The 70,578-nt window shown below is 50.9% G+C and overlaps 2 protein-coding genes and 2 long non-coding RNA genes across 4 annotated transcripts in view; 1 reads left to right on the forward strand and 3 right to left on the reverse strand.

Moving 5' to 3' along the window:
* Positions 1 to 2,110: 2,110 nt before the first annotated feature.
* Positions 2,111 to 9,552, reverse strand: LOC129548465 (uncharacterized). The gene is made up of 3 exons (XR_008684341.2): positions 9,362 to 9,552; positions 6,292 to 6,351; positions 2,111 to 3,447 (listed from the first exon to the last, which is right to left on the reverse strand). It is a non-coding gene; the product is annotated as an uncharacterized LOC129548465 (long non-coding RNA).
* Positions 9,553 to 16,349: 6,797 nt separating this feature from the next.
* On the reverse strand, positions 16,350 to 41,221 carry ADAMTS15 (ADAM metallopeptidase with thrombospondin type 1 motif 15). Its single transcript, XM_055415851.2, has 8 exons — positions 39,440 to 41,221; positions 27,662 to 27,794; positions 27,288 to 27,455; positions 26,807 to 27,090; positions 23,368 to 23,545; positions 21,710 to 21,891; positions 21,428 to 21,603; positions 16,350 to 19,701 (listed from the first exon to the last, which is right to left on the reverse strand). Exons 1-8 carry the CDS (start codon positions 40,394 to 40,396, stop codon positions 18,960 to 18,962), a joined length of 2,820 nt encoding a protein of 939 aa, XP_055271826.2. The 5' UTR covers positions 40,397 to 41,221; the 3' UTR covers positions 16,350 to 18,959.
* Positions 41,222 to 59,470: 18,249 nt separating this feature from the next.
* Positions 59,471 to 70,578, reverse strand: part of LOC129548926 (uncharacterized) — an 84,107-nt gene continuing 72,999 nt past the window's right edge. Inside the window, exons 2-3 of the long non-coding RNA XR_016036358.1 lie at positions 69,515 to 69,661; positions 59,471 to 63,056 (exon numbers count right to left, since the gene is read on the reverse strand). This is a non-coding gene — a long non-coding RNA (uncharacterized LOC129548926). The remainder of the gene's footprint in view (positions 63,057 to 69,514; positions 69,662 to 70,578) is intronic.
* Positions 65,872 to 70,578, forward strand: part of ADAMTS8 (ADAM metallopeptidase with thrombospondin type 1 motif 8) — an 18,723-nt gene continuing 14,016 nt past the window's right edge. Inside the window, exon 1 of the mRNA XM_055415850.2 lies at positions 65,872 to 66,933. Coding sequence (XP_055271825.2) covers positions 65,872 to 66,933 — 1,062 coding nt within the window. The remainder of the gene's footprint in view (positions 66,934 to 70,578) is intronic.

Raw genomic sequence — 70,578 nt, forward strand, 5'->3', positions numbered from 1 at the left:
CTCCAAAAGGCATCTCAAGCAATGAACTGTCTGTTTCCAGTCCAGTGGTGGCCTGGGAGAGCTGGTCTCTGCTCCTTCGATGGCTGCAGTAAGAAACTTTAACCCTCAGTAGAGGCGGAGGAACACGGGGAACCCTGAGCCTTCCCAGAGTGGGAGAGGGAAAACGTGGCCTTGGCCGCAGCGCCGGCGGCCCTGGGATGGGAGGAAGGAAGGAGAAGGAGCAGGAATCAGAGGAGGGCAGGGATAACTCTTCTGTCCAGCCAAGGCCTCTCTGTCTGCATGCTCCTGAGCTAGAAACTAGAGTCAAGAGGGGTGATCCAGCAAGGAGGAGCCCAGAGCGGAGGAGGGGTCCCTGCAGAGGGAAGGGACAGGCTGAGACCTGGAAACCAGGAGGTCCTCAGAGGTGGGTGAACTCTGTGCAGCCTCACCTCCCAGAGCCGGATGCAAAGAGACTAGTGGGTGCACGGCTGGCCCGAGCCTGGGACCTCTGACGCAATCTGATGCCACCAGTGCAGGGAAGGGGCCCACGGACAAGCAGCGGGGGACAGAGAAGAGAGGAGCTCCAGGCTGATCCCTCTGCACCCCCCAGCAGCCCCCCTTCCCCGGCAGCAGCCAGCTCGCTCCTGCTCCATTTGAAGAGAGCAGAAGTGGACCGTGCTTTGATTTTTCCAAAAACAAACATTGGGCTGAGGGAGGAGATAAGCTGTGCCCAGGCTGGCTCGGGCTCCCGGGTATGCGGGAAGTCACACTTCATATTTCCACTACACGGGCCCCGGGGAACCCCCCACCCGCCCCTTCTCCTCCGGGAAGGGTGGGAGGGAGGCTCTGCTGTGATCCGGGGACAGTGTCGGCCGAGGCAAATTTCACTGCCAGCCAGACCCACAAGATCCAACAAGGACAGAGGGACCTTGGTGCCTGCCCCCTCCTGACCCTGGGGGCTTGGAAAAGTCACCTTGTGGGGACGGAGACGTTTCCCTAGGAATCTGCCTGAGTCACACGTCCTGTGAGAGGCAGGGACCCGACCCTGCCTCCCCTCCCCACAGGCCTCAAGCCGCCACCTGTGCCCCTTGAGCTCAGGGCGGCAAGAAGTCGGCCAGCCAGACACTCAGGGTTCCAAGTGTTCCTCGCAGGTCATCTCACCTGGTCCCCTCGTGAACCTCCCAGGCAGGTACTGCTATCACCTCCAGGTACAGATAAGGAGCCAAGGTCACCCATAGTTCACGGACGACCCGCCTTGAACCTGACCCTTGGCTCTGGGACCCAAGGGAAAGCAGGTTTCCCTAAGGTCCTGCACTCCAGGGCAGCTCAGCTGAGCTTCCCTGTTGCCCGGAGACTGGGGTTCCACCTGCACCTGGCACTGCCTTCAGCCCTTCTTCCTCCGCTGGATCCCTGGGCTTCTTCCTGCAGCCCCTTGTCCAGCCTCTCCCAGCTCCCAGTATGCATGTATGCCCGTATACTCAGGGACCCAAAGCCTATGCATATATACGCACATACACAATCGTACCTACACACACACATACATACAGTCTCTCCTACTGAAAGGCCAATTCCACACAACTTCTCTCAAAAGAAAGGAAGAAATGAACTGCTCCCCTCTTCTCGGCAAATAAAAATTCTTTTTATTTTTCAGTCACGTGGGCCTTGATAAGCCAGTCCCTTAGGGTTACATGGAGCATCTGAAAGGAGCCGATGTGGGTGGGCACACGGGGAGCCGAGGAGCCAGGATGGATGCCGACCCCCGCTCGCTGGGAGATGAAGAGCCTGGGCCTGTTAATGAGTCCAAGAGGGCGAAGCCCGGGTGCCAGATGTCACTCCTGAGCAGCGATCAGATCAGCACAGTGCCCCTGACCAAGGGCCAGCTGACAGGAGACCACTAACAGAACTGTGTTCCACGGTTCAGGGTAAGCGAGGAACAAGTTTGCAGGAAGCTCTCAGAATGCCTCCATGCCTTGTGGAGGAAGTGCCAGAAAAAGGCCAGGCTCTATCTTGTCTGGCCATGCAGCTATAGAAAGACACTCTTGGTGACCAGAAAGGAGCCTTGGGAGTTTGGGACTGACATGCACACAGTGCTTGGTTTAAAACAGATAACCAACAGGGACCTACTGTTTAAAAAAAAAAAAAAATTAAGTCTATAAAAATAAAGTTTAAAGAACAAAGAGAAAAAAAGAAATATTGAAAAGGAAGTTGGTGAGCACCCCAAGCCCTGACCCCACGTTGGGGAGACTACAGGCTGACCAGCCACCGCAGGTATTTCTGTCTGCTTCTAAACGTGCCTGGGATGGGCCGGAACATACATGGGTCGGTGTCACCTCTTCTGAGTAATTTCCCTGAGTCTGTCCTTCATGGACTGCCTCCTAAATTTGATTTTCCAAGTAGACTTTACTACAAGAGAGGACGATAATAACATAAGGATGACTACCTTATACTGAATTCTGACCAAACAGTTTATAGGTGTATCCCCCTTACACAGTCACAAGAGTCCCACGCCTTGGGGTTGTTTTGTCGACAAGGCCCTTCTGCCTGTCGTGAACCGCTCACCGGCAGGCAGTGATCTGACCGACCTATTGCTCTGCATGTTTCATCCCAGTGTCTCGTTTTCAGTTATGTGTTGCACTGAACCAGATCCAATGAGCAATCCTCTAGGGGGAGGACACACCTCCTTACCCCAAGTTGCAAGTGAGAGCTTTTCTTCTTTATTAACTCAGTAATAAAGATAGCTAACATTCATTGCTCCTAGTAGGTGCCAAGCACTCTGCCTCATGTGTCATATTCATCATCTAATGTGACTGTCTGAAAAAAACCTGTTATTATTTTCCCCATTACAAAGAGAGCCCCAGAGGTTCAGAGAAGCAGTGACAAAGAGACAAAACCAGGATCTGAGCCTGTACTCAAACCATGAGGCAAACAACCCCGGTCTAGGGGTTTGGGCTCTTTATCACTAACCTAATCTCCAAAATCAAACATATTAAAAATGAAACTCATACAATAAATAAATGGGGAGAAAGTGCCCATAATCCACTGTTGCACAGCCATATCCCCTTCCCCACGATGCCCCTCTCTCACAAATTTCCACCACTAACGGTTTGACACACAGCTTTCCGAATGTTTTTTGGTATACCTATGTACTGTGCTGTGCTTAGTTGCTTCAGTCATGTCCGACCCTTTGCAACCCCACAGGCTGTAGGCCACCAGGCTCCTCTGTCCATGGGCTTCTCCAGCCAAGAGTACTGGAGTGGGTTGACACTTCCTCCTCCAGATGATCTTCCAGACCCAGGGATCTAACCAGTGTCTCCTGCGTTGCAGGCAGATTCTTTACCACTGAGCCACAGGGGAAGCCCAGAATTCCCTGTAGTTGGTTTCCAAAAGTTCAACACATTAACACAGAGACTCACTTCTGGCACAAAGCATATGAGTCCGTATTCTTCTCTCCTCTCCTCATTTTTCTTTCTTAAAAAAATAAAAGACAATACCATGTGATTTCAGAATGCCAGCCCCTGTTTAGAAACCAACTTGCCACATCACTCAGCACGAAGCCCAACTTTCTGGGCTGGGGCTCAAGGCCTGGATCACATTCTCCCTCACCCACCAGCCCTCTCCCCAACGCTCCTCTGCATCAGGCTAACTCCCTCGTCTCATCTCACAGAAGCCTCACTACCCGTCCCGCTGCCTCTGCTCAGGCTGATTGCACAGTCTCTCCCTTCGACTGTGAGCCCCCTGGGGGCAAAAACCATGTCTCCTAGTCCATATTCCTGGATTCCAGTGAGAAAATGATAACTATGGAAAAGGGAAGAAAGCGAGAACAATCACAAGGAAGGACGCAGTGCCTGCCTCCAGGGACGAACTTCCCCTCCATCCACACTCTGCCCTCACCCATCCACCCTTTCCAGCTTTCAGATTCAGCTGTGCTGTCAACTCCTCCTCCTCCAGCAACTTTCCAGACTATTCTGCTCTATTCATTTATTTCTTAAGAATATGCACAAAAAACCCTCCAAACTAGACTCTTAAGTCTCTTGAGGGCAAGGACCATTTCTTGGGCTTCCTTCTTAGAAAGCTCAAAGTACACGCTGCAATCGAAAGTTATTGGATGAATCGGAGATACTGTCCACCAATAAATACATTCTCTTTTGGTGTCGTTGAGACAGAAACTCAGCTGTTGAGAATTTCTGTGCAATCAGAGGCTCAGGAGGAACCATTTGAACCATTCTCACGGTTTCTAGCCCTAAATTCTATCAACCTGGTTGTTACTTGATCAATGTCAGTTTTCTAATCTGCAAAATGGGATTAATAATAGAACTCTATTGTTCTAATATTAGCCATCAAGCTGCTGTGAGGACAGATGACATGTAACATATAAATAATTGTAACCTATAAATACATACAACACACAGAGACTTAACAGTGCCCTGATGGGATGTAGAAAATCTCCCATCATTAGCAGCAGCGGTTGTATTATTATAACACCTTCCGAAATGTGTCCAGGTTTCTCTCCCCAAGGCCCAGTGTAAAGAGAATGCAGTGATGAGAGCTACCCACTGGGCGGCAGTGCAGAGTTCAAAACAGGTTTTGGTGTCTAAGTATGGGCTTGGTAAGTAGAGGGAAGAAATGGAAATATTTAATATCACTTTTTTGGTCCATGACATCCAAAACTACTTTAACAGTCAAGAAGGGCTACTTCCCAGAGGCAGTAGCAAACCTTTGTTTGCAGTGAGACTTTTTAGTGAGCTATTCTTCCAAGGCTACCTGCAGATGGAAGAAGGGATGGGCATGGTTTGGGTAGGAAACCTCCCCCCAAAATAGAGAAACAAGGGCATTTCCAGTGTATAAAGCCAAAGAGATACATCTTTTGTTTCAGAAAAAGTGACAGGCAAAATCTTTTGAAAACCCACTTGGAGTTGAAATTTCCAATTTATGGAATTGGTGAGTCTTAAAAGTTTAAAAGGGACCATGAAACTAATGGTCAAGTCTAATGCATTATCTAAAAAGGAAATGGACTCTGAGAAAAAACTAGTCCCCCGCAGAAGGTCACCTGGTGGTAGCAGAGCCTAAAAAGTTTAGCTCTTCTGACCCCCAGGCCATGACTGTCCAGGCCACTGGTGTGTCTGAATTGCTCAGTTATGTCCAACTCTTTGTGACTCCTTGGACTGTAGCCCACCAGGCTCCTCTGTCCATGGGATTCTCCAGGCAAGAATACTGGAATGGGTTGCCATTCCCTTCTCCAAGGGATCTTCCCAACCTGAGGATAGAACCCGGGTCTCCTGTATTGCAGCCAGATTCTTTACCATCTGACCCACTACCCATGCCTGTATAAATAGGTGACTTTTGAGGGAATAAGAGCAAAGTGACTCAGACATAGTGCCCTGGACTCATCAGAACTAGGAGAGACTTACGCATTACACAGTTAGGTATTTATCTAACTGTCTCAAAGGCAATATGTGTCAGCCTTTCCCAGGATGGTGGGGAGAATATAGCCCAACCATTGGAATCTTCATTTAGATAGAGATTGGGCAACAAGGAAATTTACCCAGTGTGCTTTTAAGAAGCTTTTCTTGCCCAGAACAGTACATAAACCTTCTTGTCCGGAAGATCCTCATTTTTCTCAGCCTGACTCCAATCTATTTGCCAATCCAAAACAGAGTGTGTTACACATTAAAGCCACAGGAGTCTTTATGGGTAACATATGGAGCCATAATATCTTGCAACCCAGTAGTATTGTCCCTAGAGTTAATATAACTCTGTTAACATATGTTTCTGCTATTCCCATCCTGAGAGATGTGTATTGAAATATGTTATGCACAATGTATGGTTAATTGAAAGATACAGGGGGTATATTAAAAAATAAATCTGTTTATATGACCTATGCTGGAATACATCTGAAATACCATACGGTTGCTTTCAACTGCATGTAGAAGAAAAGATAGTGACAATCTCACTGTCTTTTCCTCTAATTGCTCTGTCCTTTTCCTTTCAACCTCCCATGTCTCCTTGTACGTTTTGTTGGTGCCAAGCTAACCACAGAATTTAAGATTAGAGGGAGTGGGTTGTGATTCCAGGAACTAAGGCAGTTAGTAAGAAGGTGTGGTAGGCAGTAAGGAGTGACAGGAGGAAAGAAAGCTACCAGCCATCCCATCCCTCTGAGTTCTGGCAGGCCTATATTTCAGAAACTTAATCCAGAGAGGCGATCAAGCATATCCGCTTTCACAGACACAGAGTACAGACTTGCGGTTACCAACAGGGAAGGGGGAGGGAGAGGGCTGGACTGGGAGTCTGAGGCTGGTAGATGCAAACTGTTACCTTAAGAATGGATGAACAACGAGGTCTTACCGTAGAGCACAGGGAAATACATTCAATATCCTGTGATAAACCAGAATGGAAAAAAATATGAAAAAGAATGTATACGAATATAAGAATGTTTATCAGTGTATAACTGAGTCTCTTTGCTGTACAGCGGAGTTTTGATATAACATTGTAAATCAACTATACTTCGGTTTTTAAAAAGATAAAAAAATAAAGAAGAATATCCACTTTCTTCTCCCTTTGTTCCCTGGTCATATCCATGTGTCAAAGAATGACCTAATCATACACTTCTTTGTAAAGCATGGATGTCACTGATGGGGAAAAACCTTCGACTACACTTTCCTCTGGCACTTCTTTCATTGCAAAGTTCTGTACAGAGTTACCAAGACTGGCTCTATAAACCCTTAACTCTATACCTTTCTAGAATTTGTCATCTCATTACCACTGCCCTGGTCTAGTGTTTCATGGCCTTGAATCTAGATTATTGCAGGAACCTCTTCCTGCCAACAGTTTTGCTGGCAATCTAGGCTTGCTCAAGCTCACCACACTTGTGAGCTGATTAAAATTGAACCTGAGTTAAATATCTGATTTTAAATCCTTCCATGGCTGCCTATTACTTACCAAACAAAACACAAAGTCCTTAACATACATGGAAGGTCCTTCAAGATAAGATCCCCCCCCACCCAATCTTCCAGCCTCATCTCCCACCCAAAACTGAAAGTGAAAGTCAGTCAGTCGTGTCGACTCCTTGCAACCCCATGGACTGTATCCCACCAGGCTCCTCTGTCCGTAGGATTTCCGAGGCAAGGGAACTGGAGTGGCGGTGCCATTTCCTTCTCCAGGGGATCTTCCTGACCCAGCACACTTGTAATTCAGCCGCAGCAAGTATTTCATTTCTCATTTTCTTGTGCCATTGTCCACACTGGCCCCACAGTGCAGAATGCCTTCCCTCCTTGTCTACTGACAAATTCTAGGCATTCTTCAAGACCCCGCTTCCGCAACATTTCCTCTGTGAGGTCATCCCACATCCTCTGAAGGTTATCACCACAGCTGCTAATTCTACCATCCCATAGACATAACACATGCCTGGAGCCCAGCACTTCCCCCACCACATCACAGCCATCTGCCTGTCCCCCAAGTAGAAGGTAAGCCTCCTGAGAATCTGGACAAGAGGTTTCAGTTATAACTCATTTAGTAACTATGGAGTTTGGAGACCACACTCTGCAACTTAGTAGCTGGGAGAACACATGCTGTAAAACAGGCCCTTTACGTCTCTGGCCCCCGGCTTCTTGACACCCAAGAGGAGACAATAATTTAATACCATCCATAATGTTGGGATGCGTATGCCCATAGAGTTGGACCATAAGGAAGGTTGAGTGCCAAAGAATTGATGCTTTCAAACTGTGGTGCTATAGAAGACTCTTAAGAGTACTTTGGACAGCAAGGAGATCAAACCAATCTCACTGTCTGCCTACTCTCTCGGTCCTCAGAGTACAACCAAAGAGACAGACAAACCATTAGTGCAATGTCAGAAGGACATGGAGGCTGCTCACGAAATGGGCTGGAAGTCATTCCTGGAGGAAGGACTGAAGGGGATGAATCTGAAACCAGAGAGAACAGGAGTGGGCTACTGACATTCCCCACGTGACACCAGGCTGCACCGAGGCAGCAGCCGTGGACAGAAACAGAGGGGACAGCTTTAAAGACATTTGGGCGGTGGAAGGAAGTCGTGTGACTAGTGAATGATGAGGTGTGGGGGCCCTGCCAGGGAAAGTCTGGCCTGCTCGGGCCTGGGGGAAGTTTAGAATGCAGACGCAGGAGCCATCCCCATGCTGGTTTTAACTGAAGTAACAGGAGAGCACGTGATGGGGCACCGGGGGAGGGAGGCATGAGAAATGAGCTGCGCATAGAGCTGCATGGAGCAGCATGGAAGGGCTGGTGGAGGAAGGGGCGCTCATGAGGGCAACAGAACGGTAACAGCCGGGCAGAGCCGAGGAGCTCAGCACAGAAGCAGCAAGGAAGCAGTGAAAGGAACATTGTGGATATTCTTAGTGCCTGATACCTGACAGATGGGTAGATTTATTTGTAGAATAAAGTAGTGAATCATTGATTTTAAATGACCCACTTAAAGCTGGAAGTTCTTTCACAGAAGTAGGAGCACACCTGTTATTTTACCCTGATAGAGTCTTCTGGGTGTTGACAATCAAGGAGAGAGGGACCTTGGACTTCAGAGGAAGAGCAGAGAACGCAAGGAGTGATGGCGGGCTGAAGTCCACTCAAGGATGAAAGAGAGCGTGCATGTCCTCAAGGTATTTACAACAGAGTTGGGGAGAATAGGTAACCCCACAGTTTCACCAATAGTGGAACACCCAGTGCTATGAACCTGCAGATGTGAATCAATGTGAGAGCCACACAGGAATTACAGGGGGAGAGGGACAAGTCAAGGGAACCATGAGGAAACAACCAGAGAAACGAATTTAAGGCAAGAAGCTTGACTGAATCCTGTAAATTACAGTCTTGGGACAATTGGGGAATTATGAATATGGACTGGATATCAGATGCTGTCACAGAACTGTCCATTTTCTTAGGTATGAGCATGGTACCATGTTTATGTAGAAGACTCTCTTTATTCTTAGGAAATGCAGTCGAAGTACTTAGCAGTGAAGTGCCAGGGTGCGACTCCCAAATGTGTTGACAAAAATGGTCTCTCTGTGAAAGAGACGAAGAAAATACAGTGAAATAGTAATTACACTTTCTAAGTGGTTTGGCTTCCCTGGTGGCTCAGTGGTAAAGAATCCACCTGCCAATGTAGGAGATGCGAGTTCGATCCCTGGGGCAGGAAGATTCCCTGGAGAAGGAAATGGTGACCCACTCCAGTATTTTTGCCTGGGAAATCCCGTGGACAGAGGAACCTGGCAGGTTGCAGTCCTTGGGGTCGCAAACAGTTGGACACAACTTAGTAACTAAACAGCAACAAGAAAAAGCAGAGGGTTACTCTATTCTTTCCAATTTTGTATGTCTGATATATTTCCGAATTAAAAATTGGGGAAAAGATTAAGAAACTTACTCTTCAGAACCTTGGAGATTCATCTTGCAAAAACAGTTCTGCTCTATACAGGGGTCAGGAACCACACCGACTCCGGAACGGTTAGAGAAAAGAGAGTGGGCAGAGTCCCAGCAAAGTGCAGAAAATGGAGATAGCGTATTTCCCATTTTTTAAAAAAGGTCAGAGGCACAGCTATGAAAGGAGTAACCTTAACCCACTTCTCTTTCAACACAGATTGGGAAATAACAGCTATGAAAATTCTTTGAGAATTCTTGAGGCTTTGTAACTTACGCCCAGTTTGCGGTAATAATTAACTGGCATTTGTGGAGTGTTTGCACATCCCCAGCACTGCACACATTAGCCCACTGAGTCACACAGAAGCTGCAGGAGGTGAATGCTATTATTTCCTTTTTCAGAATTAAAGCCGTGGAAGCTGTGTCCCCCATAAAAAGTCTGGCTCCCTGGCCACCTAGACTTTCCTAACTCAGGCCTTCACTACCTTTCTCAGCTCACCTTTTAGGGGGTGTGGAAACTAAACCCAGCAGTTACCTCCTGGGGTGCTGCACCAGCCCTTGGGGCTTCCTTACCCCAGTCCACTCTTTTGTAATCTGTTCTCTATTTAACTCTCTGCTCAAACCATCTGAAGTTGAGTGTGCCCATTTCCTGCCAGAGTCCTAGGAGCAAGAGGGTGAGAATAAGAGAAAGAAACTGGAGACAGGTGAACCCTACCCAGCGGGTAAGCGGGTCAGAAAACAACCCTGGTTGGTGGATAAGGCAGCCCCTTAAAGAAAGTAAAACAGATTGGGAGAACACTAGGCGTGGTAGAATCACTCTGGAGAACAATTTGGAAATAGCTCCTCATGAAGTTGAATGTGCAAATTCTGTATGCCTAGAAATTCCACCTGTAACATCTCTCATGCTCTGGAGAACATGTACAGGAATCTTCCCAGCAGAACTGCTTGTATCAGGAAAATTCTGGAAACAATCTAAATGTCCATCATTCCTATCTAAGTAATGAAATAATACGCCACACTGAAAAGTGAGCGAATTCGAATTGCGTGTACCCACGTGAATGACTCCTACCGACAGAACATTCAGCAAGGAATGCGAGAGGTCAAAGAACACCGTTTCCTGCCGGCAAATGCAGGTGCTACCCTGCACGTGTGGTTGAAAAGCAGGCCAAGCAAACTAGGCATCATTCAGGAATACAGACATATGTAGTGAGAGATGAAGAAATGGCTGGGGATGCTAAACACCAAGTTCAAGGTCATGGTTACCCCTCCCCAACCCTGAGCAGAGGAGGAGGGGCACGAAGGACGAGGCATCCATAGCGGGTCTCAACTCTGCTGGTGATGTGCTATTTCTTACACTGGGTGATTAGCATCTAGGCTTTATTTTATTAATCCTTGTTCCTTATGTGTGACAGATATTTAATAAATATTTTAAGGAAACAACAAAACAACTTATGGAGGAAAAGGAAGAGTCAAGGGGGTTGCTGGACTCCCTTGACACACGAGGATGGTTTGCTCACATCTCCTCATTCTTTTCTGCTTCTTTTACTCGAAGTAGCACAAACCGTCTAAGGTTTCTGGGGCGTCTCTGAACTCGAGGTTCATTTGGCTGCAGAGTGGTTCCAAGAGCCAAATGCCAGCCCTAAAAACCTCAGAAGAAGCTTCCCTGGGAAACATACCAAGAGAGCACTCAAGTGCATCAGCTTCCTGTCAGGAGAGGTTATAGGAGGATTTCTTTTCATTGTACTTCAATGTGCGTTGCTTCACAGATACTGCGTTTTTTGCAGGGTGATGGTTTGCAGCGACCCTGTGTTGAGCAAATCTATGGGCTCCACTTTTCCAATGGCATTTGCTCATTCATGTCTCTGTGTCCCATTTCAGGAACTCCCTCGGTGCTCCAGACTGTTATACTATGATGACGATATTTGCCGCAGTCATCTGTGATCAGTGATCTTTGATGTTAGTACTACAAAGAGATTACGAGTCACTGGAGGCTCAAATAATGGTCAGCATTTTTTAGCAATAAAGTATTTTTGAATCAAGGTATGCATATTTTTTAGACATATTACTATTGCACCTTTAATAGACTACAGAATCGTGTAAATATAAGTTTTATAGGCACTGGGACCGAAGAACTCACGCAACTCGACTTATTACAATATTCACTTTATTGCAGCGATCTGGAACAGAGTCTGCAGGATCCTCCAGGCCTGCTGTATAGGGCTCAGGGCATGTCTGGGTTGTGTTAAGAAGTCCTTTAGAAGCCACATAACACTGCCTCAAGAAATGCTCTCAGTCATTCCAAGAAATCTTTCAGGGCAGAAAAAAGGAACATTGGTCACTGAAGAAAGGACACTGTTTTCCCTGCCATAGCAAGAGGCTGACGAGGCCTCCTAGAGCCCAGCAGAGCAGGGAGGAGTCTAGTTCTGGAAGGGAGCAAACTTGGGCTTGAATCTTGGCTCCACCACTTGCCAGGGTGACCGCACAATTCACTTCACATTCGGAAAGCTCAGTTTCAGCATCTGGAAGGCTGGATCGATCCACCTGCAGAGGGTGGCTGTGAAGGTCAAGTGGGATCATGTTTATAGGTTAATCAGCGCCTGCACAGAGCAGGGTCTTCATAGACCCGGAGGGGACCAACTCCCTCACCCTCTTGGTCTGACACTTGTTCCCAGGGAAGCCTCTGCCTGGGAAGAGTCACTCTCTTATGGCCACCTGGCCCCAGACCCTGTGCTCCGTGTGTGTGTGTGTATAGGCTGGTGGGGCCATATCCCCTTGCTCTGCAGACCCTGTCGAGGGTCTGTGACAGGGTCATGGCAGAAGAAAGGAGCATTGGTCATTGAAGAAAGGTCATTGACTCCCTGAATACACTTCCTCAGGCCTCCCAAAGGCTCTTTCCTCAACATACCCCAACACTACCACATCTGTTGGGGGAACCTCTGACTGAAACCTGGCCTGGCACCACAGTAACGATTTGTATGAGTTTCTTTTTCCCCAGGAGATCCTAGTAAAGAACTCAGAACTAATAAGCCACCACCAACTGGACGAATTTGGTAAAGGTCATAAGGAAAGAGGAGACTCCAGTCCATGTGTCCTCCCAGAGTCCTCCTCGCTGGAATCTGTCTTGGCTGACCAATACACACACCACTGAGTCAGTGTGATTGGCCAGAGACAAGCGGGAAACTAATCCCATCACCATAAAACCCAAGACTGCGAGCCTGGTGGCAGAGCAGTCCTCCTGGGTTCCCTCACCCTGCTGCTCTGCACCCGGGCGCCCCTTCCCAATAAAGTCTCTTGCCTTATCAGCACTTTTTTCTCCTCAGACAATTCATTTCCAAATGTTGGACAAGAGCCCCCTTGTTAGGAAGCGTGTCCCTTTCTGCAACACCAGAAGTCTCTGCCGGATGAGCCATGGTGAAAGGGACAGGTCCTCTTTCCGAGTCTAGAAGTCCAGTCCATGGGGTCAGAAGTCCCAGACAGCAGGGGCCTAAACTCCTGCATATGCCAGCTAGGACTGTGGCCTGTGGAGCAGGGGAGGGCTTGCACGAAGGGGACTGTGTGCAACAATTGTCAGCTACACATGGGCATTTGCCATCTACCTCTGCAAGGATTAGATCACGTGCTGCTGCAGCTGCTGACCTTCAGCACCCGCCGAAGGAGTTCAGGGTGGAAAGCAAAAATGAGACGCTCTGTGCTTGGGAGAAACTGGCAGAACAGGTCTTCAGATAGTTAGATATTTTCAAGAGCCGATTTTATGAGCCCAATTCTTGTATCTCCTCAAATCAAGAAAAGCACTAAAACTCTTCGTGGTGCCTACTATTTCTCATGACTAGCAGAAAGCTTCATGAGACCAGCAGAAACCTCCTGGAAAAAAATATGTGCTTGATTGCACGTACTCCCCCTTCACCAGAATCGCATATACACTGTCCTTCCCCAGGACCTCTTGAGAGCAGTTTCTCAGAGCTTTCTGAGGTGCTGTCTCATGGGCTGCCATCCTCATGCTGCCCCCAATAAAACTTGACTCACAACTCACAGGCTGTGCTTTTCTTTTTTAAGTCAGCACAATTCAGGGATGCAGCAGAGACCTCATCAACCTCCAAGCCTCCGCCTTCACAGCACCTGCACCATTGTCCCAAACCCCGTTGTCCACGGGCAGACTCCCTACCTCTCGCTCTGTCCTGGCCTTTCTGCCAAGATCACTCTCCCTTGGAAGGAACTAGCTCTGCCTCTTCCTCGGAATGCCTCTGGAAGCCAGGAACTGTTACCTCCCTCGGTAACTTTCTGGCCCGTGTTTGGAATGTGATTTACGTTACTGACCGCAAGTGCAAGAGAAGAAGGCAAGGCCAGGCCCTCCCAGCTGAGCACAGGGCTGGGTGGTTCCAGGTCCCCGCAACAATGCAGGCAGGGAGGGCCCCCTTCCAGGGAGCAGTGAGAGGTCTCTGCCTCTAGGGTCCCACAGTGTGGCAGTGGCGGGGGGTCTCTTCCCACGATGGTAGTGTGGATACCACTGCAATGCCCTCCCAGCCTGATGGACTGGCAGATGAGGGTCTGTCTGGGGAGCTTGACGGAGATGCTGGGTTTACTGGGACTTGCTGCTGGGACTGCAGGCTTCAGGCCTGACTCAGCCGGCAGGGCTGGGCGCAGGCCAAGGGCCATGGAAAGACTTGGGGTCACACACGCGGCCACGGGCTGCGCTAGCTCAACCTCTGGGGTAGCCAGGGCTCACTGGGCAAGGGAGCGCGGCCCAGGGAGTTGAGACCTTTATGCAATTTTAGAGGCTTTTTCTCCACTTTGGCAAGAAGACGTTCCTCTCCCGAGGAGGAATTACAAAGCAAATTGTTCCTGACTCTCTTCAAAGGCCAGGGAGGTTAGGACACTCCTTCCTTCTCCAGGAAGCCTAAAAACACAGGCAGGGTTGTCTGTTCTCCATGCTTCAGTGTAAGTTGCTGCCTCTGGTACCTTGACAGAGGCACCTCTGGGTCCCCAGTCTGGCTGCTGGTGCGACGCAGACTTTTCCTCTCCCTCTTTTCTAAGACTTTTTCCCCACTGTGGACCATTTTTAATGACTTTACTGAGTTTGTTAAAATATTGCTTCTATTGTCTTTTATGTTTTTGGTTTTTTGGCCTCAAGGCACCTGGGATCTTAGTTCCCTAACCAAGGATCAAACCCGCAGCCCCCGCATTGGAAGTCAAAGTCTTAACCACGGAACCACTGGGGAAGTCCCTCCCCTTCCTCTTTTATTTGCTGCAACACGATAAGAAATACATGTGCTGGTCCTTGTCACCTGGTTCCTGACACAGAATTCCTAAAACACTTGTGATTTCCTGGGTGACAGAGACGCTAGAGGCATCCTTCTGTTCTATCATTTGGTCTTTGATGCTGGTTTCTGGTACAGAGTTCCTAAATCCTTGGAGTTTCCCACGTGAGGAAACCTCCATAAAGATCCCTCAGCTATGCAAATGGGAACACACTATATGGTTGGGAAACTATTCTGGATTGGTCAACGCACCCACATGCTGAGAACGACACGCCCCAAGCCCACGTGCATGGGGATCCTCCCGGACCTTGCCCAGTGTACCTCTTCGCCTGTTTGCCTGTGTCCTTCATCATGTCCTCTATGATAAACCAGGAAACATAAGCTAACGTTTCCCTCAATTCCGTGAGCCGTTCCAGTTCAGCACTGAGAGGGAATCATGGGACCCCTCAGCTTTGTAACCAAGTAAGTCGGAAAGAAGTGTGGGGGCCCTGCAGGCCCATTACTTGTGACTGGTTCTAAAGTGTGGGCAATCTTGTGAGACAGAGCTCTTAACCTGTGGGAACTGATGCTAACTCCCAAAATGACTTTAACTAGAGGACACCCTGTTGATGTCCAGAGAGCTGGAAATTGGTTGGCAAGGGGGGAAAAAAAACATAAATTTGGTGTCAAAAGTGTTGTAGGTAAAGAAACAGCTTTTCCTTTACCCTCCAACCCATGGGAACTTTTCCTCTCAGAGCTTTCATTGGCAATTGCTGCAATGGAAAACAGGAGGGACAACAAAAATAACAACCCCAAAAATGTGACAACATTTTGGGTAATTTTACAAAGATCTTACAGTTGCTGACGGCCAGCTGAGATATCAACCCCAACCCCTTCCGGACACTGTCCAGGCTCCCAGTGGCTTGGAGAGCCAGGCAGGCTCTTCTGGCCCCCTGCTCCTTCCACCAGAAATTTCTGTCAAGTGCCGAAGCTTTGTCCAAGCTCCCTTCCTGGCCCCTCACCATGAAGCCCTCTCCAAAAGAAGCCCACCCATCTCTGAATCCCAAATTAAAGCCAAACAGTCACCCACCAAAGTTGACTGCTTAATTGTTCCTGGAAACCCAGACTATGAACTTGAACACACCCTGAAGAAATAGGAAATCTACCTTCCTCCTAAATCTCATGGACCCCCACCCTCACTGGGTGGATTAGGAAATGGGGCTCCAGAGACCATTTCAGATCTGAGATCACTGCAAGTTTCTCAACTGTTAGTTGGATGTTCTTTAAAATGTCATGCCTCTGCCCCATCTGGAAATCTAGCATTGTCTGACCAAACCGGAACTAGGAAGAAGAAAATGTTCTCCAGACAGAATGAAGCTTTCTTTCTGGAAATCTGGGATCCCTCCTAAGGCAGGTAGTATACTGGGCCCCCTGACCTCGGTCCAGCCCCAGAGGCCGCCCCTCAGGCTGCCTGCATATCTATTCCTTCTGGCGCCCACCCCCAGCCCCCGCTCAGCAGGGTATGCCCCTCCCCATCAGCCCTCCTCCCTTGATCCCTCCCCTACACCTCACTCCCCCAGACCCAGTGCTCCTGCTCAGCCCAGGCCGACCCCCCTTCACACTCACTGCACCTGTCACCACCTGGATCTTTTCCAGCCTGGGCGCTCACTGCAAGGGGCAGGGACCCGAGGTCTGACCCTCAGCGGGTGCTGAGAGAAGGTACATAGAGAGAAGATGAAAGACATGGAGGCAGGACACGGGTCTTAAATACAGCTTTATTGGGAGCAGGCCGTCGTCCCCGCAGCAGCCAGCTCCCACGTATACACAGTATACACAGCCCCTCCAGCACCCAGGTCCTTCCATCCTTCTACAGTACCCGGAATGCAAAAGAACCAAACACAGGAGGGGCTCTGTCAGTGACAGCATCTAGCGCCTTTGAGAGCCAGCACCCAGGCCGAGGACATTCAGGACCTTCCACCGGTCCTCAGCCCCCCACCCCCGCCCCAACATGGCAAGACCTGTGAGGCTGGGCTCCTCCAGGCAGTGCACGTGACGGGCAGATCCTTACTGGTGCACGCCCCACCCAAGAGGGGGCTGCAGCCCCCAGCACGTTCCTCTTCTTCCACAGACACAAGAGATCACCCTAACTTTTTGCTCCATCACCAGAAACCTGTGCCTTGAGGCTTCTCTCTGCTCATAGAGAAGAGTATATTGTTGGAGAGTATGGTTGGATTAGTGATGTGGTCCCAGATAAGACATACCTCCCAACTTGTCTTGCTCATGTTTCTTCTCAAAGGGAAAAAAAAAAAAGGTAAAAGGAAAACATCAGGACAGAAAAGACCATTGAGACCCAGCTTGTGTCAGGAACAAGATTGGTTGTCCCTCCTTAAAATGATTCCTCAAGCCGCTCTGCTAGGGGCCAGACGCCCCCACGGATGGCCGCTCCCTTCCCACCCACCTTTCTGCACGCCCCCGCGCCACCTCAGCTCTCCTCACCTGGGAGGGGTGCGCCGAGCGCGGGGTGCGGTGCTATCGTCAGCTAGCGGGGTCCACCTCTGCCCTGCAGCCCAGGCGGGAAGGGGCTTCATCCTCTCTACCTTCTTCAAGGGTGACAGCAGCCCAACCTAACACAGCCGCCTGCCCTCTGCCCCCAGCGGGAGCTTGTTCTAGGGCTCAGCCAGGGTTAGACCAGGATTAGAACACAGTCCCAGGCTCACTGGTTGGCCGGCTGGTCTGCAGACTCTGACTTACAGGGAAACCCAATAAAAGTGCGGACTGCCTTTCCCAGGGAAGACATTTGTTTTGCTGTCACCTCACTGAGGTCCAGGACTCGCCACCTACACTCAGAACCAGAATCTCTGGTGTTGTGCTAGCGCAGCCGCACCCTCAAGAAATACCCTGCTCAGCCAAAGAAGCTCTAAGCCCAAAGCATCTTCCCACTCAGCGCTGTACGAAATATCCTGGTTTCCATTCCCCTACCGTGTCTCTGAGACAGACAAGTCTCCAGCAGCACCAAGGGCCCCTGGGTCAGCTAACTGATTGCTGCTGCCTCCTGAAACCTGTCCCCAAGGCACCTGAAGAGAGAGACCCTGTCACATTTGGGGGCCTGGGGGATGGCCGGGCTGCGGGAAGCAGGAAACAGGCGCCCTAGTTCATCTCTGTGTCTGGGCAGCTCAGTCTATGGAGGACGACAGTCGGGGCTGCTGGAAGCACCAGGGTCACCACTGCCCTGGGGAGGAAAGGGTGTGCACCCAGAGAGCAGACCTGAGGTAGCAAACAGTGAACCCCGTTATCCAACTGCAGAAACTGTGGCCTGCAATGCAGTGGGACGGTCCCCAGGCCAGACCACGTGAGGCTCTTTAGACGATGTCCATCTGGACGTTCTGCACCTGGCCCTTCTGGGTGTGTCCCACGTCCCCCCAGCAGGGTGAGCACCATGGCAATGCTGGTATAAGATAACGGCCTTATTTATACCTGCCTCCCTGGAAGAAGCCATCAGAACTGGGACCTTCTCCTCCCTCCCTAAGGTGACATGTCCTCAAGGCTTAGCCCCCGAGACAGCAGACCCTTCCAGATCACCCTTCAAAGTCACTGCTTCAGCGACAGAACCTGTCACCCCTCGAAAGTTTCAGCATCTGTTTTGGATGGTCGGATCCCTCATGAAGAAGACAACAATCTCCGTGCTGACCGCCTCCCTCCTCCTGCAAAGCGGAGGACACCGGCATGCAAGCCCTCCCACTAGTGTGGTGGCCAGACAACACCAGGAAGAGAGGAGGCCCTCGGAGGGACAGCTGAGAGAGGGAGGGAAATGCACCCAGGCCACTCCCCGTCCCTGCACACACCTCATTCCACATGGAGTGGCCCAGGCTCCCGTTACACCTGCCCTGCCCCCACCCCTCAGCTCTGCCCACCCCCAGCCAGTTTTCACTGTTCAGTCCAGGTCGGGCAGGAAAAAGTGGCTGAAAGCACCATAAAGACCTGCCTCGTTCAGAGACAGCTCAGAGCCCTGGGGCCCCCTGAGGGTGCCAAGCTGCTGGGTCGTGGCTCTTCCAGCAGCACGCGACCTCCCTGCGGGGGGCGTGGTCCCTGAAGTTCTGCTGGGAGGCGCCCGTCCATCCTCCTGTCCCTGGGAGGCTGGGCCCGCGCCTCCTGCCCAGCTCTGCACCCCTTCTGAGCTTCGCAGTGAGGGTGGCCCCAGAGGAGCCGGGCGTGAGGTAGACTGTGCCTTAGTGACTTCGCTTCCCCGCCCAGGTCCTTGTCCCTGGATGTGGGTGACCTCGTGGCCTGGGCCCTGGGCCGCTGCCTTATGTGGGCAGCCGGCAGGGAGGCGGCAGCATGACCGGCCCGACAGTGGGCAGGAGGGCCGCCGGCTCAGCATGGCCTCAGGATGCAGAAGTCCAGCTCCTGGGGCTTCCTGCGCAGGTCGCACTGGTCGCGCGCCAGCAGCCGCCCTCCGTGGCCCACGCACTTGAGCGGCCGTCTCTTGAACCCCCGGCCACAGCTCTTGGAGCAGGGCGACCAGGCGCCCAGCTCCCAAGTTGGACAGGGCTCCCCGCAGCTGCGCGTCTCCGCTGGGCGGTGAGCAGCGTCGCAGGCGGATGCCCCGCGCTGCCCCGGGGACCCCCGACAGTCCACCGGCCGCCGCTGCAGGCCGCCCCCGCAGCTGGCCGAGCACGGCCCCCAGCTGCCCGCCACCCAGCGCGCGGGGGCCCGGGCGTCCGGCTGCTCCACCTGGTTGGAGAGGCTGAGGACGCTGTTGTGGTGTACGGAGGGCGCCCGGGGCTCCTTGGGCAGGTAGAAGGAGTAGCGGACCCGCGGCGGCGTCATCTTCCCCACGGAGAGCACCTCCACCGTCAGGGGCTCCAGGATGGGCCGCGAGGCCTGCAGGCTCTCCACCGCGGTCCCCGTGCCGCTGTAGCGCAGCAAGCTGCCCTTCACCACCAGGTCCCGCTCCACGGCCGACACCACGAAGTGGCCATTGAGCAGGTATTTGCCCTGGCCGTTCTTCAGGGCCAGGTAGTTGTCGTCTCCGATCAGCCCCTTGTAGCCGCGCTGGCGGATGTCGATGCTGGAGGCGCCCGCTGGGATGGCCACCACGAAATTGTAGCCGTGCCTGCGGTGGAAGGATGCGTGTTAGAGGGCTATAGGCCTCATGACCCCGCTGCCCTCCGCCCCGAGATCGGTTCCTCTTCCCCAAACCCCCACCCCCGGCGGCTCACGCAGGTGGCAGAGTCCATAGCCTGGCCCCGTCCAGGGTCACACAAACCAAGTGGTGGTGAGGCTGCCCCACCCACAACCAGATCCTCCAGAGGGAGTGGAGAAGAAGGAGGAGGAGCAGGCTGGGGGGAGGCTGGGGCTCTGTGCGCTGAGGTGTGTGTGGTGCTCAGTTACTTCAGGTGTGTCCCGACTCTATACAAGTCCATGGACTGCAGCCGGCCAGGCTCCTCTGTCCATGGGATTCTCCAAGCAAGAATAATGGAGTGGGCTGCCATGCCCTCCTCCAGGGGATCTTCCCCACCGAGGGACTGAACCCAGGTCTCCTACATCTCCTGTACTGACAGGCCGGTTCTTTACCACTAGCACCACCTGAGTGCAGTGAGGTATACGGCCCCAGAGTCAGGGACCCAGACCAAGCCTTGGCTGCGGTGTCAGCTCCCTGGTGACTTCAAGTGAACCAGACTCTCTGGGCTCCACAGCTCATCTACGCAATGAGCGGGTTAAAAGAACTGATGTCTTAGGCTCCTTCTGGCTCCACTAGTCTATGAAAGTGACACCTGCCATTTATCTAGTGAAGCAAGTCAGGGGATCTACCTTTAATTCCCCCCCGGGTCTCCCCTGTGGGTCCCTGAGACCGCATCACCATTGGCTCTCAGTGTCTGAGCACACAGAGAGGTTGCACCCAGGGCTCGACAGAGGGCACTGTGTCTGGGAGACAGTGGAGGTTCCTGGACAGCCATCAACGCCTTCCCACCAGCAGCATGTGGACCCCCAAGTTCTCAGAGCCAATCAAACCCCCTCAACTGAGACAACAGGGGATCTGCTTGCCTCTTTTTCTTCCAGAGAGTGGGTCCAGACTCTCCAAGGAGCACAATCCCTGAAGAAAAGGGGCTGTGCTGGACCTGGGAAGACCAGGAGCCCAGGCTCTGCTGGGACAATTCTCCGGATGATCCAGGCACCCATGTCCCAGGGAGGGGGCTCCCTCATGGCAGCTGCTCACTCCCCCGTCTCCCTGAAGTTTATTGCTGCTCTCACCTTCATCCCATCCCCAAGGCCAGGGCCTCATGCTCAGGAATCAGGGAGACTGTCACATCTATCCCCAGGTATGTTTTGTTTTTTATCAACATGAAGAATATTTAGTGAGCATTTATTATGCACCAGGTACTATGCTAATCATGTTGCTTGAATTAATGCCCTTAACCTTCACAATAGTAGAACTGGAAATACACTAGCACCATACTCATTTTACAAGTGGGGAAATCTGAAAGCCTAGAGATTGCATCACTGGACCAGGGTCATCAAGAAAGTAGGAAATGGGATCTGAACATAGGTCAGTCTCACTCTAGAACCCGAGACAGGCCGTAATGACTTTACTGTCTCCCTAAATATCCCCTCCCAGTATGCAGGGTCCTACTCAGGACTCCATCTATGTTGGATGAATTAATGAATGAACATCACTCTCGTGGGCGAGCATGAGTGGCCTCCACAGCAAGGGTGCTGGCCAGGATCTGACATTTACCCCATCTAACCCAAGCTTCCAGGGTCTGGGGGGTAACTCCTCCCCTCCCGCCCCCATCCCTCCGCTTCCTGTCCTGGACACACCCCCAGGGCGCAGAACTCACATGGGCTTGGTGAAGAGTCCTGACACCTTCTTGCAGCTCTTATTGTCTCCTCCACACACCCCACACTTGTCAAACTTCTTTTTGGAGCCCAGGTTCCCATCGCAGCCTGCCTTGATGCACTTGCCCTGGACGCAGACTGAGGTGGAGTCTGGGGTGCAAGGCGTGCCATCCACCACCTGCAGGGCCCCCCGGACAGGGAGAAGAGAAGCAGGGGCAGCTAAGCGCGACGCTCCCTAAGACTGTGTCCCCCCGTCCCCCGGCCTCCTGCCCGGGCTCACCCACCTTGGGAGCCAGCACGTAGAAGTAGCCGGTGCCGTTGGCTCGGCAGATGAGCTTGCACTTGTCCCGTGGGGAGACGCCCGAGTACTTGGGCACCCAGGCCACGGCCAGCGTTAGCCGGTTCGTGCTGTGGTTGTAGCCGTTGAAGGCCTCACACTGCTCCTCCCGGAAACTCTTGCCAGAGGCTGGGGAGGGAGGAAGCACATGCAGGAAGCTAAAGGGAACAGCAGTGGGGGAGAGGGCAAAGAATAGGACCCTGCCCTGTGTGGTTGCTCAGGCTCCCTCGGCTCTAAACAGCTCCTCTCCACCCTTGGCTGAGTGGTCCTCATCACCGAAGCCACCCCATCTCAAAGGACCAATGCAGGCTGGGACCAAAGGATGCAGGATACAGATGATAATGCATCCCCCAGGCAATGTGCCACCTTCCCCAGTGGTCCAGCCTTAAATTTCCTCTACAACAGGAATCCTAAATAGAAGCCTTCAGTGACCTATTGAGACTGTTTACAGAATGTTCCTAAATACATAAAATACATACATAGACCACAAAGAATACCAATTACATTAACACAGAACATCAATGTATTTTGAAACATATTTGTAATGCATGTGCTTCCTTGTTAACTCATTATATAACAAAATTCAATGATGAGTCTAAAAAACAACCAGAACGCCTTCCCTGGTCCAGGGGTTAAGACTCCAGCTTCCACTGCAAGGGGCGAGGGTTATTTCCCTGACTGGGAAGCTAAAGGCCCTACATGCTGTGCCACACAGCCAAAAAATAAAGTAAAGTAAAATATTTTTTAAAAGCTTAATAAAAACCTGAACGTGAAGTGGTGATGAGCACAAATGGCATTTTGAGAAATCTGCCACATCTGAAAATACGTAACATGTGAAAATACCTGGGATTTCTAGCGCTCGAAGAGCCACAGACCAGCATTATAGTTTGCTGCCTAACTAAGAGAAATACTAAATTTTAGGTGGAAAGGTTGGCAAAAACAAACTAACAAAAATACTAAATTTCTAACTGAAAAAAATATTAAATTTTAGATTAAAAAGTTAATAAATATAGAGATGTCATCTTCCCCCCCCCACCCAAGTTCAAGAGGCTTGGATGAAGAATTCCTGCTCATATGTAAGTAAGAACCATCTCTGAGTTTGAAGCTGGGCTGTATCTATTCCAGTCTCATAAAAATAGCAAGAAACTGAGACTGTGGAAAAGATGCAATTTACTTTTATCCCAGCAAATTACAGAGAGCTGACCATGGTCTGCAGGAAAGTCAAACAAGGGATATGTAACAGTTTTTCTTTTCTTTTTTTCTAAACCATTTTATTTTCATTCTGCCACTGTTATTGCAAAGGATTATTCTTGGAAAACACATAAATTAAAAGCTAACCTGTTGAAAAGAATTCCTGCTTATGAAGATGGGCTTGTCAGTGCTTAACTAAGAGGGTTCTAGTGTCCTGTCCCCCTTGGACCATTTAGCCTTCCAGCCTCAGCCTCAGAGGATAACAGCCCTGGCAGAGGTGAGTGGGCAGAGAAATGATACCACGAGGTGCCTCTGCGCCTGCAGACTCTGCCCCAGGGCCGAGGACCTCGTCTGAAGTGGCTCTGTGGCCTCCAGCCCACCTCCCAAGCCGCGCCACAGGCGTCCCCTCCTCACCCGAGCTGGGGCAGGACTCCAGGTTGCAAGAGCGGTATTTCACCCTCACCCCCTCACAGTACTTGCCGCCACTGGCAGGGGTGGGGTTGCTGCACTGCCTCCGGGCCAGCTGCACGCCCCCTCCACAGGTGCGCGAGCAGGGGCCGTAGGGCTCCCACTTGGCCCAGGAGCCGTCCACCTGCAAGGAAGGGACTGTTACACTCCTGTGGGGTCCAGGCGCTGCACCCACGCCGGCCTCCTACAGGAGAGCTACACAGGGACAGCCTCCACCATCCCACCCCTCCAGAACAAAACCCTCTTTGTTTGCACGCCCAGGACACACACCACACTGAGGCCTGGAGATGAGCAAACGGCCACTGCTCCCAGTTACAAGCCAGGCCGCACGGGAGGACGGGGCTCCCGGCTGTAGAGTCAGGCAGGGACGCTCCACCTGTGCCCTCACCGCGTGGGTGGTCTTGAGCAAAGCAGAAAAGCTTCCTTAAGTTTCAGGTGTTTCGTGTGCAAAAATGGAGCCAGCACATCTGACCTCAGTCATGAGGTCAGGTGGAAGACTGAAACGATGCAACATGCGTGATGTTTCCTAGGTCAGTGCTGGCCACCTCGCAGGAGCTCAAGGTTCCTCTTTACACATTGTTAGTGTCCTTGCAAGAGTCTCTGGATCTAAAGTGGCCAGTAAACCATGTCACGATAGATATCCGAATAGTCTCATCTGTGAGGTTTCTATAATTCAGATTTTTCACCAAACCAGATTGGTTGTCACCTCAGTCTGGGGTTGCATTTGTGAAAGTTTTGCCACAAGCAGATGTAATGTTTGTGTTCAGAAGAGATAAAGAGAGGAGACGATTAAGCAATCCTCAAAGTCTATTTGGCTTTGGGATGAATTATGCAGTGTTGCTTTACTTTTCAAGAGGGCGGAGAGAGGATAGAGAATTTATAGTCTTCATTATGTTTTTCTTAGAATGACGGTAAAGTTACGTTCTCGGCACTGAAAACACATGGGTTGGGCAACAGGGGCTGAGGCCCTGCTGTACAGGCTGGGGTGGAAACATGGGCTCAGATCATCCAAAGCCACCGACCCAGGAGGAGACAGATACTGCGACTGATGCAGCTGCTCAGAGCATTTCTCCCATCTGGTCTCTGTCAGAGTTTCTGTTCCATTGTGGCCAGCATGTCTGTTTCATCCTGCAGAACACCTTCCCTTAACCCTGCTTCCTCCTCAAATCAGAGCCCAACCCAACTCAGCCCTTCCCTTCCTCGGTGAGTCAGCTACACCTGCTCTTTCTACCTGCTGCCTCCTCTGTGCCTCGCACCACAGGAGCCCCCGGCCAAGGTAGCAGTGACCCCCTAAAGACTGAAAGAGTCCGTGCCTAGGCCTGTGGTCCCCAGTCTTCAATGTGTAACTTTGCTCCTGTGGCTTCTGAGAGGATGCTACATTGTTTTACCTGGCATCACTTCTTCCTGCATGCTCCTACAGGAAACACTTTTGCCATGCTCCATCCAATCACTCATTTGCCCAGGATTTGTTGAATTGTTACTCGAAGCAAATCTCTGCCTTCAAAGTAAACGCATCCCAGCAGGGAAAACAAACAATAAAAAGAAGCCTGTGCTGTGTACCTGCTCTCAGATGGGATTAAAGCAGGTGGGGGAGAGGGAGGGGGGCTGGTCCTGGCGAGGTGGGCGGGCGCCACTGGGGATGGGAGAGAGTCAGATGCCATTGAGGGGGTGGCTGAGCCCAATGAATACATTGAATAGGGACGGGGCAGGGGAGTGTCTGTGAAGGAGTGATTCCAACACTGGACCACCAAGTCTCCACTCAGTAACAGGCTGCTGAGGATCTGAGTTGCGTGAGGGACGATGGAAAGATGGTCAGATCAATGGATGGACTGTACATAAATGGACTTGAAGAATTGCTGGAGTTCAGAAACTAGAGGCAGTTAAACTGGGGAAATGGGGCCTCAGTGGACAGAGTGGGATTCCTGAACTGAGGTCACTGGGGTGATTAATAAGCTTTGTGCTTTGACCTTGACTGTTGAGGGCAGTGACTCCCTGAAGGGCCAAGGTAGAGAAGCAACAGTCTGCTCAGAAATGAGGTTGAGGACAGAGTGGATTTGGCTGCTGATGGACTGAGAGGTCCATCACATTTCCTATACCCAACATCCTCTTAACCTATCTCTTTACACCCCCCCCAGACTCTTCTTCCCAAGAGAAGGAACTGGCCGTGACTGGCCTGTCCTCAAGAGCTGCCAGCCTCTGTGCAGCAGACTAGGGGTCCAGGCAGCCTCTGGCTGCTTCCAAACCACCCTCTCAAAGATGTCCCCGATGGAGTGCTGATCCCCACAAGCCCCCAGCTCAGTCCCCCTCCCGGACTCTGCCCCACCTCTGCCCATTGAGACCCCACTCGTCACTCACGACTCTCTTGCAGTCCACCCTCCTCATCAGAGCTTTTTCAGGCCCCTCTAGTCACCAGTGGTCTCTCTTCCTTGTTCCCCACAACATGCGTCATGCTCTGTCTCAACACATAGAGTACTCTTCCACCCCTTGGATGACAGTTACATTTCCAATTTCCCCACTAGACTGTGTGCTTTCTGACATGGCCCATGTTTTCTTTGTTTTTCTGACCACCCAGAACCCTGAATACAGTGGGTTGTTGCCTAATGAATGAAGTTTTAATTAAATGTATATTCCCCAAACAGAAGATTTTACAGAATTCTGTACCACACCCATCTCAGAGAAACTGATAAAGTATTTGATGAATGCTTTTTTATCATGTTGCCTCTGAGCACATAAAAACCCCAAGGCAAGCCCTCCTGTGGCCAGGGCCGAGGCAGAAGATGGATGGACAGTCCCCACCAGGATCAAGGGAGAGGGTGGACCTCCTGCCTGGAAAAGTGCCAGTCCCTTGGCTATCCCAACCCAAGATCTGAAGAATATAAAACTCTTAGAATATCTGGGTTTTGAATTTGTTCTGGTTTGGTTGGTATTCCTATTTATCAGGAAAAAAATAACTTTCATTCATTTATGTTTCAACTTCAAAAAGGACCAATCAAAACAGAAACTGAAGCTAAGTTCAGGATGTAACAAATGAGCCCTGGTGCACCTCAGGCTCCCTGGCCATGAACTACCCAAAGAAGGTAGGAATGAAGAGCAGGTCATGAGCCAGTCGGAGCTTCGGGGACTGGAGTCTGGGTCCTGAGCCCCTCCCAGGGAGATGGGGTGCAGCTCAGGACTGGGAGGTGGGAGGCTTGCCAGTTTCCCTGACTGGCCACATCATTTTTCTCCAGTCTCAGAATCAAGAAGGGGACAGGACCACCGCCAGTCATGGAGACACGCAACACTGAGACAGTTACAGCCACGCAGCCATCTGTGCCAGGGCCGGTCCCCTGGGGAGGCTCCTGAGCACCCCCTACCCCGCCCCTGCGCGCGGCTGCAGCCCACTCACCCGGTACTTGCTGAGACTGTGTCTCTCCACGCAGGCCCCCTTGAGGCAGAAACGGCCCTCGCCGCAGCCCGTGCCGTCTGCCCAGGGGAAGTGGCGCGTCTGGCACACCATCTGGCCCTTGGCCTTGCCCGTGCACCACAGCTTGGTGCAGGACTGCATGTAGGGGCAGGGCTTGGAGCCCACACCGAAGGCCAGCTCACACTGCTGGCTCAGCGGGTAGCTGGCGCCCGGCAGGTCCTCGGGCAGGGAGACGGGCTTGCTGGGCTGGTCCAGGAGGCAGTCTCCTGCGGGAGCCAAGGGTGTTCATCAGGGATGGGCCCAGAAAGGCGGCCATGGCCAGCGCGGGGTCTCGAAGGCAGGGAGAGGATGAAGCCAGGGACACGGAACGGGCCCCGCCAGAGCCCGGCTCCTCAGGTCGCGAGTGAGGTGGGTAACAGAAGACAGATGGGCCGCACGGCCCACCTCCCCAGGCCCCGCTCACCGTGCCCGCTGTCCAGGAAGTCGGTGACGATGGCTGCACTGCAGGCCGACCAGGGGTTGGCACGGTCGATTTGGATGAGCGTTGGGGACATCATGTGGTTGCCCCGGAGCTTCCCGAACACCTCCTCGCACACCTTCACGTTGTCATGGGGCATGTTGAACACGTGGCCTGCAGGGGAGACGAGGGACCTCAGAGGGGGGGCCATGGCATGGGGGACCCATGGGGCAGGCCCACCCAGAAGAGGGAGCCACTGCTACAGGGCCTCGAAGGAAAAAAGACAAATGTCCACTCCTGCTCAGAGCAGCCAACACTCACCCAGAGGGATCAGAAGAGAGCCCTGCCCTCTCGATCCCCACCCCGAGAGCCCTGCATACCCAGCTCATGGGCGGTGGTGAAGGCTGAGGGCAGCCCATCGTCCTCAATCACCGAGCAGCTCCTCTTGGGGTCGCACATGGTACCCACGTCGGCCATGCCCAGGGTGTCACAGGTGGTGGCCCCACACAGGTCCTGCCCGGGCAGGGGAGAAGCAGAGGCCAGCAGGAGTTAGAGATGTAATGTGGGGACCCGATAAGAAGGAAGGACACTCAACCCACTCCCAGCCCACGTGGACCCATCACCTCCCAGCCAGGCCCTTTGCCCAGGGGGTTGTGTGTTGCTATTTCTGGAATGAGCCCAGGCCTCAGGAGGAAGCTTGCTGGCTTGAGAGCTGAGAAGATGCTGCCCAAATCCTACCCAGGGAAGCCCCAGGGAGGAAATCAGGAGGCCATAATTACAAGAGAAGGACCACTGCTTCCTAGAGAGACCGCCTTCCAGCCCAGAAAGTGGGGACTCCCCAGCTGGGTGAGGTCCTGGTCGTGGCTAACTGGGCAGGAGGGGGTGGAAAGCCAGCAGTCTCCCAGCAGAGTCGGCTCTGGGAACCTGGATCCTCAGTGGGGGATGGCCTTCAGACAACCATGAATTAAGCTCAGACTCTCAGCCAGCGGGTCACTGGCCAAGGGCCCGCCCTGCCCGAGGCCCAGCTGCTACAGCTGGGAGGGGCAGAGCGAGGCAGATGCAGGCCCAGATCCAAACCCCACTCCACTGGCCACAGAGCTCAGGGGACCACAGGCTTGACAGCCGCTACAAAGACTATACATTACAGGGGACGTGACCTGAGCAGGAAGGGCTGTCCGTCTTTTTGTACCGAAACAAGCTGCAGTGGGCCAGGGCCTCCAGCAGCCCTCAGGGAGCTCATCCCACAGGGCTTGGGAGCACCGTGGGCCAGCGACACGCAAGGGACCTTGGCGCCCTGAGCGGGACAAGAACGGGACCCCTGCGCACATTCTGCTCCTCCTGCAAAGACGCTTTGAACAGGTGACACTGATGTTGTCTGCGTCCTACCCCCACCTGCACTGCAGAAGGCATTGGGCTGTTTACAAGAAGTTTACGGGCAGCATCTCACATGCCCCAGCACACGCTGAGGAGGCAAAGGTGTTCTCACACACATCTGTAGAGGGCGGAGCCTGCGACTCGTGATCACATCTCATCATGGTAGTGACCTTGGGTCTGCACCTGACACGCAGAGTCCTGGGAATCCTCCAACCCAGCCCGGAATAGGCTTTCAGCACCACCCTCCCCACAGATGCCCGCTCTAGACTACCCTGAAGCTTGGAGATGCTCAAGCCCCAGCCGGGATCTGGGGTCTGGACACTCAGGCTCTTTCGATCTCGTCACTGCTGTTCACCCAGCGCCTCTGGAGCCCCCCCGGGGAGAAAGCACTGCTGGTGTTTCCCTGGGGAGCCCAGCGGCTCACACAGCACACACACAGAGCTGCGCTCAGTTGTATGTCTCTAAGGGTGTGTGCGTGTGTGTGAGCGTTCACACCCACGGCGACGTGGGGAAAATGTAGGCAGCCGGGAGGCATCAGTGGGGCCAGGGGGCACGGGAGGAAATGTGGTCATAGTACAGAAAATCAGCAAAATTTAATCTCAAGTACTCGGAGGTTTACCACCTGAGCAGTCAGGCTTGGCTTCCCAGGGTCAGGTGACAGTCACAGCTCCTCACGAGTTCACGGGGCTTCTGGCCAGAGAACCCCCAGGGGATCAGACCAAACTGGAGGGCACCCGAGTCACTGGTGGGTGAAACGCCGTCTCACCCTCGCTCACGGCACCTCTGCCCCTTCTTCAAGCCCCCCAGGCACACCTCAAATTCCATCTCTTTCAAGTACTCTTTCCTCATCAAAGGCTCAGAAAGCTCTCCTTTCCGCCCCACCCGCCGCCCCTGAGTTCTGAAACCAATAAAACACCTGCTGTCAGGACACAGCAGGAAGTAGGGAAGAAGAAGCTCACCAGTGGTTCAAGGACCGTGGCCACCAAGGAGCAGGCTGGGTGGACAGAGTGACCTGGGGACAGAGGACAGAAGGGAGGCAGGAAGGCTCATGCAGGGGCAGAGTGAGGGGGACACAGGAGCACAGGACCCCACAGAGGTGGTCACCCCTGGAAGTTCCAGCCGGGCAATCACAGCCTGCAGGGACAGCCTCTGCCAGACAAGCGTGTCACACTGTCCCCAGGCCGCCATGGGTGCCCTGCACTGGCCTTGAGTGGGAGAGGGCAGGACCAAGAAGCCTAGAGGCTGGCCCTGGCCCATCACAACACAGACATGTCACACCATCCCCAGGTCACCATGGGCAACCAGCCCTGGCCTCATGTGGGAGAGGGCAAGACCAAGAAGCCTAGAGGCTGGTCCTGACCCATCACAACACAGACGAGTCCCTTCAGGCTAGTCAGCCTATTCCCTGGGCATTGTTCCCCTCCTGGAAGGGCTAGCTCACACTGAGAACCAAGACAGTCCAAGTGCCGTGAGCCTCTGCCCCTTGTCAGCTCAGGCGAAGGAAACCTAAGGCCGATTTGTCTGCCAGCACACACTTGATAAAAGCGACTCACAGAAATGTGAAGTCACCCACAAGGAGACTCAGAGGACCAGCCCCTGCCTTGCTCAGCGGAAGAGGCTGGAGCAGAGCGAGAGCTCAGGCCAGGGTCCAGCGGCTGCTGCAAAGTCCGCCTCTGCAGCCTGGAGGCCCTGGAAGCCGAGAGCTTTCTCCTTGCCCTCTCTTCTCTCTTGTCTTCCTTTCTCTCAGGAAGGCGGGTTTTCTCTGCAGCAGATGTGCCACTGCAGGCCCCTCCTGGCCAGGAGCAACCTGTTCTTGCCATCAAGAAACCCCAGTTTCTCTGGATCAAACAAAAGGAACAAGGCAAGAGCCGGCAACCTTCCTGAGGATCGGGGTGCAGCCAAGAGCTGCCATGCCGCAAGAGCCAGCCTGTCGCTCAGGGAAGACCAGCTGCTGGGTGTCAGGGGCTCTGCCTGGACCTTAGCCCCGGGTCAGGACTCAGAGGGACTCTCGCTGGGCCTCCTGCTTTCAACGCCCACGGGTGACTGTGCAGGGCCTGCCGTGCCTGTCTTGTGGCACGGATTCTCCACCCTTCTGGAGGGATCTCACACACACTCCAGCGGCCTTAACCGCTTTATACAAGGTGCTTGTCTCCAGAACCAGAGCCGCTTCTGGGTCCTTCCACCTGCAGGGTGCAGGCACCACCCAGACCAGTCTCCACCTGCCTCACTATTTTGGGGGATTTGCCGATTCTTCTTGTAGCCACAGCCATTTTTCCAAAGGACCCAAGAATCTTCTTGGCCAAGAACCTAATCCTCCTGGATCATTCTTTTCTGTCTCTTTTTATAACAATAGGATTGGAGCCACAATTTGGAAGCAAATAAGGATAGCACCTCACTCAGTTAGGTAAAGAATCCACCTGTCATTCAGGAGACTGTCTATAATGCAAGAGATCCAGGTTTGATCCCTGGGTTGGGAAGATCACCTAGAAAAACCAATGACTGCCCACTCCCGGACTCTTGCCTAGGAAATCCCATGGACAGAGGAGCTTGGCAGGCTGAGTCCATGGGGTTGCAAAGAATTGGACATGACTTAGCGACTGAGCCGCCACCACCACTGCCACCTCACAGGGTTCACCACGTTTACCGAGACTGAGCTACACACACCTGCCTCCGACCAGCTGTCCTGCTACAGTTCTCCTTCCACCCCGTCTCACTTTCCCTACCACCTACTGAGGTGTTTGTTGTTTTCCAGCAGTATGAAGAGAGGGGACAACAGAGGACGAGATGGCTGGATGGCATCACCGACTCGATGGACATGAGTTTAGGTGGACTCCAGGAGTTGGTGATGGACAGGGAGGCCTGACGTGCTGCGGTTCATGGGGTCGCAAAGAGTCGGACACGACTGAGCGACTGAACTGAACTGAAATGTATAGCTCAGGAACTCTACTGAATGACCTGTGGTGACTTACATGGGAAGGAAATCCAAAACAAGCAGGATACACGTATACCTGTGGCTGACTCACTTCGCTGTACAGTAGAAACACAACCGTGTAAAGCAACTATTCTTCTGAAAGTTAATTTAAAACATCAAGCACAGTAAATTTTTTAATGTGGCAGAAGACACGTGTTCTGATGGAGACAGCTTTCCTGCTCCCACTGAATTTCTGGGCATGAGAGCCCACGCTCATGGTCACAAGCCACATCACAGCTTCCAAGAATTCTACTCACAGTTCTTCACAGCCTCTCTCTCATTCTACAGGTGAGGAAACTGGGGCTCTGAGGACTATGATGACTCCCCGCCAAAACCAGGCCACTTTGAAGTAAAGAATGGAGTCACAGTCCACACCCTTGGACACTCAGGGTAGCATGGCCTTTAGTCTGAACAGTTATCACATGAGCTAGGGCTCAGTTCACCACTGGTGAGACCACTTGCACGGTATTAACATGGTCCCTGTAGTCGGTTGCCCATCTGAATCTCTCTCATGAGTCACTGGATTTCCCCGTCAAATTCAAAATCCACTTCTGTTTGCAACCCCCAAGGACAAGAGGGCCTCGCTTTGCTAGAAGGAAAAGAATCTATCAGTTCAGGGTCTGGGCAGCCTGACTCAGGAAGCCTAGTGGGAAGAGGCTGGCGTGTCCTAGCAGCGTGTATCTGCAGGTTCTGTTCCCCCAGGTCTCCTGCATGGCAGATGGATTATTTACCACCTGAGCCACCAGGGAAGCCTATTTCTGTTCCACCAGAATACAAATCCCATGAGATACATGGAACGGTGTCACAGCAAGAGATGGAGGGAATCAGACAGGAATGCCCTCAGCGAGGAGGCAGAGGAACCCAGTTTGCAGGGAACCAGACTCTCTCCAGAAACCACCACTTCAAGGAGCACCATGTCCAATGGTCGCTGGCATTCACATAGCAGATGCTGTTCTAACTGCCTCACCTGCTTGTTGTCAGACTCCTCACTGAGCCTGTGTGAAGGAGGGGCCACAACCAGGCCCCGTCCACAGATGAGCCCCGGGAGACCATGCGTAACCAGCCCAGGGTCAGCAGTGAGCTCGAGGCGAGACGGGGAAGGAGGGGCCGAGTGAGGGCTGAACCCAGGCCATGAAGCCATGGAGCCTGATCCTCCCCAGGCCTGCGTGCTGCCTCCGGGGCACGAGCACTCCAAGAATGAAGGGGCTGGGGAGGGGCTCAAGAGGACAAGGTCATCCACTCTGGACCCCTGCCCTCAGAGCTCAGGCTGGTCACCAGTGCAGAGAGGCCAGGAGAGACCCGGGCAGAGGGGAGGGCAGGCTCAGGGGCCAAGAGCGCTCGGGAGAGGGGTCTGTGCCTGGCTCCTGACCCCATACTGACACGCCGAGCCCATCCCTGTGGTGCACCAGGGCAAAGCCAGAAGCAAGGAGCCTCGATGTGACTCCAAAGAACCTAAGGCTCTCTCTCCCGACTCTGCAGGCAACAACCTCAAGCGACGGAAGAACGATCCCCCGGAAGGAAGGTGAAACCACCTGAGTGCTCAGGGTTCTGTGGTCCTCCCACCCCATGAATGACAGCAATGTGGAAGGCCCCATCAGAGGGGCTAAACAGATGCAGGGAGGCCCTGCCTGAAGGCAGTTCACACATCACTGGGACTGGCCACTTCGGAGTCCAGAATCTCCACACACAGAGGAAGCGTCAGGGCATACCTGCAGAGGGAGGAGGCAGAAGGCTTCACAGCAGGGCCATCTTAAACCTAAGCCCCAGCCAGGGGCCCACCCGCAATAACCGGACAACGGCAAACACACAGTGAGCCTGAGGCAGCGATGGTAGCAGGGCACCGACTCTGGAACACTCAGTAACTCCTCCCCTCAGCAGCCTGCACAGCATCATTATCCCTGTTTTATGGATGAGGACAGAGAACTTCAAACAGCTGATACACTCAAGATCACGACTAAACATGCAAGCACCAAGATCCCAAGTCAGCTCCGCCCGCCTCCACGCCTGTGTTCTTTCCATCACTCCACGCGACCCAGGCAAGTGTCACAGCAAACAGCTGTGAGATATTCAGAGGCAGGGGAGGGGCAGGACCCACCAGGGACAGACCTCGCTGGCTCTCCTGACTAACCAGTGTCTAAAAACGCAAAGAAAAGTTTCCAGGGCACATTCCTCCCTCCAAACTTCCTCCCCACCCTGGCCCATCACTCTTGGCTTCCTTATGTGCAGTAAGTAAGAAACGGGGTAGAAGAACCATCTCCCTACAGACGGGGAGAACTGAATCCCCTCCGTGCTATCTGTCTCCTCCCCTCCCAGAAGGAGTACGGTTGAGTTTCCATTTAGTGATCAAGATTTACAAACTGTTAAATACCAAATCTGCAGCTGTCTCTCTCTCTCTCTCTCTGCTAGGCTTGACTTCAAAAAAGATCCTGACAAAAGACAAAAATTCTAATTCCAAAAGATACACGCTCCCCAGTGCTCACAGCAGCACTATTTACAACAGCCAAGACATGAATGCTACCTAAAATTCCACTGTCAGATGACTGGATAAAGAAGATACGGTCTCTATATTCAATGGAATATTACTCAGCTATAAAAAAAGAATGAAATAATGCCAGTTGCAGCAACATGGATGAATCTAGAGACTGCCATACTGAGAGAAGTAAACAGACAGAGAAAGACAAATATCACATGATATCACTTACATGTGGAATCTAAAATATGATACAAATAAACTTATTTACAAAAGAGAAATAGAGCAAGAAACATAGAAAAAAAACTTATGGTAACCAAAGGGGGACAGGGTTAAGAAACGGATAAACAAATATATATAAAATAGGTAATTTTACAATAAGGTTTTACTGTATATCATAGGGAACTATACTCAATATTTTGTAATAATCTGTAAGTGAAAAGAATCTGAAAAAGTATATATATATATACACACACACACACACACACATATATGTATGGCTTCCCTGGTGGCTTAGCAATAAACAATCCACTTGCCAATTCAGGAACCACAAGTTCTTCCTGGGTCAGGAAGATCCATCCTCTGGAAAAGGAAATGGCAGCCCACTCCAGTATTCTTGTCTGAGAAATCCCATGGACAGAGGAGCCTGGCAGGCTACAGTCACTCCATGAGGTCGCAAAAGAGTTCGACTTGACTTAGCAGCTAAACAATGACGATAACAATGTATGTATGTATATAAGCGATTCACTTTGCTGTACAGCTGAAACTAACACAGGCTAAATCAAAAACAAACAAACGATCTTGACAAAATTACGATTCTTTTTATTATATTGATAGATATGTATAAAAGACATTTATCATTTTATTATTAGCATTTTTTTGTCTGAACACTAAATTTTACTGTCATGTTGCATCTAGTTCATTCTGGAAAGAATTGGCCTCTATTTCAAATGAGACTGCATATGCTGATCGGTCCGACTTTTTGCAGCCCCAGGGAATGCAGCCTGCCAGGCTCCCTTGTCCTTCACTAACCCCTGCAGTTTGCTCAAACTAATGTCCATTGAGTCAGTGATGCTATAGATACACATCTCTGCTGTACATGCACACATGGCATGCATACACATCCCCACAAAACCCAAGGCCAGAATGGGAAGACGAGTGCCAAGCTTGAGATGTGAAAGGAAAGAAGGTAAGAGCAGGAGTGAGGAGAGGAAGAGGGTGACAGAGACCCTGCCTCAAGGACCCTGCAAGAGGAAGAAGAGAGCTTGGAGGAAATTTGGAAGGGAGCGGCTAAGGGAGCAGCATGCGCGGTACTCAGCACGCTCAGGAAAAACAGGTACGTGAAGAAATAAGCATGCAAACCCCACAAACTACAAACCCTAAAACCTACCAGTCCCATGGAGGAGACATCACAGGGAGCAAACTAGAGCAGGGACTGGAGGAGCTGGCCTCCCACAGGAAAGAAGCAAGCTTCCTGTCCCATCGACAGCACCTGCTTCCTTCTCGCCAGTCCTTGCATCCAGCATCTGTTTGTCCCTGGTCCTCGGCTTCTGCACACCAGCGTTAAAGAGAATGATTTGGCCTCCAGCAAAGAGGAATCCTAGTCTTCACCAGGGCAGTCACACCACATTGCACTGTTTGTTTCCTTGTTGGAGGTCCCCAACACACGGTGAATTCCTGGGGGCCAGAGGCCACATCTTATGAGTATCTGTATCGCCACAGCCCAGGAAAGCACTGCAAGTAATAGATGCTTAGCAAGTGCTAAGAGAATGTATGGATAAATGAATGGAAGTCAGCCAACTACAGAGCTACCCAGACTGCAGAGGCATCCAACCTAAAAAAGAGAGAAGACCCAGGGAAGTGTGGTCCCACTGGACCTCTGCCCAGCAGAGCGGAAGCCACAGAAACTTCTCCTCATAGAAATAAAAGTCCAGGCAGAACAACTGGCTCTCATTCTCCACAGATCCTGGTTCCAATTCCGTGTGACCTCACCCGGCTGTTATGAGCTGGAAGCTGGTTGCTTTGCAGAATCCAACATGCACTCTCCCTCCAGGAACTTAGACTCATTCTGAATCTTTAAGGAAACTCCTCAAATTGTCAAAATCCTTGCTGTGTGAGCCATGGTTCCTCCTTTGTGGACAGTAAAGGGTCCTCCCTGGGTCTCGTCTTCCCAGTGTTTTGATTTCAACACCCCACATCCCTCCCTCTGCCTGCCAAGAGGACAGCAGGCTCCCCACAGCCTGGGCCAGGCTTGTTGCCACCACCGCAGCACTGAGAGGGTGGAAGGGAGCCCCACGTCCGCCCGTCCAGCCCTTCTCCTGCTCTTCGCCAGGCACCCCAGAGTACCTGGAGCTCCCCAGAGCTGCTCGCCCCTTCTCATCACAGGAGGAAATACGACCCAGCCAAGCCCGACCTCTTCCTAACTGCTTCCACCCCATGAAAAACACAACCGTGTGATCAGAGACAACCACACCATTTTTCCAGTATCTCCAGGAGATCCAAGAAATAGGTGACTCTAAATGTACCTGTCAGTTCAAGGTCCTTTAAAGACAAAGGTAATTTACAAAATAAGCACATTTCTAAAAACGTTTAATCCAAACAAATTATATACAGCTTCCCAGATGGCATTAGTGATAAAGAACCTGCCTGTCATTGCAGGAGATTTAAGAGACTCAGCTTTGACCCTGGATCGGGAAGATCTCCTAGAGGAGGGCATGGCAACCCACTCCAGTATTCTTGCCTGGAGAATCCCATGGACAGAGGAGCCTGGCGGGCTACAGTCCATGGGGTTGCAAAGAGTCAGACATGACTAAAGCAACTTAGCCTGCATATATAATTCTTTTCAAATTTTAGTTTGAAAAAGCATTAATTACACCAATAGTCTGATAAATATAAGCGGAGAAGCTCACACATCTGATTTAAAGGATTATTCCTAATCCTTACAAAGGTAAAGAATCTACCTGCAATCCAGGAGACCTGTGTTCAATCCCTGGGTTGGGAAGAACCCCTGGAGAAGGAAATGGCAACCCACTCCAGTATTCTTGCCTGGAGAATCCCAGGGACAGAGGAACCTGGTGAGCTACGGTCCATGGGGTTGCAAAGAATCAGACACAACTAAGCAACTAACACAATAACTTACAAAGTAAGACAAAAGTCTCTCTTGTGTTGGCGCCGAAGGTGGCTCCAGACTCCTGGAGCCCACGCCGGCCTCTGTCTAGAAAGTGCAGCTGTATGCTGGCGTTCCCATCTCATACTGTATCTTCCCCCGGGAGCTCAGGAATGAGCCATTCCTAAGACTCTGAGAAAGCGGCAGATCCCGGAGTCCGTGCTGATGAGGAGGTGGGGGAGAGACATTTGCTCTAAAGTATAAAGCACGTATCTGCTTGACAGCCCTGCCAACACAGCCTCCCCACTCTCTGGCTTTGCCCTCGCGATGCCTAAGCGAAAGACAGCTTCTTAGGGGTCACACCACACACACCCCTGCTTCTGACCCAAGTAGCCACACATCTTGTGCCCATTATGCATGGCCAACAAGGCCCCCTGGGAGGGGGGAATCTAGCCCACACCAGCAACAGACAGAAGCTGTCACGTTGTTTGATTGCTGCTGCTTCACAAGGCAGATCCTTCCGACAGCGTGACCTATACTCCTGCAGGAGTTCTGTTCCCAGGACTGGTTCCAAAAGTGAGCCACGCCACGAGGCGGCAGAGACACAGGTCTGTTACATTAGACCAGTGAGCAAACTTCACAGGGCATCCCAGGTAGCAGGTAGGCCAACAGCTGCTTTGCCCATTAAGAAATCTTGTTCACGGCCTCTGCTCTCTCCCCAGCCATCTGACTGCAGAGCCGGTCTGTGTGCAGAGGTCGAGGCCCCCTCCCTTGCAGCTTCCCTGTGACTCAGGCAGAACTTGGAGGAATGGGGCAGTGACAGCTCCACAGACCTCAGTTGGAAGAATGAGCACAAGGAAACAGACTCAGGCCAAAGACCTCCCTAGAGGAACCAGGTGGTGGGAGGAGAAGGCTGGGAAAAGAGGAAGTTCCACCCCAGGAAGGGCCCAGCTGGCACAGCTGGGCCGGTGTGGAAGGCTCCTGCCCCAGCCCTGTACGCAACAGTCCACCTGCATACAGCGGAGACTCAGGACCCCACAGGTACCCGAGGGCTCCGTGCCATCCCCAGAAGGCTGTGGTTATGACATGAACAAAGCGAGAGAGTGGCACTGATTCAAGCCCCAGCTCCCAGAGTCAGAGGAGGCGGGTCACACGGACGCCCTCTTCCCTCTCAGCCTCTCATACCTGAGAAATTTCAAGACTCCGACAACACAGCACCCAATCTATGAACCTAAAATGTCAATAGATCCATAGCACCAAAGGCTTCTCTGATCTGCTATTCTGACCTTTCTAATCCCAGGACTCTGTCTTTCCAGCCCTGCAGCAGGGATCTGCGGGCGCTCTTGTCACTGAGCTGACTCCTTCCGCGCTGCTGGGAGCGGGAGCTGGAGCCCTCACAGGACGTGTCAGTGAGCCTGCTCCAGCGCAGCTACCTCAGGGCGCCCAGGTCCTCCATCCCCCAACCTGCCAACAGGGATACGGGACAACTCAGCTCAGCTCCGAGCGAAGCTCCACGTGGAGCTCCAGGCTCCGAACTCTCTGACTACTCTGCCTGCTCTGAATGGGCCAGAAGCCCCTCAGAGAGGAGCCAGACCCCGCGCTGCCCGGGGGAGAGGGAAGCAGCAAGGAAGAAGGCAATGCTCCCTGTACTCGAGTCTGTCCTTTCGCTGCAACCCACGAAAAAATCCAAACGAGCCCTCCACCCCGATCCAGGCTTCCCAGGCCCAACACAGAAAGAGGACTGCAACGTGCTGCCCTCGAGAAGAGCCGCGGGCGCTCAGCTCCCAGGTCGCCGAGCAGAAGAACGCAGCCTGGGAAGGAGGGTCTGGAAGGACTCGGACGCCCCCTCGAAGGAGGGCTGGGCTCGCCAACGCCGTCCTCCGGGCGCCCCCTGTCGGCCGTGCGGACCAACCGCGGCTCCGGGCCGGCAACTTCCTGGGTCCCGGCCCCTCGGCGTCATTGGCCGCGCCCGGCCAACACCTTCCGAGGGAGCCGGCGTTCCTCCCACCGCCCACGTGCGTCCTCTTGCACGCGAGCCAAAGCTCCGCCGAGCCCAGCGGCAGGCTTTCCCCGAAGAGCCCAAGTGACAGTCGGAAGCGATCAGCGAAATTCAAACTCGGGGGTGAGGCGGTGACCGCGCGGCATGAAGGACATTCGGAGAGTTAAGGGAGGGGACTCCGCCCCCTGCCCCCAGAATAGGGGCTACCTGGGTCCAAAGAGATGGCGGACCGACTCACCTGCCGGGTGAAGAGGATGGCCGTGTCCCAGTACTCCGGGTGCTTGTCACTCACTTTGTTCAGCTTCTTCTGCCACGCGCAGAAGTTGCGCAGCGTCAAGGCCGCATTGCCCGTGACCTTGGGCCCCGTGTCGCGGTCCCCGAGAAGCAGCACCTTGACCACGACGATGTTGATGGGGTTGAGGATGCTGGGGTGGCGGTAGAGCCGCGCCGCCGTGGCCAGCAGCGTCAGCAGATAGTGCTCCAGGTCCGCGCCGTGGAACTTGACCATCGACTCGTCAGCCACCACCAGCGTCTCCACGTATCGCGGGATAGACACGAAGCGCTTGGCGCGCCCGGACCTGCGTCGGCTGCGAGCCTCCCCTAAGCCGATCCGCCGAGGCGTGTAAGGGTCCAGGGCCCGCAGGATGGCGGGGTTCCAGCCTGAGCCCACCCCGCAGCGAGACGTGGGATCTCCGGGAGGCCCGCCGGGGGCGCCCCGGCGCTGGAGGAGATGTGCGCCCTGGCTGTTGCGCTGCGCCGCCGGCGCGCTGGCGTTGGGCAGCGGGCTAATGACATACTCGGCGCCCCGGTAGCCGAAGGCTCCCCGTAGCCCCCCGCACAGGCTCAGGGCGGCGAACGAGTCTGGCTCGGCATTCACGTCCCCAGAATAGAAGCAACGTCTCAAGTCCGGAGAGCTGCGTCTGAGTCCCTGGAGGGGGACGCCCAGATGCTCAGTGGCGAAGGCGGGTGCCAAGAACTGAGCATCTGGCGTCAGGTGTAGGTAGAAGTCCTCCTGAAACGCTGTGATCTGAAAAATGAGGCCCTGATCCCCGGAGTCCTCGGGACCCTGCCAAAAGTAGTGGCGGCCGTTGATGTCCGGGTCTAGTCGGATGGGGACCACCACCTCCCGCTCTGGCTCTGAGCCGCCAGCGGGTGCCCCGGCGAGAACCAGCATTAAGATGCCCAGCAGAAGCATGGCGCCGGGCAGCGCACAGCCGCGCTCTCGGAAGGGCCCGGCCCGGCTCCCCGGCCGCCGGCACGGTCTCCTTGCAGCACGCACGCCGGAACCACCGACGCCCCGGGCCGCCCGCAGCTCCCAGAAAGGAGAACCCCGGGGAGGGAGACTCCTCCCAGAGCTGTGAGCGTGCACCGGGCGGCTCGCGTCTCCTACCTGTGCCTTTCCAAGCAGAGCGCGCCCTGGGATCTTAAGCGCAATCGCTGTCAAGTGCAAGGACGAAGATTTGCAGCGGAGAGCTGGAGGGAGGTGCCGGCCGCTTCTCCGAACCCTGGCGGTTCGCAGCGCAGCAAACCAGGCGCTGGGCGAGCCTATTAAAGGCCCCCTCCTCTTTGGACTGCCCAGTCAGCGCTCTCCCTCCCTCCTCTCCCAGCCTCCCAAAGCTTGCAGCCTCCTGGGGCCACCGAAGAACTCGATCCCGCCTCCCGAGCGCAGAGCCACTTGGCGGGGAGGGAGTGGCGTTGCGCTGAGGCAGGAGGCGTGGGCTGGCCGGAGCAACCAGCGGCGGAGTCTGCATTTGCGTCCGTCCTCAGTGCCCAGAGCATCAGTCCGGACCCTCGGCTGGCTGAGCCGTGGGTCGTAGCCTTTATCTCAAGGCTGTTGGAGTCAGGAATGCCATATGAAGACTGGAGGCTAACCCCCTCCCAGACCCACCTGAAGCCCTCCCGTTGCAATTTCCTCATCACAGTGCCCCCTAAAAAATCAGAACCAAGAATTGCCCCTGTACATGTGCTACTGCTGCCAGAAGGGCACATTCTGGGGCCCATGGAGAGCTTGTTTGGAATCCATGGCTGCCCAGGCCCACCGTCTGCTACGGGGGCAGATGGTGGCAGGATGGGCTGGTTCCGATGGTTAGTTTTCAAGAACTTTTCCAGTTAGCTATTACACAGTCATCACTAACATTTTAGTTATGTGAACTTATAAATCATGTGTAATAACAAGCCCCATCACGTCCTAATGATCTGAGCACAATTATCTGTGCTCTGGAGCCTGGGGGATCACCAGTCCTCCAGGACAGACCCCAGCCCTCTGTGGGGGGAGGTGCAGGGAGGACAGCAGAGGGTGAGGGTAGGAGGGCAGGACTGAGTGGTGCCCATCCCACATCCCACATGATGCAGGGACATCATGACAGAAGCTCTGACCAGGTCCTGTGGGAGTGTTCACACAGCTCAAGGGGGCAAATGCTGCCACTCGGGACTGAAGCGGGGTTGAGTGTTGGAGAGCCATATTTAGCACTGACCAGCACACCAGTTGTTCTTGACTGGAGAATCCCAGGGATGGGGGAGCCTGGTGGGCTTCCGTCTATGGGGTCACACAGAGTCGGACACGACTGAAGTGACTTAGCAGCAGCAGCAGCGCACCAGTGCCCAGGGATGTGGAGAAAAGAGTGGTCTTCCTGCCAAAGAGGGGCTGAGGCACTGGTGGACAGTGGAAAAATCATCAAGAAAAGATACTTTCTGGAACTTCACTGGTGGTCCAGTGGCTAAGACTCCAGGCTCCCAACGCAGGGGGCCTGGGTTCAATCCCTGGTCAGGGAACGAGATTCCACATGCCACATCTAAGACCCAGAACAGCCAAATAAATAAATGAAAACAAACATTTTTTAAGGGAGCATCCTCAAAGTATTTCTTAGAAAAGAAAGAGTACTTCCCCTTGACTTTCTCTCCTGTGATTCTTGACAAAGTACAGGAAGGATGGTGGAGTGAGAAGCTGAGGGTGTGCAGTGGTGATGCCATCAAGTCACGAGTTCCCACTGACTTTGAGGGGAGTCTGGGAGCCCTGTTTCAGGCTCTGGGCCCCAAGGTCCTTCCTAGCTCTCAGTAAAATCTACATCTTTCTTCTGAGAAGGAAGGAGGGCAAGTAGAGCAAGGAAGGCTCTCCTGTCTCTCCTGAGACCTAGAAAACCTTTCCAGAACCAAAGAGCTCTGGATTGAACTTGTAAGAGGAGGAGCAGGAGTGGAACAGTGCGTGAAGATCTGAAGCATGAGAAGGGGGTGTGCGGAAGAAGTTTGGAATTTTCTTAGGAGAGTGGCTGCTGGAGTCAACAACTCTGCTGTGGAAGCGAAGAGAACGCTGGGACTGGTCCCAGAAAGAGCACTTTCTGCCCATTATTCTCTCACCATAAAGGATCCGGGCGCAAGAGCCCCCTGGGGCTTTGGAACAGGAAGAGTGCTCCAGTGCCCACTATTCTCCTGGGGCCCCGCTTCAGCTGAGATGTGTGGGGCTGAAATTCATTATGTGAATGAGTAGGAGATGGTGTTTACGCTCTGGAAATGAAAGTGTGCATGTGGAGATCTGTGAGAGAGAGAATTCACATTGACAAAGGCCTTCTGTGTCCAAGTGTTTAAAGAGGGGCTGTAATTAAAGAGGAACACAGACTAACAAGGGCAATCATCAGTCAGTTCTTTAGGGCAGGCAATTGTTTTCCTACACGCAGCAGCTTTAATGGTGAGTTACAAGGTTTCCGATGACATTTTATGTTGACTGTGATCCATGGGGTTTGGTAGGGACTGTGATATGTCACCAGTGATGATGGGCTCAGGAGAAGAAACCCTTCCCCACCTGATGGCCTCACTTCCCCTTCCCCAGTCACACCTCAAGCACAGAAGTGGGCCATGTGGACATCCCCAGAGGCATTCGCGTACACTGAGCCCTTACTCTGCGCTCAGCACTACACCGATTTTCATGTGCATCGTTTTCTGTGACCATGGTCTCTCCCCTCTTGGGAAGCTGCACTTCTGTCCAGTTGCTCTTTTCAGGGGTTCCTCTGCAGGGTTGAGGCTCTTGGAAAACGCAGGTGGAGCACACAGAACACTCGAGGAGAAGTCAGGAGAACTCCACATGGAGCCTCCATTTCCATCACTTAACTGATGCTCTTGACTCTGTATACTCTCATCTGTCAGAGGAAGAGGGACCACCCACCATCAGAGGTCTTCAGTCAGAAGACTGCATTGGAAATCTCAGGTCTAGATAACACCTAAGATCACTTCCAGATCAAATACTGAATGACTGCTGGAGGCCTGTGGAAGGCAACAGAGCACGGTGACTGAGAACCCAAGCTCAGCGGACCCCGTGTGCGTCCTGGCTGCACCCCACCTTAGTTGTGCCTGCTTGGGTGAGTTACTGCACCTCCTGAAGTCTCGGTTTATTTGTTATTAAAATTAGCATACTGATGCAAACCATGTCCTATACTCATTTTGAGGATTAAATAAGTGAATTTTTTAAAAGTGCTCAGAAGCGCTTGATGCATCATAAAGAGACATTCTTAAAGTTATCTAGCGGTGCTGTTAGTATTTTTACTGCTGCTCTGTTAGTTGCTCAGTCTTTCTGACTCTTTGTGGCCCCACGGATGGTAGCCCAAGCTCCTCTGTCCATGGGATTCTCCAGGCAAGAATACTGGAATGGGTAGCCATTCCCTTCTCCAGGGTATCCTCCTGACCCAGGGATCAAAGCCAGATCTTGTGAATTGCAGGCAGTTTATTATTATTATTCCTACCAAGCCTTACTTGATCCTCCAAGATGCTTCCATCATCACCTTCTGGAATTTCTGGTATTTCCAATGGGAAAAGAGGAAATCTAGTGGGACTACCTTCTCCTAACTCCCCTCAGTGTCACCCTGGTGGCCCTGCTTTCACACTAGGACAGTGCAAGTGTCACCTTCCGAGATCTTAAGATCTTTGGGAAATAAAAAAAATCTCTTCCCCAGAGAATGACTGGGGCCTGCCCTGCTGTCAGATCTGAAGACCTCGGTTTGGCCATCATACCCCTCACCTATTGAGCTGACCTATTCCTGGCCTTCTGGCCTCAGCCCAAGTGCCATTCCTTCAGAGAAGTCTTCCTAGACCACCCAACCTAGCAAGCCCAAATCATGATTATGAGCCTGTATTTTATTTTTCTCCACAGCATGTACTTCTATCTAAACCTACTTTGTTCACTCAGATCTTTACTCTTTAACTGACTGTCTGCCCCCCAACCCCTTGACTAGAACAACAGTCAGACCTCCTCTGTCTCACACACTGTTACCCATCCAGGGCCTGGTCCACTGCTTGACCAGTAGGAACTCTCCTTAGTGGCTCAGATGGTAAAGAATCTGCCTGCAATGAGGGAGACCCAGGTTCAAGCCCTGAGTCAGTCAGGAAGATCCCCTGGAGAAGGGACTGGCTATCCACTCCAGTATTCTTGCCTAGAGAATTTCACGGACAGAGGAGCCTGGTGGGCTAGAGTCCATGAGGTCACAAAGAGTCAGACACAACCGAGGGACTAACACACATACATAAATATAGAGTGAGTGAATGAACGCACCCAAGTCTAACTTCAGCTCAGCCTCTCACAGCAGACAAGGAGCTCCAGATCTAAGATGGGAGTAAGGGACTTCCCTGGCAGTCCAGTAGTTAAGTCTCTGCACTTCCAATGGCAGGGAGCATGGGTTTGATCTCTGGTTGGGGAATTAAGATCCCACATGCTGTGCAGTGTGGCCAAAATAAAAAGCAGTAAGAAAAATAAATAAAAATTACAAAAATACAATGGGGGTCAGGCTAGCTCCTAGGAGGATTGGGAAATTGGGATTGCCTGAAATACTCCTCCCATAATTATCTGTGTCCCCTCTGTGAGGGGACCTCAGCCCAGCACCCTAGTCACCCAGCCCAGGACCCTCATATCATAGGGGGAGGCCACTGAGGTCCAGAGAAAATTGCTTGTCTAAGGCTGCCCAGAGAGATGCTTTGCTCATCTCATAACTCATTCACTTTACTCTTTCCATGAAAACCTGGCTCTGGCTAAATTAATCAATTTGGCTTCTTCTGCTCCAAAGCTGTTGCTTCAGCTCACCCCGTCCCCAATGCGGGGGTGCCCTCTCAACCTCACGTCTGCTTGTCTCTACCTCTGGCCTCCTGTAGGAAACCACTTCATTTAACTCATAAAGCTTTGATGACTCCTTTTATCTTAGCTCCTTCAGCATTTGTGTATTCCATTTCTAGCAAATGAGTATTTGATTTGAACTTGCTTGTCTTTCATCCAACTCAACGGACATGAGCTTAAGCAAACTCCGAGAGTTGGTGGTGGACTGGGAAACCTGGCGTGCTGCAGTCCATGGGGTCACAAAGAGTCAGACACAACTGAGCAACTGAACTGAACTGCTTGCCTTTTGCTAATTAAATGCTACACTTCTTCCTGGGACTGGGCTACAGGCACCCTTGACTGGAAACTCATCAAAACCAGGGCTTCCTTTCCTTTCACATGAGTCTCCGTGACAGTCCCCCGAGCGGGTGTGGATGGTATGGCTGAGCCAGGTGGGTGCAGAAGGTTTCAGATAGGAGATCAGCCCCAGAGGGTGATGCCTTGAGCCTAGAGAGGGGTTCTCTTAGGAGACTCAGAATTCACCCCTTTCAGGTTCTGTTCACCAACATCAGGACCAAGGGTGACTTCTGCCTCTTGAAAAAATCAAACATCCTGGCATATCTTCTCAAACAGGAAATAAAAATTAAGGAGAAAAGAGTGGGGGAGAAAGGAAGAAGAAGTTATATGGTCCAGGCAAGATTTCAGTGGGGAGGGATGTCTCTCAGGTCCTCAGATCAGGTATTATTAATTCATTGGTTTACATGTTCAAGGCATCCCTCGTGGCTCAGATGGTAAAGAATCTGCCTGCAGTGCAGGAGACCTGGGTTCAGTCCCTGGGTCAGGAAGAGTCCCTGGAGAAGGAAATGGCTACCCACTCCAGTGTTCTTGCCTGGAGAGTCCCATGGACAGAGGCTCCTGGCGGGCTACAGTCCCTGGTGTCTCAAAGAGTCGGACACGACTGAGCAAATGATACTTACCACGTTCACATTTAGATCAGAAAACAGATTTAAGAATGTGCCATTTTGTGCTGTATGTCTCTAGCATTCTCTGGCAAAGATCCCTGAAAGTCCCAAGTATGTTTAATCTGCTTTTCATGGACACTACGCCCCAGAGTCAGGCAAAGCAGACGACATCCACTGAGGCATTTGGAAAGCTTCTTGGAAGGCTCAGGACGTGTTAAACTGTGGAGACATCAGCCACGGGCTCCCAGCAGTGCCGGAGCTCTTGGCCTGTCTTCCCCCAGATGTGGAGACAGCTGAAGCAGCTGGAGATTCATCTAAGGCTCCATGAATTATAGCCCTGGGCCTGGGTCCATTCTTCTCTGCTCAGAGGAAATATTTAACTCTATTTTTTCCCTCTCTGCCACCCACTCTGCTTTCTCTCTGGGGCTCAGTATTTAACAGATGTCCCTTTGGTACGTAAGTCCTGTATCTGCTCTCTTGGATGCTAGGAGGCTAGACAGAATAAAGGGTCCTGACTTGGCTTGGGGACACTCCCCGGCCAGTTTCAGGCTGCCTCCTTCTTGCACCCTGAATACCCCTAGTACCATCTTGAATAGCAGCCACCACCCTCATATCTCGGGCCCACCAATTTAGTAACGTATTCCATAGATTTACACACACACACACACATATATACACATCAGTGTGAATGACTGGGACTCTTAGCTATTTAGGATCTCGCTAGTGTTCGAACTGATACAGGAGGAATACCTAGGACGGAGACAAAATATGTGCTAAATCCTCAACTCCTGCCTGGGGATTTAGAAAGCAACTTGTTCTTTCTGCCAAGCAAGCTTCTCTCTGCTCTCCTCCTCTGAGTGTACAGTATTCTCTTTCCTGCCACCATCAGCATCCAGAATAGTAGCTTCAAGATCGGGCTTGGACCGGAGCCTCGGGGGCCCTGTGCAGTCAGTGGGAAGCACCACCTTTACACAGGATGTCAGGATGTCAGGTGAGGCCCCCAAAATAAAATTCATCCTTTCTCCCAAGCGCCATGTTTTCTTCTATCAACCCATTCTCCTTCTTAACAAAAATACTTTACATATACAAAAACAGCATATGGTTTGTAAATGAGTTCATATATATTATCTGACTTCATCCTCACAAAACACTGGGGAGGAGTGATGGGACAGGAATTATTAACAACTCAACATTGGGTAAGAAAAACAATTAACCTGATGGCCCTAATGTATTTGGAGTTTTTACAGAAAGTCACAGAGAACTCCCTAACATAGTAGAGGTGTGTTATTTTATTTGTATTCAAAGGGCATTTTTTTCTGTTGTATTTAAATATTTTCATTTCCCCACTTCCTTCTAAGCTACGGCACTAAGGGAACTCAGCTCAGTGGAACTCGGTTAGATTGCAGTTTGCTCTGATGCAGCGATCCTGAGCCACTTCGGGCCCACAGAGGATGCTGTAAACACTGAGAAACCCGATCCTTGGAAACACCCAGACACAGACACACACTCAGAGCTTTGCCCGTAACTTTGGGAGGTTTGTAGACACCCCCAAGCGAGTCCTGCCTGTGCCCAAGCAGAAGGAAAAGCCTCCTTTCACACCTGTTGTTAAAAATACAGAACAGCAGGGAACCTCCCTGGTGGTCAGGTGGCTAAGTCTCTGCACTCCCAATGCAGAAGCCTGGGTTTGATCCCTGGTCAGGGAACCAGATCCCACATGCCGCAACTAAAAGCTTGCATGCCACAGCTAAAGATCCCCCATGTCTCAGAGAAGATCGAAGATCCTGCATGCTGCAACTGAGACCCGGTGCAGCCAAATAAATAAATGTTTTCAATACTTGAATATCAAACAGGCCACATGGGACCTGCGCAGAAAACAGCAGCCCTTATGTGACTGAGAGTAGCTTACTGCTCCAAACTGCAGATCTGCAAGCAGGGGCCCAGCCCCAGCCCTGCGTGGTGGTGGGTTGTTCGGGGTGCCAGCTAAGTGGCCCCATCTCCTACAGCTTAGAGTTCCTTCTGTATGAAAGAGGAGGGATATTTGTACTGTCATTAGTAAGGACACACAGAACCTGTGAGTGAAGAGCATCATTTAGAACCCTTGTGTTAGAAAATACAATATAGTTCTCACCTGAGGAGTTTGCAAGAAACACTGAGGTAAACTGCAGGCTCTGGCTGCCTTCCTGTGGATAAACCGAAGTGGGACATGCGGCCTGTGGAAGCCAGGGCCGTCAGCGCCTCGGCTCGGTGCCGGGCCACCCCCCTTCACCCTCTGCTTCCCCATTCACCTCACCCTCCCTCCAGCTCTTCTGCTGCACCCTCTCTCCCCTTTCTCAAAGCTTGCGGCTGCCAGCGGTTTCATTTTCACTAAGGCCAAAACAACTCATAACAGCATTATAATGTTTCCATTCACGTATATTTACACCCTAAAAGAATCCAGGCCTTTCCCAAAACAAAGCAGACAGTAGACTCTCAGACAGTCGCTACCAAGGGAGGTGCTTATACCAGAAGAAAACCGTCATTCAGAAAGACACACACACCCCAGTGCTCACTGCAGCACTATTTACAGCGGCCAGGACGTGGAAACAACCTAGATGTCCACCAACAGAGGAATGGATAAAGAAAATATGGTGCATATCTACAATGGAATATTGCTCAGCCAGAAAAGGGAATGGAATTGTGCCATTTGCAGAGATGTGAATGGACCTAAAGAGTGTCACGCAGAGTGAAGTAATCAGAAAAACAAATATCGTACATTAACACACTTCTGTGGAATCTAGAAAAATGGTCTAGATGATCTTATTCGTAAAGCAGAAGTAGAGACACAGACGTAGAGAACAAATGTAAGGATATCAGGGCGGGAGGGGTGTGGGATGAACTGGGAGATTGGGATTGACACATATATACACTATGTATAAAATAGATAGCTAATGGGAACCTACTTCACAGCTCGGGGATCTCCACTCAATGAGGAAATCCAAAAAAGAGGGGGTATGTGTATGAGCATGGCTGATCTGGGCTTCCCTCATCGCTCAGCTGATATAGAATCTGCCTGCAGTGTGGGAGACTGGGGTTCAGTCCCTGGGTGGGGAAGATCCCCGGAGGAGGGCATGGCAACTCACTCCAGTATCCTTGCCTGGAGAATCCCGTGGACAGAGGAGCCTGGGGGACTGCAGCCCATGAGGTTGCGCAGAGTTGGACACGACTGAGTGACGAAGCGCAGCCCAGCACATGACACTCACTTCGCTGTACAGCTGAAACTAGCACAACACCGTCAAGCAACTATACCCTAATAAAAATGTTTTTAAAAGAGGGCAGGAAGGTGAAGGGGTGGCACAAACGCTTTCCCAGGCAGGGCCACAGACCAGCTCTAAGGGCACGGTCCTCGTGTACCAGAAATAAACCACCTGTGCAGCATCTGAATCCATGTCCCCACCCTGCTGTCACTCATCTCACTGCTCTCTGGGCCCAACGCTGTAAAGCTACCTGCCTCGAGTTTTTTCCTCTGGCACCTCATATAGAAATGCTTTGTGAACTGCCTCTCTGGTCTGTCCGGATGGCTGAGTAACCAAGTCCATGCGCTTTGCCTCAGCCCAGGTTTCAGGAACTCTCTGCCTTACCCTGGAAGTGGAGAAGTGAGGGGAAAGGGGCCAGGTATGTGGATGGCCAAGCGCAGAGCAGAAGCCAGAGCAGCAGAAACAATGCCTGCCTGAGCCTCCGTGACTCCGCAGGCACAGCCATGCTTACAGGACATCAGAAATCAAAGGGCTGACTGGGAATTTCCTGGCAGACCAGTGGTTAGGATTCTGTGCTTCCAGGGCTCCAGTCCTTGGTTGGGGAACTAAGATCCCCGGTGTTGTGAAGCTTGGCAGAAAGAAAGAAATTAAAAGGCAGAAAACCCTGGTGTCTAACTAGAGAAGAATATAGAATGAGCCCCTGACCAGGCCATCAGGAGAAGAAAAGTTACTCTGGCTCCCCTGGTCCAGGCCCCTTCCCACCAGAGTGAGGGTCCCAGAGCAGAGCCTGCTTGCTCCCACTCTGGGCACCCCAAAGCTCTTCCGGGGCCAGGCATTCCCTCCTTCATCAGAGATCTGCATGCTTTGCCTGCCCTGGCCTCCTCCCTGTACCTCTGCATGGCCTCCCTTGTCACCTCTGAGAGCCAAGAGGTGATGGGATACAGCAATGTCACTGCTTAGCCAACCTGGCAGGAGCAACCCGGCAATGCATCCAGTATTTTCCAGCTGGGGTTGGTGAGGCTCCAGAAATCGAGTCACTCCAAGTAGACATCCGCCTTCCTCTCCTGCTGTCTCCGGGCCAGCCAGGAATCCCCTCCCTCACCAGGACATCTCACCCTGATGTCTGAATCAGGAACGGACCAACCAGGAGACACCTGCAGACTGCAGAGCTCAGGTGGGTGCAGATCACCACGTTTCATAAAGGAAGACAGAGGGTGCTGGCTCTTGGGGAAAGACCCCAGACCGGCAGGCTGGCCTCCCCTCTGCTCTGGGAGGGGCGAGAAGACAGTGAAGGAATGGGAGATGCTGAGAAGATGAGTAGAAACTCAGGAAGAAGCGAAGAGGATCCTTGACCGCACACGTACGTTCAGAGCAGGGCACGCACACCGTTTCAGCCACCGTCCCGGCAGCCGGCTCCGCAGCCACATACCAGCGCCATCCCTACCTGAGCCACGAGGGTGCGCGTCCATCCACACCAGCCATCCCAGAAGGTGCTCCTCAAGCCTGGACACAAACGTGCTTCTCCCTCCACGCACGTGCCCAAAGCATCCTGCTTGTACATGTACACCTTCGTGCTTGCACACGGCACCTCCATCCACCTCCCCTCTCCTCAGGCACCTCAGCCCCATCTCCTCTTTTCCCATGGCCCCAGAGGCCCCAGTGCATTCCTGCCTGTCTCCACCGCCCCTTCCCTCAGGCTCATGCCGCCTCTGGAAAGCGTGCGCTAACAGGTCCCCGTCACTCCAATCCCTCCCTTAATGCCACCCCGGTTCTACATAACGGCTGAAAAAGTCATCCTTCTAAAAGAAAAATGCAGCCCTGTCGAGTCCCTGCATACAAGTCTTTAATGAGTCTGCACAGCCTGCTGGAAGAAAGGTCAAGTGCCCAGGTCACAAATACACCCTCACACCTGTGCCCAGCACCTGCTTCAACGCCCACTCTCCTGCACTCCCACCTTCAAGGCACACCCAACTCCATTCCTTCTCAAGTGCAAAAGCTTCTTTAATGTCCTTGTGTGTGTCTGTGTGTATATATGCTAGAGAGAGAGAGTGAGTATGGGTATGAGTGGGTGTGCAGTGCGTGCACGCACACACACACACACACACGATGTGGAAAAAAGCCTTTGACGTTTCCAAGCTTCAAAGCTAATCAGGAAGTTTTCCCACGCAAGGGCACCAGCCCTTTGTCTCTGTCACTTTCCCCTTCCTCCCCGGCCATGCAGCTGCTCTAGTCCCACTTTCTTCCTAAGTCCCCAGGCCTTGCCTATTTCCCCATCTCCTTTTGAGGCATTCGAAGACACCTCCACATTCTTAGTATCACTCGGGGTGAAGCCCTCCTTTGTAAATCATTAAATATGGCTAAAGTCTAAATACTTGGAATTCCTCCTCAATGGAAGGCTCTTTCACTGAAGAAAAAGCAAACACCCATGGAACATTCCACACGGAAGGTGGCACGCAGGGTGATGCTGCACACTGAAGCACCGGCTGGCCCACCGCAATCCAGGGACCAGTGCTCTGGGGCCACACCCACCTTCCAGAGGGGCTGGGCCTGGCTGGAGTCACAGCAACCATCCAAGTTCAGGCCTTGCTCTGCAGGAGCACGTGGCCTCAGATGGACACAGAATGCACCTTCACACCCTGAATTGCCTTTCTGTCAGCCAGCAGTGTGACTCGGGGAGAAGGATGGCCTTGCAGGTCTCAACCTCCCCATCTGTAAAGTGGGAGGATGGAGGAAAGACCTCCTGCCGTCCTCATCCAATGTCTACATTCCTCTTTAAATTCTCTGAGGCAGTGAGCTTGATGAGACCACAGAGAGGACTGCACGGAAGAATATTCTGAAAAAGAGAAATCAGTCTGTACCCTGAGGAAACAGGACAGATCGCGCTAGGCCCAGATGTCTAAGAGAAAAAATCTGGATTCTTTAATCCAGAATCAAGAGAATGCTTGTTTCCTCCACTTATCTGAGGACACCCAGAAAGTAGACCAAATGGGGCTCTAACCTTCTCATAACATCATCTCTCACCCAATTCAAAAGTCCTCTTTTACCTTGAAAACGAAAGGATACACGTGTACGTGTAACTGAATCAGTTTGCTCTACACCTGAAACGAGCATCGTGTTAATCAGCTGTCCTCTAATATAAAAGCTTTAAAAGCCTTCTTTAAACACCCTTGCAGGTGCCCCCATCTGTCACTTAGGAGCCCTGACGTGCGTCCCTGGTCCCCAGAGTTCTCACTCGGTCTAAGGCAACCATGTCTGAAATTCCACCATTAGTCGTTTATTTCTTTTGGTTTCCCTTACTCGAGACTCTTAAAATTCAAACACTCCCAGGAGTACTTGCTATCAAACCAAAGTGTTAACGACTTGGACTCCCTTCTGCGGATGACAGCAGGTCAGGGAAGCACCCCGGTGACTCTAAAGAAGAGACTCTGAGGATGAGGGGGACGAGGCAAGGTGAACTCCAGAGACTTTACGACTAGTCCACCAGGGTGGGGGTTAGGGGTTAGACAACTATGATGCTGTTGTGAGGGAAAACAGTGACCATTTACACACGCATACAGTGAGTCAAACACTCTTCTTGGCACTTCCCAGCCTAACTCACCGGGAAGATATTTATAAAAGGTAGATCACTTTTATATGAAGTCCCCTGATGACCTAGGATAAGCACTTTATATGCCCTGAAATCACCCTCCATCCTGAAATCTCCTGCATCCCTCTTTTCTTCCCCCGACACAAGGAGAAATGATATACAGCTCTGCAAGTTAGTACAATAAAGTATATATTTATACATATGTGTGTGCCTGTGAGTGTATAATCAGAAGTGGTTAATTAGGAGCATCCTTTGGAGCGATTTCAGACCCTACGTCATCAGCTGTAAAAAGTAAGTGTGACAAGACTCCCACCTGGTGGTTCGAGTCAACCATGAAGATATGGAGGAGATGTACTGTCTTCACTAAAAATTAAAGGATGCACCAGAGCCAAACCATTCTCACGATTAATGTGGTCCCAGGCCTGAAGACACCTCGACTTGGCCAACTCTCCAAGACTGCCAGATGATTTGAGTTGAGAGACACTCGTCTGATTAAGACCAGTAACTACAGTAAAGTAAAAATGTTAGTTACTCAGTCATGTCCGACTCTTTGTGACCCCAAAGACTGTAGCCCACCACGCTCCTCTGTCCATGGGATTCTCCAGGCAAGAATACTGGAGTGCAGTAGCGATCCCTGAGACCACCGAGGGATCGAACCTGGGTCTCCCGCATTGCAGACAGATTCTTTGAGTCACCAGGGAAGCCCCAGTAAAGACTGGACAGTGGAAAAGGGAAAAACACGGGTCATGTCAAGCACAACGGCCACAGGACACCTCCTTCAACATTCTCCAGGGACTGGGTTTAAGAAACAGAATGAACACTCAGATTTATGTGTACAATTTTGAAAGATTGCTGTCTCAGACTTGCGTGCTGTGATAGAAATATCTAACTTTTGAAGAAGTTGCTCTGTAACCAAAAAAAAAAAAAGAAAACCACAAAGCAGATACATACCAAGTTGAACATTGCCACCTGCTGGCCATTTGGTGGTAAAGCAAGCATGACCCAAGTCAGCCATTCCTTTTTGTGGACGTTGTAAGACTCAAAATGCGCGCAAGGGACTGAATGACCAGTTACAGGACTGACCACAGAGGTTCATCACAGATTCATCCCAGTTGGGATCAACCTTATTTGGGGGCGCCCAATAATGAGCCCAAGACTTGGCAGTTAGTCATTGAAAATACAAAGTAGGAACAAAAAATTTTGTTTGCTGCAGCTCCGGGTACTAAAATCAATCATCTGGCCAGCAAGAAAGTCTACGTCAATATCAGACTTAAGTTTGTGCTAGAGCCAGTTCTCAGTGATATAAATAACAGAACTGGGAGTGTGCCCACTGAGACTGTAAATGCCAGACAGCCAGATGAAGATAGGAAAAATAATCAGAGTAGCTAGTACTCCACGGGAACTGGGACATTGAACTTAAAACAGCCTCAAGAATACGAATTAATGATTTTCCATATACTGTGTGAGGCTCCAAAAGATGGAATATTTAAGTCTAAGGGAGAAGTAAACTGATAAAAATACAAAGGAAAGCTTGTGTGCAAGTGGTGATCACAAAACTCTGCACATCAAAGGGAGTACAAAGGCACATCCGCACAAAAGTGATATCAAAACCAAACCCTGACAGCTGGGATTCTGAGCTCACTAGTGAGAGGAAGAAGAACCAGAAAATCCTCCCTCTGTTATAGGCAACGTGGGGGCCACAGCAATTAGCCAAAGTTATAAAACTGAGCATGAATTGCAGCAAAAAAAAAAAAAAAGATATTACTTTGTTTAGAAAAAAGAACTCTGTTTATATTTAAATGCCATCACAGGCTTTTGAGAAAAGCTGCTTATTTCCTTCTTTGAAATCTTTAAAAATGAAAACCTAGAGGTCCTTCCAGCTCAGTAATACCATGATTTAATCATTGGTTCTAAACAAAGAAACACTAAATCAGTGTAGGATGATGTCACTAGAAAAATATTATATTTAATTGGTAGTTTATGAATGCGACCTTTAGTTAAGAGTGCTGTTTCCACCACTGTTTACTGAGTGACCATAAGCAACTTATCTAACCTCCCTAAACCTATTTCTTTATCTATGGGACGTCTTTTCAGAGGATTGTCATGATGATAAAGTGAAATCATATTTGGGGACTATTCAGCACAGTGCCGAGCCATAGCAAGCAGTCAAAAGGTGGATGCTATATTTACCCAAGACTTAAGGAAAATTAAATTTAAATAAGCCTTTAGAACAATGCCTGGCCCAGAGTAAGCACTCACTTTTAACAAAAAGGTGTGGATTACAAATGAAATTTGAAAGCAATAAACAGGGTTTTTTTTCCTTAATCATCATACAGGGGGTACCATAGTATTTTAAGAAAATTTGTTACCACTAATTATTTGCCTTTGGATAAGTCACTGAAAACTCTACATTTCTGCTTTTTCTCTGCAAAATTTGAGTGGAAGTAGATTAGATAGCCACTAATGGATCTTCCAATTGAAAGGAGATTCTAGAGAATACTAGAGCTTAAAATTATACTAACAATTTATAATATATACTCTATAAAACCCTAGTGACAAACTGAGAAATAACCAGTTACTAATAGTTATGAGTTAACTAAAATGTCAGTATGGACAACAGATCTGTAGTATTGCTGTTGTTCAGTTACTAAGTCGTGTCTGATTCTTTGTGACCTCATAGACCGCAGCAAGCCAGGAAGCTCTGTTCTCCACTATCTCCTGGAGTTTGCTCAAATTCATGTCCATTGAGTTGGTGATGCTATCTAACCATCTGTTCTGCCGCCTCCGTCTCCTTTTGCCTTCAATCTTTCCCAGCATCAGGGTCTTTCCCAATGAGTTAGCTCCTCGCATCAGGTGGCCAAAGTATTAGAGTTTCAGCTTCAGCAACAGTCCCTCCAATGAATATTCAGGGTTGATTTCCTTTAGGATTGACTGGTTTGATCTCCTTGCTGTTCAAGAGTCCAAGACTCTTGAAAGTCTTCTCCAGCACCATAATGCGAAAGCATCAATTTTTTGGTATTCAGCCTTCTTTATTTTCCAGTTTTCATATCTGTACATGACTACCAGAAAAACCAAAGCTTTGATTATATGGAATTTGTCAGCAAAGTGATGCCTCTGCTTTTTACTATACTGTCTAGGCTGGTCATAGTTTTCTTTTCAAGGAGCAAATGTCTTTTAGTTTTATGACTGCAATCAGCATACATAGTAATTTTGGAGCCAACGAAAATACCATAAACACAAAAATTCTTTAGTTACTTAAGGACTGGTTAAATAATAAACAACTGCTAGATACAGGATTCAAGACAGACACAGATATTTTAATTTTCATTTTTAATATGTTACCCTTCATATTCAGAGTAAGAAATCATGTAAAAACTTACTAGTCCTTATTAATCACAGACAGTCTAAATAATCCCACATTCCAAATCTAAGCACTCCAAATTAATGCTGCTTTACTGTAATTCAGAGGTCAGAAAACTATTTCTGTAAAAGGTCAGATTGCACATATATTTTAGGTGTGCTTAACCCTGCTCTCATAGCATAAGAACAGCCGATGTGTAGACCATGCACAGTCGTCTTTCAATAAAACATGATGTATGGACACTGATATGTGAATTTCATACCTTTTCCCAGCATCATGAAATTTGACTTTTCTTTTCCATGTGTTTAATCATTTACAAAATGGGAATAGGAAGCATCTTCAGTTTGTGGACAATACTAAAACAGGCAGCGTGCAGGACTCAACTCATGGGCCACAGCATGCCTCCTCTGCTGTAATTATACATTCGGGGAAAGAACATGGTAAGGTAGGAAACCTGCAACTGGCAGATACCCACCTGGGAATTTCACTGACTGCTTGCTGCATTCGTTTTATTGTACCGTGTCCACCTACCTCTCTCCTGGGGCTTTCACCACAAACCAGGGCACCCCCCTCTCAGTCCCAGGATCCAAGGCACTAGATGGAAGCCTGACACCTTGAGGACATAGTGCCAGTGGCAGGCACAGGCCTGGAGTTCTAATACAGCTGTGGGGAAGGGTGAACCCTGGAGGGCGGAGGGAGGCCAGCCGTCAGGTTCAGACCCACGTCCTCAACCTGCCCTCTCTCCAAAAAACTGTCTTTGGGGACATCTCATTCTGTTCAAAAACAATAACTTCCAGAGACTTCCCAAATGAAACCTGGGATGCAAGGATGTCTAAGAATTTCCCTGATCTGGTTAAGACTCCCACCTGCAGCCACTGGATTTACTGAAAGTTTTACTTTCATTATAGGTTTAAAGGATTTGTTAACCAAAGAAGCCACTTGTTACATACAAATAAAACAATTTCAGTTTCTTATAGAAGATTGGTTGTCTGAGGAAACCTTACAAAATGGTTGAGGAGGCCTTACAAATAGCTGAGAAAAGAAGAGAAGGGAAAGGCAAACGAGAAAAGGAAAGATATATCCATCTGAATACAGAGTTAGCAAGAATAGCAAGAAGGAATAGCAAGGAGACATAAGAAAGCCTTCCTAAGCGAGCAATGCAAAGAAATAAAGGAAAACAATAGAATGGGAAAGACTAGAGATCTCTTCAAGAAAATTAGAGATCCAAGGGAACGTTTCATGCAAAGATGGGCTCAATAAAGGACAGAAAAGGTATGGACCTAACAGAAGCAGAAGATACTAAAAAGAGGTGGCACAGAAGAACTAAACAAAAAAGATTTTAATGACCCAGAAAACCATGATGGTGTGATCACTCACCTAGAACCAGATATCCTGGAGTCCAAAGTCAAGTGGGCCTTAGGAAACATCACTATGAACAAAGTTAGTGGAGGTGATGAAATTCCAGCTGAGCTATTTCAAATCATAAAAGATGATGGTGTGAAAGTGCTACACTCAGTATGCCAGGAAATTTGGAAAACTCACCAATGGCCAAAAGTTAGTTTTCATTTCAATCCCAAAGAAGGGCAATGCCAAAGAATGTTCAAACTACCACACAATTGCACTCATTTCACACACTAGCAAAGTAATGCTCAAAATTCTCCATGGTAGGCTTCAACAGTAAGTGAACCAAGAAATCCCAGATGTTCAAGCTGGATTTAGAAAAGGCAGAGGAACCAGAGATCAAATTGCCAGCATCCATTGGATCACAGAAAAAAACAAGAGAATTCCAGAAAAATATCTACTTCTGCTTTATTGACTACGCCAAAGCCTTTGACTGTGTAGATCACAACAAATACTGGAAAAGTCTTAAAGAGATGGGAAAACCAGACCACCTAACCTGTCCCTGAGAAACCTGTATGAAGGTCAAGAAGCAACAGTTAGAACTGGACATAGAACAATGGACTGATTCTGAATTCGGAAAGGAGTACATCAAGACTGTAAATTGCCACCCTGCTTATTTAACTCAGATCCAGAGTACGTCATGTGAAATGCCAGGCTGGATGAAGCACAAGCTGGAATCAAGATTGAAGGGAGAAAAATCAGACATGCAGATGACACCACCCTTACGGCAGAAAGTGAAGAGGAACTAAAGAACCTCTTGATGAAAGTGAAAGAGGAGAGTGAAAAAGTTGGCTTAAAACTCAACATTCAAAAAACTAAGATTATGGCATCCCATCCCATCATTTCATGGCAAATAGATGGGGAAACAATGGAAACAGTGACAGACTTTATTTTGGGGGGCTCCAAAATCACTGCAGATGGTGATTGCAGCCATAAAATTAAAAGACGTTTACTCCTTGGAAGAAAAGCTATGACAAACCTAGATAGGGTATTAAAAAGTAGAGACATTACTTGCTGGCAAAGGTACATATAGTCAAAGCTATGGTTTTTCCAGGAGTCATGTATGGATGTGAGAGTTGGACCATAAAAAAAGCTGAGTACCAAAGAATTGATGCTTTTGAACTGTGATGTTGGAGAAGACTCTTGAGAGTCCCTTGGACTGCAAGGAGATCAAACCAGTCAATCCTAAAGGAAATCAGTCCTGACTATTCATTTGAAGGACTGATGCTGAAGCAGAAACTCCAATACTTTGGCCACATGATGGGAAGAACTGACTCATTTGAAAAGACCCTGATGCTGGGAAAGAGTGAAGGCAGGAGGAGAAGGGGACGACAGAGGATGAGATGGTTGGATCTTATCACTGACTTGATAAACTTCAGTTTGAACAAGCTCCAGGAGTTGGTGATGGACAGGGAGGCCTGGTGTGCTGCAGTCCATGGAGTTGCAAAGAGTCAGACATGACTGAGCGACTGAACTGAACTGAACTGATAGATTACTGTTATTTTTGTTCAGTCACTCAGTCATGTCTGACTCTTTGTACCCCCATGGACTACAGCAAGCCAGGCTCCTTTGTCCTCCCCTGTCTCTCAGAGTTTGCTCAAATTCATGTCCATTGAGTCAGTGATGCTATTTAACCAGGCCACCCTGTTTCCCCCTTCTCCTCTTGCCTACAGACTTTCCCAGCATCAAAGTCTCTTCCAATGAATTAACTCTTCCCATTAAGGGGCCCAAAGTTTTGGGAGTTTCACCTTCAGCATCAGTCCTTCCAATGACTATTCAAGGTTGATTTCCTTTAGGATTGACTGACTTAATCTTCTTGCATTTCAAAGAACTCTCAGGAGTCTTTGAAAGCATCAGTTCCTTAGTGCTTGGCTTTTTTTGTGGTCCAACTCTCACATTTGTACATGACTACTGGAAACCATAGCTTTGACTATATGGACCTTTGTCAGCAAAGGGATGTCTCTGCTTTTTATAGATTATTTGACTTAATGTCAATATACAGTCATCAGAAGAAGAGAAATAGAAACAACAGAGAAAAGTAGCAGCACAAATATCATCAAAGTGCACTGACAACCTACATCCAGACTTCAGCAGCGATGGCAAGTCCCTGGTTATGAGTAATCTGCAGTCCCAGTTGGGAAAGGGTCCCAGGCTGTATGTCCACTCCACGGGTAAGACTTCAAATTGTAGTTTTGGGGGCTCCTGCTTATAATCCCAGACCACAAACTGATATAAACATCAGTTTGTGCCCCCAAAATACAGCCCTGGTTTTACTTTAACTTTTACAATGGTGTTTGCTTCACCTTGTGAGTCATAGGATTTCATAAGACCTGGTGGGTAGGCCAGGCCCTTACGGGTTTAAGCAATTCCAAGACCCACTCCTTTTCCTATCTAAAGTGCTGCCTGACTTGCCATGCTTACAGGTGGGCAGAGCATCCCAGTAGAGTCCAAGCAGCTCAGAAACAAGGAGAGGTCTGCTCTCCTGCTTCTAAAAACTGAAAACTTCCTCCATTTTAATTTCCCTAACAGTTGGCCTCAGGATTGTTTAGGCTGAAGAGCATAGGAATAAGGCAAAATAGCCCGAGCTGTCTTCTTAATTCTCTAACTCAAATAACAATTCCAGATAGTCCATAGAAATAAAGTGATCAAAGAAACAAGTAATGGGATAAACAATGCAGAAAACAATTTTTGAGCAGTAGGGGATGTAGTAACGAAAAAGTCCCACCATGAATGAGAAGTATGCTCTTGTATATCAGCTCCTACATGCATCAGCTTATGGCCAGCAGCAGTAGTAACAACAGCCCGGTCTATCAAGTTACAATTAGGTTTATCTATGAAACTTTGTAACTCTTTGGTTCCTTACAAATATTGCATAAGGTTTCTAAGAGAAAACTAATATTGGGAACAGAAAGAATAGAGAATAACATTTGAGTTCACAATACCTGAGTTCTCATGGACAGAAAGTAATAGGTGGTCCCCTTCCAATATAAAGGATCAACATGTGTCAGGCATCAGAAAAACGGGTTTCTATCTGATACAAAGAAGTTGTTTCTACATTATTGTTTAAAATACATAAAAAGTGAGGGGCCATTTTCAAAAAACAATGTAGTATAGGATTTAGGGAAGATAGTCCATTCACAAGAGTTGATGGAATTCTCCAATGAGCAGGATTCCCAAATGCGAGACATTGGTCCACATAGCAGTCTCTCGGTATACCTTGTCACAATCTATCAGTCAATGACTGTGGCTATCAAAGCCCAAATAACTCCCAGTGAAACGATGCAAGCAATGTTCTTCTCCAAATACAATAGGTAACACACGACATTGGCACATGATACTGTGTTAACTATCCCATAATGATGGAGTGCTCCCTGGCACCAGATGTTAGCGCACTTTGTAATGCCATCGAGGATAAGCACTCAATGATGGTTAGCAATCCATTCTCTAAATAGGTTTTGCCATGCACACACATTAGTAGACATGACAATTCCTTGGGATTATCCTTTCAAGCAAGGTAATATAATAGATGCTTAGAACAAACAGTCCAATCAAATATGACAATTAATGACTTAGTTTTGTGAAGCTGGAATATTACTGAGTCACTGAACAACTGTACGAAAGTCTTTGTTATAAATCAAGTTGAGGTCATGGGGCTTTAGCATTATAGGCATCCATTTAGCATTGATAGTTAAAGTTTGAGCTATATCTTTACCAATGTTGTCTAATCTAACAAACAGATAAATTTTGTCCACAGAGTGTCAAGCTTAAGAAAAGACAGACCGTGTTTGCTGGGCAGGTGAACTTATCCTGAGTTTGTGTCCAAATTGTGTTTCTCCAGCTGGAGATTCCTCAATAACTTTCTTCATAATTTTCTTTTAATTTTAGCATATCCTTGAAGGTTGAGGCATGAATGACAATCCACGTTACAGTCAGAATTCCAAGAATAGTCCATTCACGAGAGTAACAGTGGCTGATGGCACATATTTCCATGCTTCCTGTCCAAGAATCATCATTAATACGGTCTTCTCCTTCCCCTGCACAGTGACACCAGTGGGTACAGGAGAACTGCTGAGTCTGGGTGAAGCAGCTCCAACTGCATGTATTTCATTTGCAGCTCCAAACCCTACATCACTTCTAACTGCTAGATAGGTTGGAAGTTCTCCTTATTCTACTTTGCCAGTTACACATGGAAGAACCAGAAATTGGGCAATTAGACCAAGTTTAGTAATAAGTAGATCATCCTTTCCTTCATTCTATTGAATTACTCAAATTTCTCTATAGTAGTCTGGGTCTATAACTCCGCCATGGACACAGATCCCTTTGAAAACTGAACTGGAGAATTCTTTGATTAATCCAAAGTGTCCGGGGGGCATTTTAATTCTGATACCAATTGAAACAGCACACATCAATCTTTTAATAGGTCTGTGTTCACATACAGATACAAATCTAGTCCTGTGAGCTTAGGAGTAGCCCAGAAAAGAGAGAGTGCCCCAGGCTAATTTCACAATACTCAATTGTCTCAGGATAGAAGTCTATTTTATGAATCTGTAAGTTTGGAATAGTCATTCTCATCAAATAAGTTTCTGATTCTCCTGTAGGTCTCTTATATAAAATGTTGAAGGCAGTATTCAAGTTAGTCCTCCAGTTTTTACAAGAGTCCTCTTCAAGTTTAATTGTTTAAGCAAGTAATTCATTCTTTCAATCAAACCAGCAGCTTGAGAATAATAATATGAAAGATCCACTGTGTATTATGTTAATGGGCAAATGTGTGTATAAACATACCTTTAAACTGTGACCCCTTGTCACCCTGAATGTAAAGTAGAACACAGTATAAATTAATTATTTTCAATGTTTTAATAGTATTAGTCTGATTGCCTTTCCCAAAATGAATTACCACTGAATATCCAGAATAGAAGTCCATAGCAGTACACACATATTGGCATCCTTTGTCCTGAATTAATGAACCAATATAATCAACTTGTCATATCTGCGCAGGCAGCCTGCCACGTGCCAATAGTCCAACTAATATGCCAAGCTTCTCTGCTTAATATGTTGACAAACTGGACAATGTAAAATAACAGATTCAATGAGATCCATAGGTAAGGAAATATGTCGATCCTGAGCCCACCTGTATGTCACTTATGCTCCCAGCTGACCACATTTTTGGTGTGCCCACAAGTCAAACCTTTTAAGTCACTGGAGTCTGGATCAACTTATACTGCTTGGATTTGGGTTTGTTCATCTGTAATAGAGATAGAGCATCATTCACAGAATTTGGAAGACTGAGAGAATCTACTGAAAGATTAGTAGCTGAAACAATTCCCAAATGTCAGACCATAATTCCTTTCCACATAGTTCTCTGGAGTGAATTTGCCAGTTATTCTTTACCCAAAGGGGAAGCCAAGTGGCCAATCCACTGGCTACCAACCAAGAATCTGTATATGTGGCATTCAGTTAAACACTCTTGCTTTAATACCTGGTGAATAGCATATAATTTGGCAAATTGGTTACTTTTACCTTCCCCAGTACTTGGCAGCAATTTAGTAGTGACAGAATTATTTGCAACCACTTTTCAATAGCAAGTGCATCCTATATATTTACTGATCCATCAGTAAACCATGCATACTGTTTTTTTGTACAGTTAAACGAATCAAAATGACTTTCCCCACTTTATAGGTGATTCAGATAACTAGTTCATGCTTAATTATATCCTCTTGCTCCGGGCCTTCCATAGAAATCCTTTCATGTAAGACAGCGACCCCATGTGGTCCAGGTTTGGCTTGGTCCTAAATACATTTTCATTTGATTATGCTGGACTCCTGGGCTTGCTGAATGCTGTAAGTTTGGGGCGAACTTTGTACCCATTGCATGATTGTCACTTGAGGTCTTAATATTATAGTATAATCTATAATCAAATGTTACATATCAATCAGAGCCCAATAACAAGCCAATAATTGTTTTTCAAAGCTAGTGTCATTTCTCTCTGCCTCTCAGAATTTCCTACTCCAGAAACCCAAAGGCACTCTCTTACCTTGTGTTTTTGCCACAAGATCTGTTAGCATACAATTCTCTTACAACACATAAAATTCTGCAGCACTGGGTTGTACTGACCAGAAGTCTAAAGCATGTTGAAATTGACTTTTAGTGGCATCAAAAGTCTATTATTGTTAATTACACCATTGAAATTTGTATCTATTCCTAGTTACTTTGTAAAGCGGACTCAATCCGTTCCATTCCGTCGCTCAGTCATGTCCGACTCTTTGCGACCCCGTGGAGTGTAGCCTACCAGGCTTCTCTATCCATGGGATTCTCCAGGCAAGAATACTGGAGTGGGTTACCGTTTCCTTCTCCAGGGGATCTTCCCGACCCAGGGATCGAACCCAGGTCTCCCGCATTGGAGGCAGATGCTTTAACCTCTGAGCCACCAGATTCCTAGTTACTTTGTAAAGCGGACTCAATATCTGACCCAAATGTGGAATATGCTGTAGCCAGATACCAAAAAGCCCTATAAATTTCTGAGCCACCCCTTCTTGTCTGCGGAGCTTTAAATTACATTGTCTATTGTCTATCTGTAAGTAAAATCTCTCTACGTCCTTTAACTCATTGTATTCCCCAAAACTTTACAGTCAGACTCCCTCAAAGCTGTTACACCTTTGTGTCCTGATGTGTTTTGTCATTTCTGGAAAGGACTGAAGAGGCCATTCTTTCCATCCCCCTGCCTCCATAAATGTGCTTTCCCACACTGAGTTATTCCTAGCTTGTAAATTACCCAGGAAAGGTTAGGCAGCATGCTAGGATAGAAAGCTCAGCCTTCTGTGTTTCTCAGAAGCAAGGAGCAGGGACCCTTGGAGAGGATTTGCCAGGACTTGACCTGGTATTCTGTGATCACTAAGGAATGTCTGTGTCTGTGGGGGCCTCCTCTTCAAAAATAAGAAGCCCTGAGAGGTCACATTGACGCGGATCCTCCATAGACGGTGATGGAGTGGGAGGACTGAAGTGAAGGCACCATCAACTGCACACCAACTGCAGGCACCATAACCCAGACGGAGAAACAGGCAGCTGGAGCAGGGGATCGAGCAAAGGACTTCAAGGTCCTGACCTCCAGGAATCTCCCTCAAGGACACCTAGGAGTGCTACCTTAGAGAACACGACCTTCAGGCTAGCTCAGACCTTGGCCATTAGGACTGGGGTGTCATCAAGTGCTGCATTTTGTGTTCTTCAAAGAGGTCTGTGGACTGTACCATTCCCTTCTCCAGGTTACAGCCCCTCTCACCCCGGGGAGGTGATGTTGAAGGACACCATAATCCACTCCCATCCACATTGGAACCCACAGCCACAAGCAGTGCAGGGAGGGGTGCCACCCATCCTGAGGTCCCAAGACAGCTGAGCACTATTCCAACTGACTTCAGGGCCAAAGACGAAGCTGCAAGCACTTACTGCCCCGGGGAGATCCCACCTTGCTGCCACCTCCCTTCTGGTAATTTATCCCCTTGCTGAGTTCTGCTCCCCTCCCCAGCCTCTGACCAGGCAGTAACAGAGTCAGTTGTGTGAACCAGGTGGTACTGTTTGCCCGGATCCTCAGTCTGGGGTGAAAAACGCGATTTTCAGCAGGGAGCTTGAGTTTAGTGTGATCTTTCTCATCCCTCTCCTTGGCTTTACAATGAAAAGTCCTGGCACCTTCTCTGGAGACCTCGTTTTTGCACAGTCGGATCCCCAAGTGACACTGTTTCAGGGACCTGTGCAAGGGTCTCCTGGGGGTGTGTCCTGGGCGCTTGACCGGAGAGGAGGGAGCGACTGGGGCCTCCCCAAGATCATTGACTGAAGGGCACGTCCAGCGTTGGAGGAATTAACGTGGCACCACGGAAAACCAGGGGGAAAGAGCTGGCGTTGACTCTTACAGGAGGAGGGGCGGGGGAGCCAGTCCCGCTGACTCCTGATTGGTTTTACATTTCATCCAGAATTTTTTTCTCTCCTCTCTTGCTCTCTCTTTTCAGCTTCCCTCTCTGATCCCAGGGGAGGGGAAACGGGAATAGTGAGAGATCAAAAATAAACCTCTTATGTCAAAGCCGGGAAGGAAGTATAAATACGAAGAGCTCGGCAGCCCACTCGGTGCTTCCCGGGGTGTGGAGGAGGCGGGCGTGAAGGGCGCGCACGCGGCCAGGGCGCCAGCTGCTGCAGCTCCAGTGGCCCTGCGGGCGCGAGCCGGAGAGGCTGCCTGGGGACCGCCGCTGCTAGACGCCCACCGGACACACGCCCGGCCAGCCGCCCAGCGCCCACCCGCGAGGCCAGCGGCCGGGCCCCCCGCACCTGCCCGCGCCGGGCCCCCTTCCTGCGCCTCCCGCGCCGCCGCCGCAGCCCCCATGCCCCGCGCCGCCCCCCGGTGGCCGCCGCTTCTGCTGCTGCTGCTGCTGCTGCTGCTGCCGCCGCCGCTCGCCCGCGGCGCCCCGGCCCGGCCCGGAGGCAGGAGGCCGGCCTCCGCGCTCGTGGTGCCCAAGCGGTTGCAGAGCATCCCCGGGGAGGTCGCGCTCCACCTGTCCGCCTTTGGCCGCGACTTGGAGCTGCGCCTGGAGCCCGACGACAGCTTCCTGGCGCCCGAATTCAAGATCGCGCGCCTCGGGGGCTCCGGCGGGGCGGCCGGGAGCGAGAGGGAGCTGCGCGGCTGCGTCTTCTCGGGCACGGTGAACCGGGACCCCGAGTCGCTGGCGGCCGTCAGCCTCTGCCGCGGGCTGAGCGGCACCTTCCTGCTGGAAGGCCAGGAGTTCACCATCAAGCCCCAAGGCGCTGGGCGCTCCCTGCATCAGCCACACCTCCTGCAGCGCTGGGGGCGCGTGCGCCCCGCCACTGCAGCCCGGTCCGTGTCCAGAGCGTCTGAGAGGGAGGCGCAGAAGGGAGAGGGTGTGAGGCAGGAGAGAAGAGCCGACACAGCGGAGGAGGAGGAAAAGGAGAAACAGGAGGAGGACGAGGAGGAACAAGAGGAGGAGGCAGAAAGTTCCAGCCAGCCACCACCAGCCCTGGGGGCCAAGAGCAGGACCAAACGGTTTGTGTCGGAGGACCGCTTTGTGGAAATGCTGCTGGTGGCCGATGCATCCATGGTTGCTTTCTACGGAGAGGACCTAGAGGTAAGACTTGCCACGCAGGGGCACCGTGATCACCTCCCAGAGTCTCCAAATTGTTCCCTTTCCTGTCCCTCTGAGAAAAATCCTTCCTGCTCCTCACCCCAAACAAGGTCCTCTCCTTTCTGAGAAAGGGAGTAACTCTTTTCATGACCTCTGACACCCAGGAGACCACCTGTTCCTGCCACTACCTCCCTTCTACTTGGAGGGGAGGCTCTGGGCTCCCTCCTCCATGTCCACCCCCATCCCACACATGCTGAACTGAAAGTGGGTTTTAAAGCACCCCCACCCCAGACACCTGCCTCGCCCAACAGAGAAGATAAGTGCGCATTTGGGAAGATCATCTACCCCAGGCCCCGTTTCTCAGCCCCCTACTGTCTCCAGACCTGAGGGGCTCCCAAGGAAAGGCCGCTGGGATGCAAAGGTGTCCTTTGCCTGCAGGACTGAGGCTGCCTTAAGTAAAAGACATTGTTTGCAGGGAGTTGAGGCTGGAAAGGGGCTGCCCAACTTCTGTGCGCCCAGCTGGTTCTGATCAGGGGCACGGATACCTTGCCAACCTGGCGCTCAGCCCTGGCAGAACTTGGCAGCACCGGCGTCAGCACGAGAAGGGAGGGGAACAGAATTTCTGCCTGGGGACTCAGCCCAGGAACCTGAAGCTTCAGGGGAGAGGGAAGGAGAAGACGGTGGGGATCTGCCCTCCTGTGGTGAGTGTTCCTGGTGGAGCCAGAACTATTCTCGGCCCACCTGAGCTGCCCTCTGCCCAGACACAGCTCTCTACTGAGCTGGGGCCGGGAACTGAGTCCAGGGCACAGCTCCTGCAGCCAGGCCGATTCCAACTAGATACACTGATGCTGTGGACTCAGCAGGAGGTGTGTGTGTCACCCTACACCCCAGCACCTCCTTCAAGAACCAGGTGAAGCAGAAGGCTCCAGGTGAGGCAGCACTTTCTCTTATCCTGGGGAGCGCAGAACTAGAGATGTGCCCCGTGGAGGACTGACCTACCCAGAGGGCACCAATTCCTGAAATGGGCACCCTGGCCGCAGCTGCAGCTCAGTCGCTGCCATTTTGGTGATGGCAGTCTTGGCTATCATCCTATTCTGGCCTCAGCCTGTGCCCAGCTGATGCCTGCCTCGGGGGCTTTGGCACCACCTGTGCACCACAGGCTACATGAGGCACGGGGGGCCATTCTGTTTCTTGCCCCAGCTTTCTCAGCCTGCCAGTCACTGGGAAATGCATTCTAGGTGCAGAGATGGGAAGAACTGGAGGCGAAAGGTCCACGGGGCAGCCCCCCTGGATGCTGCCAGGGTGGTTCAAACCCATCAGGCCCCGTGTTGGCAGTCTGTGTATTTGCTGCTCCCAGAGCTTGGGATGGCAGCTTTGACCCCGCAGTCCAGTTCTGCCCAAGGATGTGGGTCTGCACTGACCAAGTATCTGCTTCCCGGCCTTCCAGGAGAGCAGGGGAAGGTGCCAGCCGCCTCCTCGGACTCCTGCCCCAGCATGTCCTCCAGAGGGTGGCAGGTGGGGCTTCTCCCATCTCAGGTTGAGGACAGCCACACCTGGCTACCAGGGGACCACTGGCAAAGTCCATCCACCTCAAAACCAGAGTGCCGTGCTGAGCCCTCCCACACACGATTCCTTTCTGACAGCTGCCTGACCACCGGGAGTAGGAAAGCCCACAGAACAGGGAGAAACAGTGGGAAAAGTCATTGCTTTTCAGTCTTCAGAGTCAAAATGTCCTCCCTGATGTTTCCCTGCCATCTCAGCTCAGCTCAGCACCCACACACTTAAGATGCTGTGTATTTGCCTCCAGCATGTACTTGGCAGCTCCAGATGTCAGAGCCACCTGAGAGCAGACATGCGGGCTGCCAGGCACCAGGGTTCCCAGGCCGCTGAGGCAAGGGCAGGTTCTGCCCCCCGGTCTGCTGCACCAGACAGCTGGCTTCCTCTTTGCACCCAGGGGCACTTGTACCCTCATAGGACTCTTGGCTGGATGACCCAGCATGCGCGTGTCCCACGTGGTCCCTTCCACACACACAGGTTTCTGGACATTCAGACAGGACCGCTGCAGCAGCCCACCACCCCCCTGGGTCAGGAGAACACCCCAGAAGAGCCATCAGGCACCTTGAAAGCTTAGGTCCTCCCCTGGGTGGGTGGGGTTCCCTCTGCCTTTGGGGCCAGCCCTGACACCTCTCCCTTCGTCTCATCCCATCACTGCCTGCATCCTGCTGTCATTGCCCCAGGTGGGGCCCAGGCTGAGGCTGTTTCAATGACTGACCCCTGGCCCCTCTGCTCTGACTGTTCACCCACTGTGGAGATGCCACAGGATAGACCTGAATTTCTCAGCGCAATCCCCTGGACTGGCCCATGAGCTCAGCCAAGGCACAAGTGAATGTCAAGGCCGGGTTCCCTAGGACCTGCCCTGCCCAGACACACCTCCTCAAATATAACCTAGTTCTCTGGAAGGAACTCTTCAAGGAGTCCCCTGGAGACCTCGTTCACACAGTTGGAGGTGCTTTGGGGTGTCCCAGCCACCAGGGTGTGTAATGAGGATAAAGAGATGCTTCCCCACCACCATGAAGAGACGCACCTGGACCTGGTGATGGAGTCCAGTCTAAGCATCGCTGAGGCTGCTTCCTAGTGAGCCTTCTGGAAAGTTCAGCACCTCGCGGGGAAGTCACACGCTGAGGACATTCAATCTGCAGAGTGGTTTACAGGGACCACGCAGTGTAAACACCTGTGAGGGGCAGAGGAAGAGAGCGAAGGTCGCAGAGGACCTGCGACTTCCTCCAGCTCTCCTCCCCCGACGGCCGTGCCGCCTGCTCGGCGCCGGGAGGGTCTGTGACTCTGGCTCTGCCTCCCCTGACGTCGTCCATGCTGCGGGAACAGGTCACTGAGCCCAGCATCCCAAACAGGTCCAGCCACAGTGGGAGGCCCAGACCTGAGAAGAAACTGCCTTCAAGGCCAGAGAAAGAATTAACCGTGCACAAGACTGGCTTCACCGCGAAGTGATGAGGAAGTTTTCCAGACTCTGTACACTTGAGGAGCTCAGACAAAGGGGGCTTTCTGAAAGGGGGGGCCACCTCAGAGGAGACCTTTAACTCTGCCTGCACCCAGCCGCTGCTGCCTGTTCCCGGATGAAACTGCACCAGGAAGGGGCGAGAGTGGGGAGCGGCGCCCCACGCTCAGTCTGGAAAATTTTCTAGCCAGACCGTCAGCTGCTGAGCTTCTCAAGTCGCTGCTGAGCAGGGAGGTCCCCAGAGAAGACCAGAGGCGTCCCAGAGTCAAGCTACTAGCCAGTGGCTTCAGGGAGGGCTAAGTCACTTTGCCCCCGTTCCACTGCCCTCCCGGAAAATGTCTCCCACCAGTCCTATCACCAGAGTGGCCAAGTATCCTGGCTTGCCCAGCACAACCCCTGGTTAGGATTGTCTTGGTGTAATTATTAACACTTCATCTTTATTCTCAGAAGTGTCCTGTTTTGGATAATAACAGAACAGACACATGTCTGAGTCTCTGCAGGCACGTTGTATTGCCTGTGAAGTATGAACCCCCACTGGAAAAGATCAAATATTCATCTCTTCGGTCTGTTGCCATCAGGATGATCGAGCATATAAAGTACTTCCATAGTCTTCAATGGCCCTTGAGCTGCCACGC

The sequence above is a fragment of the Moschus berezovskii genome, chromosome 25, assembly GCF_049115385.1.
Source record: "Moschus berezovskii isolate FMDL1 chromosome 25, NW_MosBer_1.0, whole genome shotgun sequence".
Lineage (NCBI taxonomy): Eukaryota > Metazoa > Chordata > Mammalia > Artiodactyla > Moschidae > Moschus > Moschus berezovskii.

Excerpts from the sequence above, each read along its gene's own strand:
- ADAMTS15 (XM_055415851.2), bottom strand. The coding sequence starts at position 40,396 with ATGCTTCTGCTGGGCATCTTAATGCTGGTTCTCGCCGGGGCACCCGCT. Across the intron at positions 27,091-27,287 it reads CTTCCTGGACAGCGGGCACG|GAGACTGCCTCCTGGACCAG; the intron begins GTGAGCGGGGCC and ends TGGCTCCCGCAG. Across the intron at positions 19,702-21,427 it reads GGACTCTTCACCAAGCCCAT|GCACGGCTACAATTTCGTGG; the intron begins GTGAGTTCTGCG and ends CTTCCACCGCAG.